The sequence below is a fragment of the Octopus sinensis genome, linkage group LG1 (genome assembly GCF_006345805.1).
Source record: "Octopus sinensis linkage group LG1, ASM634580v1, whole genome shotgun sequence".
Taxonomy (NCBI): Eukaryota; Metazoa; Mollusca; class Cephalopoda; order Octopoda; family Octopodidae; genus Octopus; species Octopus sinensis.
Window position 1 is genome coordinate 9,233,749 of NC_042997.1, and position 65,000 is coordinate 9,298,748.

Sequence of the window (65,000 nt, forward strand, 5' to 3'; positions counted from 1 at the left end):
ATGCTGTCACTTTGCTGAAGTTTATATGTTTTTTTAAGTGAGATAAGTCTTAACAAATCCAAAATTACCTGATCAGATGTTTATAAGGCACAACAATACTGGAATGGTAGTTTCAAATCAAATTGCTTTCACTTGAGTGAAAAATTAAGAATTTTGTTTAAAAACAGTAGCAGTTTGAACAAAAGAAATGAATTATTAGCATCTTCTATGCATGGACATAAATATCTTTTGAGTGAGTAGCAGCCTCCTAAACTTTCAACCTAGTTTGTAAAGTTTTTTAAAAAAACTGGTTTTGAAGTGTTTTCAAAAAATTTGTTCTTAAAATATTATTTAAATAACTATGCTATGCTTACCTTGGATCGTAGGGCAACCAGCTGTGCTTGAGGAGACCTATTGAGTCAAGTACATCAACATCAAAATAAAAATCAAATGGAATTGTAGTTGTGATACCTGTGCCAGTGGCACATAAAAAGCACCATCGAAACGTGGCTGATGCCAGCACTGCCTTGACTGGCTTCTGTGCCAGTGGAACATAAAAAGCACCAACTGATCGTGGCCACTGCCAACCTCCCCTGGCACCTGTGCTGGTGACACATAAAAAACACCCACTACACTCATGGAGTGGTTGGTGTTATGAAGGGCATCCAGCTGTAGAAACACTACCAGATCAGACTGGATCCTGGTGCATCCTCCTGGCTTCCCAGAACCCGGTCGAACCGTTCAACCCATACTAGCATGGAAAACGGACGTTAAACGATGATGATGATGATGATGATGATAATGATGCAGTTTCGTCAAAGAATATATATAAGATGATTGCCCTTATATGCAATTTTAAAACAATATGTCCTTTATGGCTATGCCCTCAATCCCTCTCTCAGATGAGTGGTCTTTGTCTTGCAGGTGCCAATGCAGCGTAAAATGCACTCATGCTGGTGCAATGTAAATTCACCTGTGTCGGTGGCACATAAAAAGCACCCAACACATTTTGTAAAGTGGTCAGCATTAGGAAGATCATCTATCAATAGAAATCATGCCAAAAATAGACAATTGGAGCCTAATTAGCTCTCCACCTGGCCAGCTCCTGTCAAACTGTCCAACGTGTGCCTGCATGCAAAATGGATGTTAAACAATGATTATAACAATGATGATAGTGATAATTTGAAAGAAAAAACGTTTGGGGTATTCCTCCAAAAACCAGAAATAAACTGCAAAAATATTAGTTTGAAACAGTCAATTTTACAAATATCACTCTTTCTCTCTCTCTCTCAAAAAAAAAAGAAAGAAGGAAAGAAAAACATATTGTGTCTGTACTCCAAATTCCACATACCCAACACTTGCAGCTGGTAAACCAAATTTTTTTTCAAAATCATCAATGGACTTGATGGGTTGATAATGATAGTGACAACGCCAACGATGGTGATGATGATGATGACAACGATGACAACAATGATAATGATGATGATGATGATGATGATGTTGATGATGATGATGATGATGGTAACAACGCCAGTGATGGTGATGATTATGATGATGTCAACGATGATGTCAACGATGATGACAACGATGATGATAACAATGATGACAACGAGGATGATGATGATAAGAGTTCTGTTGATAGCTTTCATATTTTATGTAATAAAATTTTTAAGTAACAGATAGCTCAATTAAAAAAAAATTACCAGCTGCAAGAGTGAGTATGTGGATTTGGAATACAGCCACTTATGAGAATTGCAGTTACTTCACATTTACTTTACAAAGTTCAGTAATTTGTCACTTATTGGTGAATCAATAGAAATTAAGTGAAATGCAAACATAAACACGTACATACATTATTGAGGCAACTGAAATTTCATTCAAACATCAATGCTAGAAGCATAAACAGTCACTTCTCAGCCCTGATAAAAAATGCTACAATTTTTGGTTTTGTCAAAATTTACATAGTTCTTACGTGAAACAGGTACTTATGAATTCAAAGTAACTTTTCTATTTTCAATAAAGTACAACTCTATAAGAATGGTAACTTCAAATCAAAAGTGTTGTTTGGCCTTTGAGCTCAAAAATAAGAAATTTCTTCCCTGGCTTGAACCAAACTACAGAATTGCTAGTATGTATACATGAAGCTAAACATCCTTTACAAGAGTACAAACCTATTTGAAACTCCTTCAGGCAAGTTGTTTTTAAAAATATTTTAAACAGAGGAATGAAATTTCATAAAAGAAAAATTGTTTTTAAGAGACCTCTCTTGTGTGAGGTTGGATTCTGCATCCAATGATAAATAAGAAGCCTGAAGAAATTTAGATAAATTTTGTAATGCCACATGTCAAGGAGATGGAAAACCTGATTCTGAAACTTATTGCTCTTTTGAAGCTTTTAAAACTACTGAAACAAGCATTTCTCAATAGTCTTTATATAATATTTAATAGTTATATTTTATAGTTATATAATATATAATAGGTGCAGGAGTGGCTGTGTGGTAAGTAGCTTGCTTACCAGCCACATGGTTCCGGGTTCAGTCCCACTGCGTGGCATCTTGGGCAAGTGTCTTCTACTATAGCCTCGGGCCGACCAAAGCCTTGTGAGTGGATTTGGTAGACGGAAACTGAAAGAAGCCTGTCGTATATATGTATATATATATGTATGTGTTTGTGTGTCTGTGTTTGTCCCCCTAGCATTGCTTGACAACCGATGCTGGTGTGTTTACATCCCCTTCACTTAGCGGTTCAGCAAAAGAGACTGATAGAATAAGTACTGGGCTTACAAAGAATAAGTCCCGGGGTCGATTTGCTCGACTAAAGGCGGTGCTCCAGCATGGCCACAGTCAAATGACTGAAACCAGTATAAAAAAAAAAATATATAAAATATATTCAAATATCTACTTATTTCAGGAGCAACATACTCAGATGTCTCTTAAAGTAGTGATGTGAAACTCAGAGTACTGGAATTTTTCAGGCTATTTATCTAAAAGTTAATAAAGAATATTCTATCTTCATATATTGATTTTTGTTATTTATTGCTTCTTGATGAATGGATAGAAAATTTTCAAATTGTCATATATATATATATATATATATATATATATATATATATGCATGCAAACATACACACAATAAACATGTGTGCCCACACACACAAAATGAAGAATATTAAAAAAGAAACATCTGCATTGGAGAAATTTATTTCTTTGAGTTTAAAAATATTTTAAATATTTTAAAAGATGTTTATTAAAACTATTCATTTGTATATTTTTACCTGCGGTATGCTATGCTAAAAATTAATCTGTAATTGAATTTTAAATTGATGACTCATAAATTTCATTTAAAGCAACTTTTGCAAAGTTAAAGAAATATTAAATAAACACTATGGAAAATGCTACTGCTGCTATTACTACCACTCCTACTGCTACTAATGATGATGATGATGATGATGATAACAGCAGTATATAAAGCAAAGAAGGTTAAAAACTTTTACTACATCCTCCCCATCAAGTTGGCTCTAAGTTATTTCACTAATCTGGGTAGATGTACAAACTCTACACAAATCACTGTCATACTGTATTGAATTTATTATGAGTGCTATGTGGCTGAAAAAACGTATTTATAAGTTCATGCTTTCATTTTCAATCCTACTTCACTGCATCTTGGGTAGTTTTCATTCACTCTGTCTTTAGTTTGACCAAAGAGTTGTCACTGAAATTTTGTATGTAGAGAGTGTGGAGAAACATTCTTGTTCTCTGGTAGCAGATTTAATCCATTCAGTCTAGTACCTTCTTTCACTTGACCCTCAGGTATCTTTCATACAATTCACTTTGTTGCATGCCTCTGGGACAGGTCTTAAGTCAGAGTATAATGTCATCCCTTCCTTCCATCACCGTGAAAAGACCATGAAAAGTGTTATAAGCATTGTTCTTCCTGCTCTATATCAAGAACAGAACAAACTTTGAGTATATTAGAGAATGTATTGTTTCTTTATACTAAACAAAATGTATTATACAATACTCTAGAATGTTGGAAGTGTATATAATCCTTAAATACCACTGTACTTTTGCCTATGTCCAAGGTGCTATACTTAATTTTAAAGAGTCCAGTTCTTCCAGCTGTTTAAAATAGAATTTGACCACAATATATAAAGGTAAAAAAGTAAGTACTTTAAAGTATTTAATCTAACATCATTCCAGACTGGCTACTGAGGAAGCATCTAAATGATGGCCCAGCCAGCTAGAAATAACAGCCAAATATTTCTTAACACTATCAAAAAGACTGGCTGGAGACAACTGAAACGTCTTTGGCTATACGTTTGCTAAATTAGCATTGACCTGGGGAGTAAGCAATAACTGCAACTAACTACTTTAGTGAAGCTAATTATATTTAGACATGGCATATCTAAGCATTTCCTGAAATACTTTGATAAAAGACAGTCTTGAATTCAATAATAACATTTGCAGATCTATATCAGCCTAATAGAAAAAAGGGTCAATGAGGCATAAAGCAGAAGTTATTTTCAGAAAAGCAGGTGTAGCACAATTTTTAGTAAAGCAACATAATTTTAAAGATGTGTCTTTTGAAAGGTTTCAATGGCTATCTTTAATCAAAAGATTTCTATTTTGCTATTAATATGTCTTTGAAAAATTCATGAAAATTTCTTGTTAAGCTGTGATGAAGTAGTTAAAAGGAGAAACTAGTAATCTTTTTCTTCAGATGTTGTGTGTTTGAATTATTGCAGGTGTTTCAAGGTAATTACATTTAGGACTCCATATTCTATAACTTTATCTAGACGTGAGAAATACACATTTGTGTCATCCTGGAAAGGGACATTCAGTCCACTAGAATTCTATTACAATTGATATTTTCTTCTTATTTACTTGACTATATAAATAGGCTTGAGTACAACTCTGTGAAAACTGGCAATTTATAAAAGTATCAACTTATGTTGCTAATGTCTATGTAAAAAAGAAAAGAAAAACACTGAGGCTGCATAATCTCATTTGTGCTCTGTCTGTTTTCCATAATAAGGAATAACTTCTAGAATTTTTGTTTTTAGTTTGGTGATAAAATGCATCAACTTTCACTTTGATGAACTATCTCTTCTAATTTTAACCAATCCATATAATTTGTCAACATTGTTGCTATATGTAGCATGGGTTGCTTAGGACTGTAGTAGAATATGTTTTCCTTGTCATGAGCTTGTTTTTATCTATTATACAAGACTCAACAATTTGAGATCTGTCTTCAAAATTCTTTTTGTGACTTCCTTGTCATTCTTAGCATATCAACATATGTTTCTGCTCAGCCTTATATGTAAACTACTGTTTTACTCCTAGCAGACCATATTCAATTTATCCCTTGCAAATTTATCTCACAGTAGGTCTCATCCATGCTTTATTACCAAATAGCATTGTGCTCCTTATACAAATTCATATACTCACTTTTTGTACTGAGAGAAAATGTTGCAGCTGATCTAAATACTTTGCGAATTTATAACTTGGCTTTTTCAAAAACAGGATGTTCTTGAAAAATAGAATGTAAATAATAAAGAACTGGTTGGTGTTGATGTAAGATTTGATCATAAACATAAAAATTACTTACATAACCATAAACCAATCTATTTTCTTTGACAGACCTCATAATTAACTTCAGAAAATTTTGTCTTATACAGAAATAAAGGAAAAACTTTTGTTAAAATGTTTTCAAATTAGTGACTGGATTAGTTTTCAATGTGAAAAGACATATTTTGAATACTGTCATTTGTCAATATGAATCAAGTGAATAAAGATTGCTTATGAACAATTCAAACATCAGTCTGAAAAATGTCTTCTTTTAGAGAAGAGAATAAATTTTCATCAATGCAATTTTCATCAATTTCTATTTGTTATTGTGTATGTCTATTAAAAGTTATTAAAATATCAAAATATCAGTTATTTCTTTTTATTCTTGTTGAGAAACTATAAAAATAATAATGATTAAATTCAAATACATAATCAGCAAGTTTTGGTTATTATGTGATATTTTAAAGTACTGTGTTTATTGTTGTGTAATTACCTTGTCACATGTTTATTGTTATGTAACCAGCTTGTCAGGAAGACACCTTGTCACAATTTTGGCTATAAATTTTTGTGTAGCAGTTAAGCAATCCAGGAGCACTAGGTAAGATAGAAATGACTAATAAGAAAAGAATTTAAGTAAGCCGAGAAATAGCCAAATTAAGCTTTTAACTTATTCAAATAAAATCTTATTACTGCCATTTTATATATAACTTGCTCTGATGAGACAGTTTTAGATACAAATGGCAACTGTTTCAAATACATTTTTTCCTGAAATTTCCTACTTTAACTGATGAAAAACTGAAATCTGTAAACTTTAATGGCTTTCAGATTAGTCAACATATATACAATGAAAATAGTTAAAAGGAATGCATTAAGTGGATTTGCCTCAAACTTCTTGCACAATATTAAATCTAAGAATTACACAGACGTTATGAAAATTTTGATCATTGTTATTCAAGCTCAATGCTGCAATATAACATCAAACATCCATTTCATATATAGTTATTTAGAGCATTCTCCACAAATTGTTGATGGAGTGAGGGAATGGAGGGAAGGAGAATATACGACATTAAGCAGGAAATGAATTTAATAAAAAATATTTTAAGAGAAATGTAACACTAAGTTGACATCCAATCCTTATGATGGCTTCATAACCATATTTTATCTAGAAGAAAAATTGGTCCTAAAACACTTGACTGATTTTCCACTAAAACAAGAATCTCCATTGAGTTCTTGGATGATGAGGCATATATTGAATACATCAACTTAATAGAAGTGTCCAGGTGAGGAGTGATTTGAAACTGTTTCTAAAATCCATATACAAAAATTCAGTATTAGTATTGTATTTTATGGATTAAGCTTGTGTATAGATCATCCACATTCTCCTTCTTGATATAAAACATGTTCTGCTACAATTGAAAACACATAAAAAATGAATTTATCAATGAATCTTTATGATAACCTGTGGACAAGGGCCCAATGAACTGTGTTTTTTGACTCAAAAAGAAAACAGGTGATAAAAAGTGAGTTGTACATTTTGAAACATGATGCATGCTTATACGTAATGATTAAGATGTGCAGTTTGTACATACAACTAAGTACATCTCACTATGTTAAATATAGACACTGATTATGTTATTCATATATGCAACGTATGGTATCACACCATTCTAGGTTGTTTCTATTTCGCCTCAGATTGGCTCTGCTCAAGTTTACATTGGATCAAATGCATTATAGTAATGACCATCCCATACTTTTGTATATATAAGTCAACATACAGTTGTGTGCCTCATTCTTTGATGCTGGTAGGATATGCTCTGAGGGAAATTTTCCAGTTTTTCCTAATGGGTTGAGCAACCATGCTCAAATTCCTTCATTGGCCCCATAATATTACACCTACGTGAAAAAGATGCACTAAATATTTATTGACTCACCCAATTTTGAAATCAATATCAGTTGTCTTTATGACTGATACTGTTTGGTTAATTCTATTGACATTAAGCTTTTGATATTCATTCCTTCTTTGATATTAGAAGTATAAACAAAAAGAAATATTTACACATTTTAGAATCAAATTAGAAATTAAACCAGCCTTGTTCTTACCTCTTACTCTTCAAGCCTGACAACTTATTTTATTTAATCATAATTTTCATTACAATTCAGTACAAAGTGGAGAAGCAGCATCCATGGGTATGGCAACTAAAGTAAAGACTATTACAATAAAATGTCAAATCCTTCTTCCCCAGAACTTCCCTCTGTAATCATCCCCAGCTTATGTCTTTCTTGTTAAGTGTTGACCTGTGATAACTTAAACAGAACATTAATGACATCAAGCTCATTGGTCTTGCAGGGTTTACAAAGGTCATGATTACTGTCTCTTTTAACAGACTTAGCAAGGAGGTTGTTGGTTTTTAGCATCAAATCACCTTTCATTGAGCAGATGGATCAAAAGCATTCCAGCTGTGACTATCACACTGATTTTCTTCTGGCATGGTATGATGGTGGTTGGAGGAAATTTGGTTACTATTTCTAATTATGTGATTGACCATGTAAAAGCTCTCTCATCAGCTTCATGTTTACTTCAGGGTCAGTTCAATTAATTATAACCCTCTTCTAGTAATTACTACAGGAATCTGTAGAAGAGGGATGTAAGCAAGAAATACATTCAATTACATTTGCAGAGCAGAGTGAGATAGAATTGTTATAAGTGCCAGGCAAAATACATCTATGATGTAAGTCAGAGCCATTTTCCCATCATTTAGCTACAGTCAACAACAGATATTAGTCAACGGGCATGTCTTCACATGACTCAATGCACAAATTTGAAGATTTTGGTAATCAACCAACAATTCATTAATTGTAACACAATATTTTCATATAATATTTTCCTCAAGAAATAGTGTTTTATTGTAGTCTTGGATTTACCAGTTCAATGCAAATAGAATTTTGCTGATAGAAATTTCATGAGAGCCTTTCACACACACACACACTTATATATATATATATATATATATATATATATATATATATATATATATATATATATATGCCGGTGGCACGTAAAAAGCACCATCCGATCGTGGCTGTTGCCAGCCTTGCCTGGCCCCCGTGCTGGTGGCACATAAAAAGCACCATCCGATCGTGGCCGTTTGCCAGCCTCGTCTGGCACCTGTGCCAGTGGCATGTAAAAAGCACCCACTACACTCACGGAGTGGTTGGCTTAAGGAAGGGCATCCAGCCGTAGAAACATTGCCAGATCAGACTGGGCCTGGTGTAGCCTTCTGGCTTCCCAGACCCCAGTTGAACCCTCCAACCCATGCTAGAATGGAAAGTGGATGCTAAACGATGATGATGATGATGATATATATATATATATATATATATATAATATATATATATATATATATATATATATATGCATATATATACATATATATATATTCAATGACTTTTCTTGTATAAAACTCAAATGATTTTATGCATGATCTGAATTTTGGATAAATACCGAGCAGCAAAATAGAACTGTTCTTAGTTTTAGGGTTTCTACTTTTACATAAACCAGAAGTGTGTTATTTAAAAGAGATTCGGTTGCTATTTCTAGCATGTTTATTGACCTTATCAATCCACCCTATTTGGCTAAAATACGTATTATATATCATCACATATGGGTAGTGGTGCCAGAAGTAATGGTGTTGATTATGATGATGCTTATTATTATGCTTTACAAGTTCAGGGATATACATATCATTATTACAGTGCATAGATACACCTATATGTTAGGTTAGATTATCTTGTGAAGGAGACTTTCACTCTACTGTATCATGCTTCACTGCATACAAAGTCTTTTCTATGTCCTCTGTATAAGTTTACAAGTAGTTTAATATATTTTTCGCTATTGACCAGCCAGTGGAAAAATAGTAACAAGGACAACTCATACTATACTTGACTGTAATAACTGCTACAATAAGTGCTAACTCAAGCCAATAAAAGCAATGCTGAATGAAGATTTATGGTACTAAATGACTAAATGAAAATAGTGGCAACAATAATACAATGGGATATGCATCAATAATGCAGAATTGCATTTGCAGCTTCAAAAATATTCCATAATATATAGAGATGGACACAAAGATGGACAAATGGTGCAGGCATGGCTGTAATACTTACGAAGTTTGATTTGCAGTGTTGTGGTTCTGGGTTTGATAATGCTGCATGGTTCCTCAGGAAAGTGTTTTACTGTAGTCTTGGATTTACCAGATCAATGTGAATAGAATTTTGTTGATAGAAATTTCATGAGAGCCTTTCACACACACACGTGTGCACACACTTATATATATATATATGTATGTATATATATATATATATATATAATATATATATATACCTATATATATATATATATATATATATATATACATATAAATATATACATATATACACACACACACACATATATATATATTTGTATTTGTGTGTTAATGTGTGACTAAGTATATGTATGTATATGTGTGTATATATATATACTATATATCATACATTATATATATTTATATGTATATATATATAAATATATATGTATGTATTATATATTATTATATATGTAGTAGCATGTGTGTGTATGCATATATATATATACATTTATATATATATGTGTGTGTGTGTGCATGTGTATGCATATATATATACATATATTTACATATATATATATATATCACTATATATATGCATTTGTATATACAGATTAGGAAGGGCTTCCAGCCATAGTACCCAGATCAAAGCTGGATACTGGAACTCAGCACAACACAGCAGCACTTCAGATCCTGTTAAACCATCCAACCCATGCCAACATAGATTACAGACATCAAATGATAATGATTTTATATGCGTGTGTGTGTGTGTTTGTATGTGTGTTTGTGTGTCTGTGTTTGTCTCCCCCACCATAGATTGACAACTGATGTTGGTGTGTTTACATCGCCATAACTTAGCGGTTCAGCAAAAGATACCAATAGAATAAGTACTAGGATCAATTTGTTCAACTAAAGGTAGTGCCCCAGCACGGCCACAGTCAAATGACTGAAATAAATAAAAGAATAAAAGAATATATGTGTATATATATATATATATGTGTGTGTGTATGTATGTATATATATATATATATATATATATATATATATATATATATATATATATATATGTATGTATGTATGTATGTATGTATGTATGTATGTATGTATGTATGTAAGTATGTATGTATACCGATGCCAGTAAGGAAGATGGATGTTAAATGATGATTATGATCATGATGATCATGGTGTTATACATATATATATATTTATATATATATACTAGCAGTATCGCCCGGCGTTGCTCAGGTTTGTAAGGGAAATAACTATAAAGCATTTTTAGAGAGTTATAGCCAAAAAATAGCAAAAAAATGGTAAAAAAATGATGGTAAATTTTTTTTGAAAGTTAAAAAAGGTGGAGTTGCGTCCCCTAGACGGTCTGTGGTTTGGGTTTCTAATTCTCGACCCCATGTCGAATTTATCGATTTTTTTCAGAACTGGGGAACTTTTCAAAATTTTCGCTGCGTTAGTTTTGAATTATGACATTGGGCTATGTGTGTGTCAAGTTTCATCAGAATCGGTTGAAAGCCGTGGTCAGGGTGAGGGTACGAGAAAACAGACACACAGAAACACACACAGACAAACTGCCGTTTATATAGATATATATATATATATATTATATATATATATATATATATATACTTGTTATGAGTTTGTGTTTCACTGTTGTGTTCTATATTGGCATAAGATGTAAAGATTGGTGAGAAAACCAGAAAAATGGTGTTTATGAATTAAAAAAATATATATAGTGTTGTATTTGTTCCACCTGAGTTGCACAGACACTCCCCCCGTCTGAAATGGTTTATTAAACACCTGTAACCAACAACATTATTATTCACTGAATGTGCTACAAAATAAATTTGAAAATAGATTACTTGGTCTGGTTAGTAAAATAAAGACTTTGAAGTACAGCAATACGGAAACATCATCAATAACGTAACATGCTAGAAATGGTAGCCAAATATCCCTTGAATGACTCATTGTGTTCTTAAAACAGGAAAGATATATTGAAAACTATAGTTCTAAATATACAGCAGGGCTGAATGGTCGTGGATGAGATGTGTTACCTGTTTGATTATGGCTGACTTGACACTAAACGTTAACAACGACAAGACCACAAATTTTGGAAGTCAATTAGATCAGTACAGTACTGTTCTGATATTTCATTTTATAGTCACAGACATGGCTCTGACAGCTGACTGTGTGGTAAGAAGTTTGCTTCATAATCACATGGTTCCAAGTTCAGTCCCACTGAAGCACTGAAGCACACCTTAGGTAAGCTTGGGTAAGTGTCTACTTTTACTACAGACATATGTGTATATTTGTATATATAAGTGTCTATATATATATATATAATAAAATACAAAATGGGACAAGAACTCAAAATGGGACAACAAAACATCTAGATAGACGATACAAAATAGATCATGGACGGGTCATTCGAAGCCTTTTATCTTCAGTCATGAACCTGACCATCCTCGCAATTTCAGCTGATTAATCTTGAGATTGCTCCAATCTGGCCAGCCCCAAGGAAAAACTAAGCTAAGAGCATCAGATTCCTTGGAAAAAAGCAACGAATGTATATGAAACAAGGACGGAAAAACAGACGATGTTATACGAATATAAATACAAAATACAATAAAAAAAACAATAAAAATAATAATAATAACAGGACATAACAACAGGTGTCTTTCGACTGGGAATGAACATATATATATATATATGTTTGTGTTTCCTTGCCTTGACATCACATGCTAGTTGTAAATGATTGTCACTGTCATAAAAGCAGCATCATTCATTTCCAATATTCTGTGAGAATAGGGCAGTGAGCTGGCAGAGACGTTAGCATGCTGGGCGAAATGCTTAGCAGTATTTCATCTGTTTTTACATTCCAAGTTCAAATTCCGTTGAGGTCGACTTTGCCTTCATCCTTTCAGAGTTGATAAATTAAGTACCAGTTGCATACTGGGGTTCATCTAATCGATTGCCCACTCACCACTCTCTATCCCTCACTCCTCCTCCCTTGCTTACCTGGCTCCCACGTGACCATCGGCCATCTTTCTTTTTTTCTCTCCGTTGTAACTGGAACAAGGAAGATGTGTTTTTATTTGTCTCCTGTCCAAGCTTGATTTATGTGCTCACCACCACAACCGCATTTAGGCTTAGTATCCCTTCCTGTTTGTTTTCACTGTCTTGTTTGTGTTACCAATTTTGACCCCTTGTTTTTTTTGTGTTTTTTCTTCGTTTTGGGGGATTTACTATATATATATATATATATATACATACACAACAGCTTTCTTTCAGTTTCTGTCTACCAAATCCACTCACCCATGCTACAGTAGAAGACATTGCCCAACATGACATGCAGTGGGATTGAACCTAGAACCATGTGGTTAGGAAAGGAAACTTCTTACCACACAGCCATGCCTGCCCCATGGGGAAAGATTTCCTTTCTTTGAGACAAGTGAAGGATGGCAACAGAAAGGATATCCAGCCACAGAAAATCTGACATAATGAACTTCATCTGATCCATAAGAGGATGGATAAGTGAATGTTAAATGATGATGATGATGATGATGATGATGATGATGATGATGATGATGATGATGATGACGACGACGACAATGATGATGATGATGATGATAACTTTTAACCAAACAGCCCTAGCATAGGATGGCCACAGCTGGAATGTGTTTATCTCTCTGCTTGACTGAGGTTGACACAGGGCTAAACATCAACAGCAACACCAAACAATGTTAAAAATAGAAGGAAAATATTTATGAATATATTGAAGAAGATAGCATCTTTCATCTTTTACTTTCCTGAAAATATCATCTCATTTTGATTTTCTCTCTCACTCTGTTCCACTCTCATTCCTTCACCTTCTCTCTCTTTCTCTCGTTTTCTCTCACTTCCTCTCCTCCATTTGTTTGCCTCTTTCTCCTTCCTCCCGTCTCTCTCTTAAGATACAGACATATACATAGTGTGTACTCTGAGATTGAAATGTTTATTTCATTTGTTCAACTATTCCAATATTATGAAATTGTCTGAGATAGAATACCTTGGAGAAATATTTTTTTTATATGTCTATGCAACAGAGTTTATTGCTTGCTTCATTATTAATACAGGTAACATTTAGAACTAATTTTTAAATTATATTTTCTTGGACAAAATCTCTCTCGGGTTATGAATTTTCTCTTTCATTTTTGGCCTTTTATTAACTATTATCTTCTTCATCTTCTGCATTCTGATTCTATCAAATACTTTTAATTAATTATTTCTTCTGCTAAACTTTTTAGGTAGACCTCAAAATTCTAACCTCTTAAATAAAAGTAATGTTAATTGATTAATTTACTTGATATTGAATTTATTATTGATTACTTTTGTTTTCCAATACATGTGAAATCCCTAAATATTTTAAATCAGACCTTCAAATTTCATTGCGAAGGATGAAGAAGTCATTCAAAAGAGTAACTGTACCTCATAGGGAAATTAAGAGGTCCTACTTTGATGACTGCCTGTGATTTTCCGGTATAGAAAAATGTCAGTAACTGTAGAAAGGTTTCGATAATGAAATCATTATGGTTCTTAGTCCCTTTTCATGTAATCCAAAACATATTTGACTTTCTACTTGATGCTTAGGATCCACATGTTGTGATATCGTGCTAGCTTTAGAGATCAGTATACAGACCAAATTAGCTTCTAATAACATTTGGTTACATTTCTATGTTTGGAAGTCAAACCCTGCTTGACCAACTTTGAGTTTCATTTGTCTGAAATTGATAACAGATGAAGTAAATACTTGGACGATGTAATCAACTATTTAAACTTTTCAAGTACAAATTATAATAAACTCAAGCAAATTAAAACAATTTTGGAGCAAATGAAAATATTTTTTCCAAGTAATGTTATCAACCCATATTTTTCAAGTCTTTGTTTAATGAGTGATGAATTAATTTAATTTTGTTTGAAAAATATCAAAATATAATTCATGAATTTATGTGAGTTATCTGTTTTAGAAATACAATGCTATTTTTAGTGTAAACAGTCTTGTTTCAATGAAGTTATTCTCCTTTCAAGATAACTTGTTATAATGTGTATCCCATATGTCTGGGGCTCTATGTTGAATGCAAATTTTCACAAAAGTTTTTTGATGTTCATGGGGACCTTCATTTAACCACTCAATAGTCCACGTAATATATTCATATTCTATTTAGGAAAAACCATCTTGTCACAAACACAACTCTAGTGTTAATGTGATGCATAATCTCTACATACTCAGTGATATGCTACTATCCTCTTAACACCATGTGCAGCAGCAAAGGGTTCTCATTCTTCTTGCTCAGGGTCAGACAGGACAGTACACACAAGTGCAGATTTCATATATAATAATAATAATAAAATTAATGTATACAGAGCTCAGGTGCACCACAACTTGTCAAAACTGAGTATAAAGAATATGCAGTAATGTACAAATGTCTGGGAAGTGAACAGTGAATGAGTCAGATACATGCTTGCTTATGTATGGAGGGGAGAAAATAAGGTGTAGTGTTGGCAAATCTCAGGAAGCATGGACGTTTTGAAGGATGCAGTGCTCTGACAACTAACAACTGATGCTGGCAGTTTGTTCCATGCTTCAGCAGTTCTTAGCATGAAAAAATGTTTCCAAAAGTCAGGGGAGCTGTGCTGCTTTCTGACTTTGTAAACATGTCCACGGGTGTTAGACAGGTGGAGTTTGAAAAGGTGCTCAGAGTTATTGTTTGTAAGATAGTTAATAATTTTGTGGGTGTCTGCCTAGTCACCTGCTAGACATTGGAGTTTCAATGTATCCATGCCCAGGGAAGTTAGGTATTCAGTAAGGCACCCCTACTTGCTTCACTGTTGACACCTTCACAAATATCAGAATTTGTAGTTGAAGACAAACTACCATTGCTTTAAGTCTGAATTTCGTCATCACTAAGAATATGCAGTATTATAGATCTACTACAAATGATATAAATAAATTACTTGTGCCAGAAGCAATATTAACACCAAAAAGTAATCTTTATATCCTTTATATATGGATGTCTTTTTAGAACACTGAATACTGCAATATTATCCTTGAGAGATCCTCTCATTAATTTGCTTGGGACATAAAAGCTCACATATAGACCATAGCAAAATTCATCCGTCGTGGGTGCCAGAATTCCAATATCACATGATTTCAGTCTGTTGAATCTCTTCTGTGGGAAGCACCAGTCACCTTATGACAGTCAGATCTCACTGATATGATATATAGAATTTCAGCATTTTTTTTAGACATTTATGTCACAAATAGTCAGCAAGCTTATTAAAACTTAATTATTAGTGATGGATGCAGTATTAATACCAAAAGATAATCTTTATATCCAACTTAACATGGTACTTGTATATATAATAATAATAATAATATTAGGGAGTATAGCTCCAAACTTACAGGGAAAAATTCAATTTAGTATTAAATCAAATTTCACAATATAAATATATAATATATAAATTAGAGAAAAAACACTATTATGCAATTTAAACAATGATAGACATAAATTACTTTATGCATTTGAAATTCATCACAGAAAGTTTTGCCTATTTTCCATCAATGAGTAGGTCTATCATTGTTTGAATTGCATAATATATATATATATATAGATCAATAAATGGTGGGGTTGTGTTGACCGCACGTGGAGAAATGATAAGCAAGGAAAAATTGTAAAAATGCAGAATGCTCGATTGAAAGAAAATTTTAATGAAATGAGAAAATGAAAAATTATATAAATATATATTTATTCATACCGGTTTTCGTCATAGTTTGACTTATTAAGAATAGTTAGGTGAAAAGGTTTTTTAAAAATGAGAAAGGGGAAAAAAAGTTGCATTGTTTTTTGCAAAAGAATAATAATAAATATGTATAAAAATTAAAAATAAGTACTCGATACATTGTGAGTTCGTTGTGTATCTTGAGTTTAATGATTGTTCACGAAAAAATTACCTTGAGGTATTAGGATCCAATGGGATTAAGGCCATGTGTTGTTTGGTTTAATTTAGGATGTTTTAATATATATATATATTCATACATATATATATATATATATATGTATATATATTATATCAAATTAGAGACAAAACCACTATTAGGCAAATCATAAAATGAAAAACTTAAGCCAATACATAAGATTATTTAATTTATATTATTTAAATATATAACAAAATTATTTAAAAAATGTAATTAATATATCACTACGATCGTTTCATGGCTGTTAATTTCTTTAAATTTTCGAGTTACAGTCATTCATCAGGTGGTTTAAATATTTATCTTGGAGAGCTTTAAACCTCGCCAAGATAAATATTTAAACCACCTGATGAATGACTGTAACTCGAAAATTTAAAGAAATTAACAGCCATGAAACGATCGTAGTGATATATTAATTATATTTTTTTAATAATTTTGTTATATATTTAAATAATATAAATTAAATAATCTTATGTATTGGCTTACGTTTTTCATTGTATGATTTACCTAATAGTGGTTTCGTCTCTAATTTAATATAATATAATATTTTACTATAAAATTGGATTCAATCCTAAATCTGATTTTTCCCTGTAAGTTTGGATTTATTCCCTAATATTTATTATATGTATATATATATATATATATATATATATTATATATATATATATATATATATATATATATATATATATATATATATATACATATATATATATATATATATATATATATATATACACACACACACACAATTCTACTGACAATAATCAAAACAAATATTTTTGAATGCTGGCCTACATGACACCTCAAAATATTCATGATATTAATATTGCTTTTTATGGTTGGACTATGGAATGGTATCAGAGAGTGGTTGCCACTCTATTCCTCAGCAAATATTTCATGAAAGAAATGATTCGGTGAAAGCTCAAAATTCATATCCTGCAAAGGCACAAGAGCCACAGTTTTGGGGAAGGAAACAGCCAATCGAATTGTCTGTAGCACCTACCTGACTGTTAGCTCTTATATATTGGTCTGTAGTAAATGAAAGACAAAGTCAACCCAGTTAAAATTTGAACACACAATGTAAATGGACCTCACTAAATGCTACAAACCATTTTATTCAGCACTTCTCCATGTCTGCCCTCCATTATTCTTCTGTGGAAATAATAAGAAAATGTATATATTTGAAAATGTTAACTCAACAATGGAAAATAGGTTAAACTTTCTGTGATGAAATTCAAATGCAACATCTTTTAATGTTGATGTACTAACCGTTTTACATATAAATATACAAATAACTATACATCCATACATGTACAAAAACAGACACACACACACACACATGTGTGTGTATGTATATTTTATGTCTGTATGTATGCTTGTAAGTATGTACATGTGTGTGTGTTGTGTGTGTGTGTGTGTGTGTGCACGTGTGTGTGGGTGTAAGCTCAAAAACATGTTACTTCTAACATGAAATGATATATGTTAAGTTAAACTTTTATTCTCCATTCATCTTATATATATATATATATTGATAGCAATTGTGTCCACAAGCAAGGGGAAGAAGTCAGTAAGAGAATAAAAGTTTTCAAATCTAAAGTGTTTCTAAAGTCTATTTAGACATAAAAACTCATGGGAATGATATGTTTCTGAAATCAACTATGCACAAAAAGAAAGAATATAGCAGCAATAAACAAAATAACTGTTATCTATGATGGCTGATTTGTTTGCTTCGTTAGTTGGCTGGCAAAACATCGAAAGATAATCTCTAGGAAAATTTGCTCAGCAAGCAAGACTGTATACTTAAAATATAAAGAGAGCAGTAGAGCAATTAAGAAAGAGGATAGATGGCTACATAGAGCGCATGCTTTGTTATTTATTTGAATTCAAAAGAAATATAAAAAGACTGTTAAGATACAAAACAGTCAAGGGGATAGATTTTTTGGTTTGTTTTTATGTGTGATTGTGGGGGATTTTTTCTTTATAATAAGTCTAGTAAGTATGACTTCTGATCTAGTGTCCATTAGGTTGAGTCACATAATGCAGCAAGCTGGTAAAACTTGTAACGCTGAAACATTTGTTACATCTCATCTCTCTTTTCATTTTATAGTATCTTTCACTTCTAACATATTCTTGTTCTTTCGATGATTAACTTGGTTGGGTTTTCAAATGCCAGCTGCATTTGCATAGTAACTAGATTTACTTGTTATCTTCCTTTATTTAAAACAATCCTTAAAATTCCATAGAAAGAATAATGACACAATTCCTTGTAGTCTAATGTAAGAATTATAAAAGAAAAATAATAAATGTGCCCTTTTTAAAACCTAGCCAGGCTCATGGGCCCGGTTTCCTGGTTTCTATGGTGTATGTATTACCTAGCTGGACGGGACGCCAGTCCATCGCAGCGTTACTCATTTTTACCAGCTGAGTGGACTGGAGCAATGTGAAATGAAGTGTTTTGCTCAAGAAAACAATGCGTCACCCGGTCCAGGAATCGAAACCACAATCTTACGATCCTGATGCTGACACCCTAACCACTAAGCCATGCATCTCCACATATGTAAGAATCATAGAATGACTAATTTCCCTTAAAAAGAACTAGTAGAAATTTGCAAAGATAATTTTTCTAGAAGCATTAAAATAATACCTTTAAACATAACTTGAAATAACAATAAAGAAATAAATGATTTGTCAACTCAGAATTCGAAAGAAACCTATGGTTATGTGGTAAGGAGCTTGCTTCCAAACCACATTGTTCTGGGTTCGCTCCCACTGTATGGTACAGATGTCTTGTAAGTGGATCTGTTAGACTAAAACTGACAGAAGCTTCTCCTGTGTGTGTGTGTGTGTGTGTGTGTGTGTGTGTGTGCACATATGTGTGTCTTTGTGTCTGCGTTTGTCCCCCACCACTGCTTGACAACCAGTGTAGGTTTGTTTATATTATTGTAACTTAGTGGTTCAGCAAGAGAGACAGATGGAATAAGTACTAAGCTTGAAAAATGACAACAACCAGGCTCAATTTGCTTGACTAAAATTCTTCAAGATGGTGTCCTACATTTTGACCAGAGAAATCAGATCTCTGATCTTTGTTCTTCTTGGTGCACATTGCTAGTGGGGAGGCCCAGGCTTATACTGTGAAGCCAGACAGATAAATGGTGTGATCAGGCTTAAATTTCGATCGCATGACCACAATATCTATCTATTTAAATGAGTATGTGTATGCAAGTGTGAGTTTGTATTTCCTTTTGTCTACATAAGTATTTGCTATTTGTAAACAAAACCATTAAAATTTATATAAGCTAGATTGTTTGCTTGTATTCTGCCACAAAAGCACATCCAGGTTTCTTGATACAAAAAAAAAGTGGCACTCTGTTGGTTATGAGGATGAGGGTTCCAATAGAACAACCTGCTTGTGAAATTAACGTGCTAGTGGCTGAGCACTCCACAGACACACACACAGGGAGATTCAGTTGGTCCTTTGAATTACAAGTACAACTTATTTTTGCCAGCTGAATAGCTTGGAGTAATGCGAAATAAAGTGTCTTGCTCAAGGACACAACACACCACCAGGAATTGAACTCACAACCTTATGATTGTGAGCAAAAAACACCCTAACCACGAAGCCACCACCATGCCTTCACCAGTGTCTTGATGCATGTTGATATGCTGCATGAACTTTGTAAACAAAGCACGTATTCAAAATGCTGTTGTTTGTTTCCAGTTCTCCATGTAACTATATCTGGACAGTTTGTTGTTTGATAAACAAGGAGATTAATTACCATGCTCAGAAATAAGCACCATCCTCATCCTCATCCTCATCCTCATCATCATCGTCGTCATTGTCATCATCATCATCATCGTCGTCGTCGTCATCCTCATCCTCACCGTCATCATCATCATTTAACATCCAATTTCCATGCTGGTATGGGCTGGACAGTTTGCCCAGTGCTGGCAAGCAGGAGAGCTGCAACTGGTTCCAGTCTGATTTGGTTTAGTTTCTACAGCAGAATTTCCTTCCTAGTACCAATTGCTTTACAGAGTGTGTTGGGTGCTTTTTACATGGCACCAGCAGGCAAAAATATGGAACATTTCACGAATTTGCATGTCATCCTTACACAGGACCATGCATCTATCTATAAAAATACTTTACCCCGTCATAGTCTCATCTGACACATGTAAGTATGGAAAAGTAGACTTTGTAACAAGGATGGTAACAAATGCCATACCGATACCAGTCTCCATATCCTATTCATCTCAGTGTTTATCCTTTCATATGGCAATGAGCTTAGAATGCAAGGAGCAAGAGACAAATGCTGTAAAGTCCTTCATCTACCATTCTAACAATTCCACCAATCAACCAACTCCTGGAATGATAAAAGCAAATTTGACTTTGATGAGATTTGAACTCAGAACGCAGTGAGCCAGAACAAATACCATAAATCATTCTGTCAGATGCTTCCATGGCTCACCCAATTTACTGTCTTTGAAACCATATTTCTCCAGTTTAGTATCATATTCCCCTTAATCTTTGTCCTTTCTCATAGCTACTTCTATTATTCCTGTAATTCAATTAAAATGAATGGTAATTTTTCAGTAATGTAAATATTTAGCAACAACACATTTCAAGGTTGGATGTTGTAGAGATTCAGATCAGCATCCTGTCACACTGTTGCTACCCTCTTTCCTTGGTAATAAATGTCATAGTCTAATTTCATCTAATTGTACACAGGCAAATCTATGAGCCTGTAAAAGCTTTTCTACTCATTCTCTCGATCTGCTAGAAATAGCAGTTGCATCTCTCCTAAATTTCTCTTACCTTATAATCAAAAGAACTTTACATTGAATAGTGTAACTGAGATGAGATGTTCTTGGTTGAAATACCTTCACTTCAAAAATCTGGTTGGACATGGCCAATGTGATCCTAAGCAAAAACAACCTAACCATAAATATGTTATTTAGCCTTAAGTCATTCCTAAATAAGCAGTCATGTGATCAAAAATCTCCTTGCCTTTCTTTTAACCCTTTCATTACCAACCCGGCTGAAACCGGCTCTGGCTCTGTAGTACAAATGTCTTGTTTTCATAAGTTTTGAATTAAAATCTTCCACCAAACCTTAGTCACAATTTATGTTCCTAACACTAACTTAATGATAACTAAGTTATTTTACTAAATTCTTTGTTATATTTTAAATAACGGACAGAAACACAGAGCATCTTAAAAGAAATATGGTAACAAAAGGGTTAATGTATATCTGACCACTAAGTGTGCAGCTTTGTGGTTTGGGCATTAGACATGTGGTCATAAAGTCATAGATTTGATACTCAGACTCAGCTGCATGTTGTGTCCTTAAGCAAGGTTTATCATTTTGTATTACTTGAGTCTCCTTAGCTGAAAAATGAGTACCAAGTGATTGCTGGTGCAACCCTTTCTCTCCCTCAAACTGTCACATCTCTAACAATCTCCAGCATCAATTGTAGACAAATAGGCATAGGAGTGGCTGTGTGGTAATTAGCTTGCTTACAAATTTCATGGTTCCATGTTCAGTCCCACTACGTGGTACCTTGGGCAAGTGTCTTCTACTATAGCCTCGGGCCGACCAAAGCCTTGTGAGTGGATTTGGTAGACAGAAACTGAAAGAAGCCCGTCGTATATATGTATATATATATATATGTGTGTGTGTTTGTGTGTCTGTGCTTGTCCCCCCAACATCGCTTGACAACCAATGCTGGTGTGTTTACATACCCGTAACTTAGCGGTTCGGCAAAAGAGACTGATAGAGTAAGTACTAGGCTTACAAAGAATAAGTCCTGGGGTCGATTTGATCGACTAAAGGTGGTGCTCCAGCATGGCCACAGTCAAATGACTGAAACAAGTAAAAGAGTAGATCATGAAGATGTAAATATCTGCTCATAACTCTATGGCCATGGAAAACAATTAGCAAAAGCATATGAACTCTCAGATAATTCTTGTTTGTGGGTGACGACCATGCTACACTATCATCTAGGAATGCATTACTTAATGTTGTTCTCTTTTCCAAGATGCACAGTGTGATTTGAAGGAGATTTTGCAGCTGTTTCTAGCATTTTGGATAACCATGAGAATAATTTCATTCTTATGCAATATTTAACTAAAATCTTCCTGACAACAAGAAAATTACCACAAAAGAAAAAATATTCCTTAATTCCAGTATATTTTCACTACTTAGATTTTATATTTTTCTTCAACTGAAATGGTAATAAAAGCATTTTTTTTTATTTCAATATTGAAAGTGTGTGTTTGTTTCAGTTTTTATTTTATAAAATACTTTAATTGGGTTGGAAGAAATAAAAAATTATTTTTATTTCTTTATTTCTTTTTTTCTTTTTTTTTTTTTTTGTTCAGAGATTTGTTCAGAAAGAGGTTTGTAAGGGAAAAATTGTACAATTATTTCATTTCATTAATATTCTAATAGCCTTTCTTCATCTTTCAAAACACCATGTTTGATATTGTTTTCACAAGTTAATAATATTCATCACAGCCTCCGGTTATAAAACTCTCTTTTTTTGTTTGTTCTTACTTGAATGGAATTTATTTTTGTATTATTTCTTTTGTTTCATTGGTGTTGCTTTCCTTTCTTTTAGCTTTTATTTTTTTTTTTTTTTTGTGGGTGGGGGGTTAAATGTCTTTAAGTATCAATATTTGTTTCCTTCCAATTCCATTCAAATAAAATATTTGTGTTGCAGACAACAAAACTGGAAATGATTGGGGTTTTTGGTTTTGCTGGTGGCATTCAATTGACCATATTCTTTGTTGATGAATTTTGGCAAGAATATGCATATTTCTCAAAAACGATGCTCTTGAGAAGAGTATAAATATGAAAGAAAAATCATAACTGAGACAAAAGCAAATGACATCTTTCAAACTAGGTGTCATTCATTGAGATGTAGTTTTCCTTTCATTTAAATCAGGTTTTGTATGCATATCACATAATCCACAGATGCGAGTTCCCTGACTCTTTATGTGCATAAGTTATGTATGTGCAAGTATTTGTGTGATAATATGTACCTCTGACCATTAGTATGCAAGTTGGTTTCAAACGTGCTGTTATATCTTCCAAAAAAATTGACTAATCTAGTCAACCCAAACTTCAACACATAAGTTATTAGTTGTATGATAGACTGGGAGATTATTACTTTACTTGGAAACAGATAGGGTGTGTGTTAGGAAGGGCACATGGCTATAGAAAACTCTGTAGCGTTTTCTATCGCCAAAGTTAACATGAAGATGATCATGACAACAATGATGAAGATCATGATCTTGAGATGATCATAATCATCATGTTCATGATGATGATGATGATGATGATGATGATGATGATGATGATGATGATGATGATGATGATGGTGATGATGTTGATGATGATGTTGATGATGATGATGTTGATGATGATGACGACGATGATGATGATAATGATGATGATGATGATGATGATCTCTTATTTTGGAACTCCTGGTTTATTTCTATGCAACAGTTGGGGTTACTACGACCAAGAGTTGAATTAAATATTGAATATTGAAATATGTGCCACTGCTGCAGACAATCCATTTAGCAATGGCACTGTGGAGTGTCCCAACAGGATAATGACTGAAGCAATGTAGAAAACATTAGGAAAGGAGAAGTATGAGTTGGGAGTAACCTTGGTGTGGGCTCTTAGTGCAAACAATTCCATTCCAGAATCACTCAAGACTAGTCCAAATGAAGTTGTATTTGATTCCAATGTTAACATACAATCATCTAATTCTGACTGCTTACTTATTTCCTGGAAACCACAAGTAGTGACATGATTATATATTTAAATTCTCTTCATACAGCAAGAAATTTCCGTGGAAGTAAGAGCAAGTGAAAATTGTGGAGGGAACTTCAAGGAATTAGACTAATGAATGATTTTGTTGCTGGTGACTAAATCTATTACAGATGACAAAACATCAAAAGATACCATGGATCTGTTGGTTAGAGAAAGGCACTTTGTATTTAGACATAGAGGGGGCATTCAACAGGATGCATCCATGTAAATTGATTAAAATGCGCATGAACAAAAAGGCAAGATGATGCAGAAACTGTAGTTAGAAAACCTGAGGAAGTGAGGAAGACACAGATGCAATAAAGGAAAAAAAGTATGAAGTTCTGTCAAATGAAAAGCTTGAAGTCACCAATAAAGTTGTTGGAAGGATTTAAAAATAATGATGCAATTGATAGTATTAAAAGATAATAATGAAGCCAGACGGAAATAAAATGGTGGAGTGTAAAATGAATGAATGAAAATAATAGAAAGAAGAAATTATGACCACACAGCCAAAGGTAAAAGGAAAATACTTGTCATTGGTTAATTATGATACAGAAACTTAGAATGATGATGGCTGGCATCCATGTCATTTGGAATCATGTGGATCGATGGAGAGAAGTATCCCAAGAAACTATTGAAGTAGATGAGTAGGAGAATGTAGTATAGGAGAATGTAGATAAGCTGACACTGAATTAGCTTTGCTGATTGACAGGTGATGGTCTTGTTTAGAGATTACGTGGGCTAAGACTACGTGCCTTTATTGGTCAGTTAAAGTTGAGACAGTGTCACATGACAACTTGCTGGGGCTACCTGCTGGAGCCTAGCAGCAGGTATTTAAAGGAAAAAATTTGACAAGACAGTCAGTCGCCCACTGACACTCGTTGACGCTACATCGAAGAGGCCAGGGAACAGAAGAAAGAAGAAGAAAGAAGACATGCACCCAACACCAGAGCTGAAGACACCTCCGAAAGGGGAGACCCCACCATGTCAAAACGGTAGAGGACTAAGGGCCGAAACCGGACGTAGTTTCTCCTGATGATGTCTTGAGCTAACTGGATCCTATAAAGGAGCTGTTGTGGTAGCAGACCACGAAACATGCTTGAAATTCCTTCCCAGAAACAAATAACAGAAATAGTTATTGTTAAATGTCAAAAAACTATGAAACATGAGGAATCATGGTATAGGAATGTGTGATTTATTCTGGTCAGAAAATCATATCAACAAGTTGAGCAATTACAGTTTCACCTATTTCAAGTGCTCAGCACTTCTTTATACAATTAGCATCTCCATAAAAGTACGTGCCTACTCTGCTTTCCTTTCAATTCATTTGTGGTTTGCTGTTCATGCACAGTAGTATTACACATCCAACAGAGCATTCATTCACCAATCCCATTACCATGTAGCAATGCACTTTGTATACAAATGTTCTTATTTTGACTAATAGTATTCTAGTAGCCTTCATCTCTGCTATCAATTAGGTCATCAATATTATAAAAGTTATCAACTACGACAAGTGTACCTTCTGAGCATTTGACAGAATTTGTTTCACATGCATTCATACTGGTAACTATCTATGCCTGTACACATGTCATGGAAGAAGTCTGCCTTCTCTGTCAACTTACCTCTGGTCCCCACCACACCTGTTATGCAAGTAGAGTTTTCTGTATGTACATGTGTATGTGTCTGTGTGTTTGTATATATGAATGTATGCATACATACATACATACACACACACACACACACATATATATATATACATATATACATATGTACGTATGTATATGTATATGCATATATATATATATATACATATATATATACATATATATATATACATATATATATACATATATATATATATGTGTGTGTGTGTATATATATAGATATATATATATATACATATATATACATGTGTATATATATATATATATATACATATATATATATGTGTACATATATATATATATATATATATATATATATATATACATACACATACATACATATGTACGTATGTATGTGTGTGTGTGTTATATCCATATATGTTTTGTATGTATGTGTTTGTATATATGTGTATACATACATGTATACTTGTGTGTGTATAAGAGATAAACAAGAGAGGTAGATATCTGTGAGGAGATAGATGGCTGAAAAGCATTTCTCTTGTTAAATTTTCCGTTTATTTTTTCTTCCATAGGCTTTCAATATATGTGGATTAACTTGGAGATTATAACATTTTAAAAATGTAAAATGAGAAATTAGAACTATAGATATGCATCACGTATAGATTATTATGTCAAATAAAGCTTGTCAAATCTGTCAGTATTATGGTGCAATAAGAAATGTTTTGTTGTGTGGATGAGGAGATTGTATATTTTTGAATTCATGATTGTCAAATAAAAGTGAAAGAACAATGACCAAAAATCAAAAATGCCAGGTTAGATTAGAAAAAAATTGCAAACACACACTTTGAGGCACACATATACACACCACTCATCTGTATACAGGTGTGCATGTGTGTGTGTGTGTGTGTGTGTGTGTGTGTGTGTGCATAGAAAGATAGATTGATGGAGAGAGAGAGGGATACAAACACCCATATACTGTTCCCCTCTTCCCCGTTATTATTTGCTGATAATCCAGAGGGAAAAAATAGGGATGACTGGTTTGCGCATGTCCATATTTGCATTGGTGGTGATATTGATGTTGTTCTTGTAGGAAGGAAAAACTCATTTGAGGTTTCATGCATTGAAGGTAGTGATAGTTATCTTCTTCACTGCCTCAGAAATTTGCTAATGGTATTAGTACTACTCTTTCTGTTGATGTTATTGTGGCTGTGGTGTTGGTAGAGAGGTGGAAGTTTCATTTCTTTCTTTTCAAGACAGAAAGCGCTCTGTTGTTTGGTGCTACTGCTAGTATGGCACATAACTCTCTACACGAATTTTATAGACTCACCACTCTTGAAGTAAACTAAGTCAGGAATCTTGTGTGTGTTTCTAATAGTGATCAACGCCTGCCCCACCCTTTGAGTTTTGACTAGCTTTTGGGGTATTGATCTTAGATAAATGATATTTTCATGCTTCCATAGGATCATGATGGTGTACTTTTATATTAATTTCAGGTGGTATATTGCTGTCATTTTGGTTACTTACCACCCATATAGGATAACAGTAATAATAACTGTCTAGCAGAGAATGTTTTTGTAGCTAATTTTAGTTACATTTTAATTAAAACATAGGGTCACAACTGTTCCAGATTGTCTTTCTTCTTTCACATGCTATATAGAGCCCCATTCTTCACATATTTCATTGTCTGAACTAAGTAAGTTTGTTGACTAATCTGGTCTTTCACTTCATGCATCTGTAATTGTGGATCCTACTTATGATTTCTCTTTTGATGGTTTAGTGGAGGCACATGGCCTAGTGGTTAGAGCAGTGGACCCATAATTGAGGGATTGCCGGTTCGAATCTCAGACTGGGCGATGTGTGTGTTTATGAGCGGAACACATAAGCTCCAGCAGAAGGTAATGGCGAACTTCTGCTGACTCTTTCACCACAACTTTCTCTCGCTCTTTCCTCCTGCATCTTGCAGCTCACCTGTGATGGACCGGCATCCTGTCCAGGTGGTGAACCTATACGCCAAGGAAACCGGGAAACTGGCCCTTATGAGCCAGGCATGGCTTGAGAAGGAACAAACAACTTTTGATGGTTTGAGCAAGTCAGGTCCCTGAAGAGGGTGTCTATGTTTCTACCTGACTTCTACATTGATGGCAAACAAATATTGTCTTGTATATGTTGGTGGAGAAAGTGGCAGCGAAGATGTTTCTTTTGTTGGTGATAGAGTTGATGGTGGATACAGTATTATAGTTTATGAGAGCTGTTGTAACATTTGTTTTTATTACAATAATGACAGTAGTGGACGTGTCAGTCACATTGTGGTTACTGTTGTTATTGCTGTTGTTGGCCACTATTGATGGAGCAAATGTGTAGTTTATGTTGTTGGCAATGCTAGTAGTGAGAGTTTAGTTTCAACTTTTCCAATTTAACATTTGAATTCTTCTTGGAATAATGCATTTAACTACACTCCTGTGCTGTACAGAAATAAGTACCAGTAATATACAAAATTCCATTCACTTCATTACAGCTTTGTTTTCTATAAAACCTGGCTCTGAGCTTATATAATACAATTTTGCAAACTATATTATCTTTGAAAGAATGAAATCAATTTAACAGCTACTAACTTCTCTCCGTCTGAGGAATTGTGCTTAATTTGCCATTCTTACAGCTATATGGTTAAGCATGATTGATTGCTTCTAACAATGTTTCTTTAGCAACGTTAATTGCTCTTCCTAAGGATTAACATTGGCCTGTAAAGGAATTTGACAGCACTGGTTTTCTTATAATCAAAGGAAAATTTATTTAAATAGCATATGGGAATAGTAGAGTCACAGATCACCAAGTTAATATGATGCTTACTTACTGGTCCTGGGTTCAAAAGTTCATATTCTCATGGTATTCTGCTGTGTCTTCAGCCAATCTACTACTTACTCAACAACCCAGTCAGCCTATTTGTATAACAGAACTCTTTTATATAAGGAATAAGAATATTATACAAGAATTTCATTAGCTTAACTTTCAGGAGACCTGTCCACTTGACTGTTACAGATTACTTGCAACACAATAACAGAGAGTAAGAGCAGCACTAGTAAACTATTGTCTTTTCTTTCCTCGTACTGTTAACTCTACTTTTTCCTTTGATACAAAAGTAAGAGGGATGCATTCTGCCAGGATATACATAGGCAAATTATATTAAGGCAAAATCTTCAATAGTTTCACAGCAACTTATTTATTTATGAGATTCTCGCAGAAGATTTTTAAAGGCCACATATTTTAAACCAAGGCAGTAAAATTCTAATTCTAGGCCATAAATAATATGCAGTAGTGACCAGGCATTTCCTCATTCAATGTTTACTATTCCAGGTATAGTTATAGTACATGACTTGGAGTCACACGTGAGCCTTGTAGAGTACCAGTATCTGGTGATGGATGAAATAATTTCTGTTTCTGAAAAGGAAGACAGTCTTGGGAATGTGATCCTAGCAATGTTAAGGATGTGCTTTCACAAAGAGAGATCATCACTGATAATAGAGGCTCAACATTTGGAGTGAGTGAGTTTCCTAGCAGATTTCTGCTGACATTTAGTGGGACAGTGGTACACTGGTATTTTTTATTTATGTGAAAGGCGGAGAGCTGGCAGAAACGTTAGCACGTCGGGCGAAATGCTTAGCAGTATTTCGTCTGCCATTACGTTGTGAGTTCAAATTCCGCCGAGGTCAACTTTACCTTTCATCCTTTCGGGGTCGATAAAGTAAGTACCAGTTACGCACTGGGGTCGATGTAATCGACTTAATACCTATGTCTGTCCTTGTTTGTCCCCTCTATGTTTAGCCCCTTGTGGGTAATAAAAAAATAGGTATTTTTTTTATTTATGTGAGTAGTGATTGAGCATTTTATGCTGCTAAAAGAAATAAAATTGTCATGGACCCACTGAAGAATGCTTTCAAGGTATTAATGCAGGTTTAGCATGATATGGCTAGGCTATGGAAAATGCATGATTAGGAAAAGTTAAGGAGAAATAAAGGGTAATGTCATCTGTATAATAGCAGGCATTGCTGAATATGGAAGCAATTAAGTTATTGATATACACACACACATATATGTAGATGTATCTTGCCCTCTTGATTTACAGAGGGTAAATGCACCCTTTATCCTCTGTAGAGTGGTTAGTGTCAGAAAAGGCATCCAGCCATGCAAACCAAGCCAAAAATGAAATTCAAGTCCTCCAGCCTATCTTCAAAACACATGGTAACTTTGACCATGACAACTCATAGAACCCATTCTGGCATGAAAAGCAAGCATAAAACAATGATGATAATGATGTTTTATATATATATATATATATATATATATATATATATAAACCATAAAAACTAGATAAATCAAAGAACTAGATGAATCAAAGAGCTATAGATTGGAGATTTTCAAATTTTAATTTCAAAATAATTATCTAATGGGGAGAATTAAGATAATAAATATTCAATTTAGAATTTCAGAATTTTACAGATACATTTATGTGTTTATTGTAACATTTGGCCTGTCTGCAAACGACCTTCAAATTAAATTGAATTTTGTAAAGTATTGACACTTCCAGTCTTAGCTAAACTTCAGGTTCTACTTCATTTTAGCACTTTTCCAATATTTCAATATATATTCCTTGAATGATATTTGAGGCCTTGTCATATATCTCCAGGTATTTCCACAGATCTTTGAGTTAATTAATGTCCATCAACTGTTATGGAAATGCTGTCCAAAGTAGTAATATCCATTTTCCTCAGACCTGAGGAAATCTTGGAATAATTTCAATCTGTGGTTCAGTTTATTATCTTACTGTAATCATAATCGTCTTGCATATTAGTTGCTCAGCCATTATGTGGCTGAGGAGTTTGCTTCACAATTACATAGTTTTGGATTTGATCCTTCAGCATGGCCCTTTGGCCAAGTGTCTTCTGCTCTAATTTCAGGTTAGATTAAAGCTGTGTGAACAAAACTGGGAAGATAGAAGTTGTGTAGAAGCCTGTCAGATGTATTAATGATATATATATTCTTGGATCAAAGATCTTATCTATTGTCCAATTTAAAACTACCACCTGGAACTTGGGTGACTTTATCAGAACCTGGCAATTGCAGAGATTTTAACCAATTGAGTTTTTGGTCTGCAGATTACTCCTTCCTTTTCTCATCAGTTCAGAAGTACTACACAAAGGTCATACCTACTGATCCTTCATCTGTAACTAAGCTATCAGTACTATTTATCTGTTATTCATTTCTTGTTATTAACCTTTTAGCATTTAGATCATTCTGTCAGGTGTGGGAGCACTCTGTCGGTTACGACGGTGAGGGTCCCAGCTGATACGATCAATGAAACAGCCTGCTTGTGAAATTAACATGCAAGTGACTGAGCAATCCACAGACATGCGTGCCCCTAATGTAGTTCTCAGGGAGATTCAGCGTGACACAGAGTGTGACAAGGCCGGCCCTTTGAAATACAGGTACAACTCATTTTTGCCAGCTGAGTGAACTGGAGCAATATGAAATAAAGTGTCTTACTCGAAGACACAATGTGTCACCGGGAATCGAACTCACGACCTTGCAATCATGAGCCGAATGCCCTAACCACTAAGCCGCGCACCTTCACTGTCAGGTGTAATGCTTACTTAATCAAATCAACTTGAATTAGTCATGCATTATGTTGTAGCTTTAAAATTTCAATGACATGAGTGTTTATTTTCAGAATAATATTGTAGGGTAAGTGTGAGAAGCCAGATCTGGCCAGTTTGAACATAAAACAAGTAGAATATTTTGGCCAGATGTGGCTGGCTTAAATGTTAATGGGTTAATGCTGTCCACAGTGGGTTCTCTCTTTGTTTTAACTTATTACTGTATGTCGGTTATGAATATTTTTCTCTCTCCTTCTCTCTCTCCTCTTTCTCTCTCCTTCTCTCTGTCTCTCAACAATGTCTACATTATGGAGCTGTGCTCAGTAGCTGTTGTTCCTTATGGCTTCCCATACCTTTCTCTCAACTACATGCTATAAATTTTCATACAACATGTCATATATCACCCCTCATACTTTATTAAATACTTTTAGAATGCTTATGAAATGGAGACTGTCTTCCTTCAGCATGATTATTTGAGAAAGTACGGCTTTTTCTAAGATATTTGCTGTTCCTGCAAGCATGAAGAAAATATTAGTTATGTGTAAATTAATAGCACTAACAGGTATGAGAAGTATGGGAAGATTGACAGATTCATTACATTAATTAAATGTTTTAGTTGATGCAACAGCAAATATTGATTATGTTTATAATTTTCAGGACTTGCAGACCTAAAATTTTAAACTTAGTTAATGTTTTTTATATATATTTAGAATTCATATCAAAGGGCAATCAAAAATATTAGAAATTTCCATTACCAATAGCCTAGCGTGTAAAAATTTAGTCAATACACTATATATTATTCATATAAATACAGTGTACATTTAAACACATAAGAGGCATCCATCATAGGACTCATTTCATGCTAGAGGGAACAGTTAAATTCCAAACTACTGTTAGGGATAAAATTTCGAAGGGAATGAAAAATAAAAACATTTACCATCTAACTTCTGGACCAATGGTTTCAGACTTTATTAGCAAATAAAATAATTTGCTAGGTGAAGGAAGCCTTCTTCAGCAGGTACACCTTAGATTAAATGTATATACACGAGGCAATCCATTATATGCCCTGTGCTTATACATTCTAATTTTTCAAATTTACCACAAAAGCGCAGCTCCTTGTCGGCAGTAAATAAATAATGCCGGCTTTTCGAAAATTATCCAGAAAAAAAATTATCAATAATTAATAATATCAAAGGATAATCAGAAATATTAGAAATTTTCATTACCAGTGGCCTAGCATATAAAAATTTAGAAACTAGACTATATATTATTCATATAAATACATCTTTTGGGGGTCGATAAATTAAATACCAGTTGCATACTGGGGTCAATCTAATTGACTGGCTCCCTCCCCCAAGATTTCAGGCCTTGTGCCAATAGAATAAAGGATTATTATTTAGTATTGATATTGAATTATGCTTCTTTTCAATCACTCTGAACTAAAATTATTGTCAGGTTATTTATTCCAGCATGCATCTGCAGACTTAGTTAAAAAGTAAAGGTTATTGAAGGCAGGTTAGTAATCTATATGTAGTCACATGGTCTGCTAGAAATGGCAGTCAAATCCACCTCAAACTACACTAAACTATCTTAAAAAAGACACAGATAATTTAATACTAGATATGTGAAAACTGAAATAATAATGATTCCTGTGATAGGCTCAAGGCCTGAAATTTTGGAGGAGGGCGCCAGTTGATTAGATCGAAACCAGTACGCAACTGGTACTTAATTTATCAACCCCAAAAAGATGAAAGGCAAAGTAGACCTCAGTGGAATTTGAACTCAGAACAAAGTGGCAGACGAAATACTGGTAAGCTGTTCAACTGGCATGCTAATGGTTCTGCCAGCTCGCCGCCTTTAGAAAATTGAAATAAGTGTGCATACTATCAGAGGTTTACTCATGGAAAGCCCACCCAAGGCTAAACAAGAATGGCATTATTTCAAATCCGTGGTGTTACAATGTTCATAACATGCTGTTGACTGGAGGTTGAACTGATTCAATATTCAGTGTTGATATACAATTTGTAAATAAACACTGAAAATATGAGGTTAATAGTCTGGAAATTATTATCTTAATAATAATGCATCTCAGGCCTTTAGACATTTAAATAGATATTTATCTATTGAATTACATATTTATTAATATTTGAATAAGATAAATGGTGTGTCAAAGTACTGAGAAATACATACTTACTTGAAGATACATAAAGCAGCATATTTACATTGCTTCATATTTTATTCAGTTTTATTGAAAATATATATATCCATTTTGAATAATATCTGTGCTATTCTAAAAATTATTAAATGTATATATGTGTGTGTGTGTGTGTGTGCGTGTGTGTGAGTGTGTGTGTGTGTGTGTGTGTGTGGTGTGTGTGTGTGTGTGTGTGTGTGCATATATATGTGTTTCTTTATTACCCACAAGGGGCTACACACAGAGGGGACAAACAAGGACACACAAACGAATTAAGTCAATTACATCGACCCCAGTGCATAACTGGTACTTATTTAATCGACCCCGAAAGGAAGAAAGGCAAAGTCGACCTCAGCAGAATTTGAACACAGAACATAGCGGCAGACGAAATACGGCTGCGCATTTCGCCCAGCGTGCTAACGTGTATGCATATATATGTGTGTATGTGTGTGTATTTATATATCCTTAAACATATAGATATATGTATATAGCAGGTGTGATGAGTAAATTGGTGCCATTTTTTTTTATATCATGCATGCACATTGTTTGTTTTTGATTTTGTCAACTACACAGTATAGTAGGGTTAGTTGGGCACCATCTGTGAGAAAAATAGCACCATGATGCAATTCACTCTGCCAAAAATTTGGAAATGACATGTTGTACTACTTGGCATTCATGCCAGAAGCTCCAATTCTGTCTTCAGAGTGTTTGGGTGACACTCAGTGCAATCTGAGGACATGTACCGAGTGTGATAACAATCAAACATCCATTCAACATCATGTTGTTTAGAGTGATCGCTAGTGATGGTGACGTTATGCCTCCATTCATCTTCCCACATGGCCTCAGACTTGACATGGAGACCTATATTAAGTGCCTGGAGGATGTAGTCAAGAGGGTGACTGCTGGAAGAAATTATATCTGGCAACAGGAATATACAACATGCCACACAAACAAGAGAACCCAGTTATGACTGTCAGACAATATCTTATTTCTTTTATTGCCCACAATGGGCTAAACATAGAGGGGACAAACAAGGAGAAACAAAGGGATTAAGTCGATTACATCGACCCCAGTGCGTAAATGGTACTTAATTTATCGACCCCAAAAGGATGAAAGGCAAAGTCAACCTTGGCAGAATTTGAACTGAGAACATACCAGCCGATGAACTACTGGTAAGCATTTTGCCCGGCGTGCTAACCCGCTTGATTATTTTATGTGTGGGGCACAGTTGAGCGAGAGACCAATAGAACTCCATGTAACAGCAAAGATGAATTGAAGGCAAGGATTATGGCAGCATTCCCCAAATTAAACAAGGAGTTCATCCAGAAGACTTGCAGAAGATTCCAAAGTTGTCTGGAGGCCATGATTGAAGCCAATGGCAATTTTATTGAATAAATTTATGCTTTAGTATTTCAAGATACTTTTATGTAATTTTGGAATATGTATCTCTTGAAACAAGATGTCAGTGTTATTTTCAATTTTGCGCAATTTGGAAGACCGTTTATTCACTGCACCCTGAATATATATAAGTATGTATTGTTTATTAGTTTCACTACTATTTTCCATGCTAGCATGGGTTAGAAAAATATCCATTTACAGCTATTTACCATCATTGTTACTAACCTGTAACTATTTTTCATGTAAGGGATCTCTTATTTCACATGTTTACAAAAACATGAAACAAGCGGATAATTTGTTCGCAGAAGTGACATCAACAACAACAACAGTAACAACACTTGCAGACATCAACTTTTGTAAAGCTCTAATTTAAACAAGCACACATACCCATAAAAATACAGGCACACATACAACCAAATCTACATATGCATATACATGATAGGTTTTGGGGTTTTTTTTTTTTTTTTTTAGTTTCTGTCTATCAAGTTTATTCACAAAGCAAAGTAGAACGTTCTGAGTTCAAATTCCGCTGAGGTCCACTTTGCCTTTCATCTTTTTGGGTTTGATAAATTAAGTACCAGTTGAGTACTGGGGTCAATCTAATCGACTGGTTCCCTCTCCCAAAATTTTAGGCCTTGTGCCTATCACAGAAATCATTATAATTTCAGTTTTCAGAACCATGTGATTGAGAAGTGAAATTTTTAATCATACAACCATGTCAGTATCTAGCCATTGAGTGTGTGCTGTGTGTGTGTGTGAGAGAGAGAGAGAGAGAGAGAGAAAGAGAGAGAGTGAGAGAGTGAGAGAGAGAGAGAGAGTGAGAGAGAGAGAGAGAGAGTGTGTGTGTGTGTGTGTGTGTGTGTGTGTGTGTGTGGTGTGTGTGTGTGAGTGTGTGTGTATCATCAGTGGTTCATGTATACAAAAAAGAAGCACATTCTAATGTATAGAGCAGTAATGTATTTATGTGTAGTCAAATATATGTCTATCATAAAGTGACCAATGGTTTCACACCCATAAGGCACTTGACTCTATGGACAACTTGTCAGAATCTAAAGGCAGAGGACATAAATGTCTGATGAGTCGTCCATAGAGCTACATGCTTTATGGCTGTGAAACCATAGCTCCCACTATGACTGGACATATTTAGCTGTATGTAAATATCATCACCATCATCATCATCATCATCAGCAGCAGCAGCATCGTTTAGCGTCCATTTTCCATGTTGGCATGGGTTGGACAGTTTGACTGAGGTCTAGAAAGCAAGCAGCTACACCAGGCTCCAATCTGATCTAGCAATGTTTCTACAGCTGGATGCCCTTCTTTACACAAAACCACTGCAAGAGTGTAGTGGGTACTTTTTATATGCCACCAGCAAAGGAGCCAGTTAGGTGACCCTGGCATCGGTCATGTTCTGATAGTGTTTTTTTACATGCCACTAGCATGCAAGCCAGTCGGGGGGGCACTAACATTAATCACATTTGGATGGTGCGTTTTGCATGCCACTGGCACAAGAGCCAGTCAGGGACACTGACATATGCCACATGCAGATGGTGCATTTTACATGCCACCAGCATGGGAGCCAGTTTGGCAGACATGGCATTGACCACATTTGGATGGTGCTCTTTACATGTGCATATATATTGTTTTTATACACACACACATACACACAAGTATGCACTTAGGTGAAAAACAAAGTGAAAAAATAGCACTCAGATACCAAAGATAGACCAAAATATTGTTTCATTAAAGCTGAAAAGAACTTCATAAGCTGTTACTCAGAATATCACACAGCCATTTGTCAGACAGTAATGATAACACAGAATAATGAGATATATAAATTGTGAGTATATGTAATGTTTTGGAAATATCAGTTCAACAAATAAGCATTTAAATCTGAGTGAGTAATTTTATTCAAAAAAATAATGGTGCATAATTGACAGAAATAAGTATAAACATGTATACATACATATTTATATATATATCAAAGAATGTAAAGAATGAAAAAGATTAAAAAAATACTGCATGTTTCATAGATAAACTTGATGTGTTATATAACTTGCTAATATAACTCATTAAGTTTAGCTACGAAACATATGTAGTCTTTATTCATCATTTCCATTCCTAACATTCTTTGATTTTTATTTGCATAATTAGCAATTTTCATTGCTAAACTGTGAATTGTATGGAGACTATCAACTTATTGAAATTTCTATCAATTTCAATATGTGATGAAGTAACATATGATAGTTAATACATTTTCTTTATCGTATAATATCCTGGGTTATATTTTTCCATCTGCATGAGTTGTATACATACTTAATGCTTACTAACTTCTTGTACCAGGATCTTTTTGAATTGACATACTCAGGAGTGGCTGTGTGGTTAGTAGCTTGCTTACGAACCACATGGTTCTGGGTTCAGTCTCACTACGTGGCACCTTGGGCAAGTGTCTTCTACTATAGCCTCGGGTCAACCAAAGCCTTGTGAGTGGATTTCATAGACGGAAACTGAAAGAAGCCCATCGTATATATGTATATATATATATGTATGTGTGTTTATATGTTTGTCTGTCTGTGTTTGTCCCCCCAACATCGCTTGACAACTGATGCTGATGTGTTTACATCCCCGTCACTTAGCAGTTCAGCAAAAGAGACCAATAGAATAAGTACTAGGCTTACAAAGAAAAAGTCATGGGGTCTTATTTGCTCAATTAAAAGGTGGTGCTTCAGCTTGGCCACAGTCACATGATTGAAGCATGTAAAAGAGTAAAGAGTAATAGTTATATATGTACAAAGGTCAACTGAAAATTTCATAGGCTGACTAGGATACCGTCATGGAATATAACTAGTTCACACATTTCTTCCATAAGTGTTGCAATTCTTAGACCATCTTCAAGACTCTCCCTTCTTCTCCTAAATTCAGCTGCCCACTTTTGTACTGTTGATAAAGCTGGAGCATTGTGGGCCAGCCCCTTCTTCTGCAGGTACTTGATAACACCACAATGCCAAATTTTGTCCATTTTCAAGAGAAGTCACCACTAGTTACTTTCGAGGTGATCTTTGAACAGTCATATCTCGCTTTACCTGAGAACAAACGGTGCAGTTATTAACAGAAATTGAAATTAAGGCATGCAATATTTCACAGCTTTAACATCATTTCTTCATAGTCAGCCTGGGAACTTTTCAGCCCATCCACATGTGTGTGTGTGTGTGTACATGTGTGTGTGTGTGTGTGTGTGTATAAATCAAGGCACACAGTGCTTTAGATCAATTTTAGCTGATCTTGATGTCACTGCATCCATGAGACCCAATGCTCAAATGGTGCCTTTTACATACCACCAGCACAGGTGCCAGTCAGATGGCACTGGCATCAGCCATGACTGCAATATAGAATTATTAATTAACATCACACTCGAATGGTGCCTTTTATGTACCACTGGACTGGCTAACCGGCTTCTGTGCTTGTAGCACATAAAAGGCACCATTCGAGTGTGATCATTACCAGTGTCGCCTTACTGGCACTCGAGCCCCGTGCTAGTAGGGTGTTAAGAGCACCATCCGAGCATGATCGTTGCCAGAGTGGCTAACTGGCTTCCATGCTGGTGGCACGTAAAAGGCACCAATCGAGCGTGAGCGTTACCAGCATCGCCTTATTGGCACCTGTGCCAGTGGCATGTGTAAAAGATTCGAGCAAGGTCGTTGCCAGTACCACCTGACTGGCCCTGTGCCGGTGGCATGTAAGTGCATCCACTACACTCTCGGAGTGGTTGGCATTAGGAAGGGCATCCATCTGTAGAAACACTGCAAGATCAAGATTGAAGCCTGGTGCAGCCATCTGGTTCGCCAGCCCTCAGTCAAATCGTTCAACCCATGCTAGCATGGAAAGCAGACGTTAAATGATGATAATGATGATGATGATGATGATAAAATTCTCTCTTGAATTCTTATGTCCATGAGTGTCTAATAAACATGATATGCTAATGTGCTTATATGTTAATCATTTAAATGTTAATGAATTCGTTATATTTATTTTTGCAACTGATCCCAAATGTTTCAATATTCTGTTTTAGCATTTTGGCAATGTGCAATGTGTTTGTTCTGACTCATAAATTTCTTAGATGCAATCTGAAGGAGAAAAAAGAACGTCCCATAAACCTCAATAGTTCATTGGTTAACCAATGAAGACTGTTTGCACATAATGTTACAAAGAAAACTCAACTTAGCAGCACTAATCTCACACTGCATTGTTAAATGCAATGGGATATCACAGATGTGGAGAAAAATAAAATGCAGTGAAGTAAACCAACGAACAATTGGACCTGCATTGCACACACAGTTTGCTGGAAGCTAACCACAGTATTATTGTTGTTGTTGCTGCTGTTGTTGTTGTTGTTGTTGTTATTAAGTCAGTCCTGGTTGGGCAGATATTTTTCCTTATGGAATTCTAGCAGTGACCAACCTGTCATTTTTTTGTATATCTAGGTTTATATAGAGAAATACGTTCTTTCTTTATTTGAGGGAAATTTGCCATTATTTCCAGCTGTTGGTCGACCACCTACATGACTTCCCTCCAACTGAAAATACTAGCATTAGTTTAAGAATACTCTTTTTATTCTTTTACTCTTTTACTTGTTTTAGTCATGTGACTGTAGCCATGCTGGAGCACCACCTTTAGTTGACCAAATCAACCCCAGGACTTATTCTTTGGAAGCCTAGTACTTATTCTATCGGTCTCTTTTGTCGAACCGCTAAGTTATGAGGACGTAAACACACCAGCATCGGTTGTCAAGCAATGTTGGGGGACAAACACAGACACACACAAACATTTACACACACACACAGACACACACACATATATATACATATATACGACGGGCTTCTTTCAGTTTCTGTCAACCAAATCCACTCACAAGGCTTTGGTTGGCCCGAGGCTATTGTAGAAGACACTTGCGCAAGGTGCCATGCAGTGGGACTGAACCTGGAGCCAAATGGTTTGTAAGCAAGCTACTTACCACACAGCCACTCCCATGCCTATTTCATCTCCATTAATTCTCTGTTAACTGATGACTATTTATAATAAGATTTGTAAGGTAGCAGAAGAGACTTCTAAATGACTTCTTATTAGTTGTATTGTAGAATTTGTTGTTGTTTAACCCAAGGTCAGTTTTTATCAATAAAATGTATTATCATGAGTATTCCAGCCATGACCAACTCTTCATTTTTTCCCACGTGCGGTTAACCTGTATCCACATTACTCTTATACTCTTTTGTTCGTTTACTCTTTTACTTGTTTCAGTCATTTGACTGTAGCCATGCTGGAGCACCACCTTTAGTTGAGCAAATCAACCCCAGGACTTATTCTTTGGAAGCCTAGTACTTATTCTATCGACCTCTTTTGCCAAACTGCTAAGTTATGAGGTCGTAAACACACCAGCATATGTTGTTAAGCGATGTTGGTGGGGACAAACACATATATATATATATACATATATATATGACAGGCTTATTTCAGTTTCTGTCTACCAAATCCACTCACAAGACTTTGGTTGGCCCGAGGCTATAGTAGAAACACTTGCCCAAGGTGCCACGCAGTGGGACTGAACCCAGAACCATGTGGTTGGTAAGCAAGCTACTAACCACACAGCCACTCATGCATTAGTTAACATATTCTTTTCAAAAAAAAGTAAGGAGTGATGGTAAACACACCAGGCTTTTCATGAAAGTGCAGCATATTTTATAACACAAACACAAAATCAAAGAGGGATTTATAAACACATTTCACCTATCTCTGCTACTGTTGCTCAATGTTAGATAACTCTACTGGCCACTGCTATTGTACTGAACAACAGGTTGTATCAGATGTTATATTTTCAAGACTCTTGCATCCTAATAGGGGCTAAAGGTGATTCACCTGCATTGATGTAATTGGCAGAAGCATACAACATGAAACTGAGTAACTACCAGAGCTAACAGGAAGTGGGTAAAGACCTTTGGCACAGCATTGTGAGACATCTCAGTTGTAGTCACTAGAATAAGAAAAGAATGAGTTGAAAGAGATTTGGTTACTATTTCCAGTAAGTTGAGTAACCACATTGAAACTCCCACATTTGCTTTGAATACTGAAATACTTTGAGTTAATAGAGCATTGATAATCTATGTTAATAAAATATAGGCTGAAGGATTAATGGTTTCGATCATATTTTAGGGATTTATTGTAGGAAGATTTAGCTGCTATTTCTAGGATAGTCAAATATAGGTTCGTTCAATAACTCAGTGCTTTGAGTTTATTTTGTCACTTACATTGTTCTGTATTCTCTGTATCCTTAGATTTAATTCATTCTAAATGTAAATAAGTGTTGTGTTTTGCAAGTTTATTGCTAAAATGTTGATGAGCATTGAGTAATAAATATATATTCCTCTAGCTTGGAGTGTTAAATTCTAGTCATATACTGATGTTTTCCCTAAAATTTAGCAATGTGCATTTTGAAAAATTGTTTCAGGAAGCCACAAAATCTAATCTGATAATTAAATTTGCTTATCAGTCCAATCTATATTCTTGCATGAATGATGGCAAAGATGTTGTTTAAATAGAGAAATGAGAAAAGAAAAATCACTATTTTAGTTATTTATTTTATGAATATTAAATATTGGAAAGGAGGTTGAATGGTAAAAATGACAAATCATTTGAGAAATAAAGCTTTTTATATTACTCTACATTCTGAATTCAAGTCAAGCCTGTCAGAAAGCCCCTATGTTATTTTTGGGCAATCCCCCTTAAATCACACCTTACTTTCTTAAAAATAGAAGGACAGATCACATAGTAATGTCTAAGATACACTGTATCACATTACTGGTGGTGGTGGTATCAATGGTGATGATGATGACGACAATGACAATGACGATGATAACAATGATGACAATGATGATGATGATGATGATCCCCACTTCACTTTGATCATGCAGCACAGTGATCAGCTCGACAGCTCTTAATACACTTAGTCCACTCTTGGTTCAATCCCACTTGAGTTTTAATCTTTTAACTCTCTGAGACCATAAATATATAACAGTAATGCACTACAGCGAGGACAATAAATTATTTCCACACCACTGGAAAAGTGGCTAAAAGTTTAGTGAAAATGTGTCTTATATTTTGAATATTAGAAGAGCAGTCAGTAAGCAGAAACAGGAAATTTTGAAGTTATACTGCCTAGTAAGTGACTTGATATGAGACTTTGAAAAAACTGAAGCAACTATATTGTGAAAGAGTCATTCAAGCCACAAAGTTACAAAATTCAATGTAAATTCAAATATATTTATTCGTGTCGCCTATCGTTACTGCGCCACCTTACTAGCAATCGTTACTGCATTGCCTTACTAGCAATCATTACTGTGTTGCCTTACTAGCAATCATTACTGCATTGCCTTACTAGCAATCGTTACTGCGTCACCTTACTAGCAATCATCACTACATTGCCTTACTAGCAATCATTACTGCATTGCCTTACTAGCAATCGTTACTGCGTTGCCTTACTAGCAATCGTTACTGCATTGCCTTACTAGTAATCGTTACTGCATTGCCTTACTTGCAATTGTTACTGCATTGCCTTACTAGCAATCGTTACTGCGTTGCCTTACTAGCAATCGTTACTGCATCGCCTTACTAGCACTTGTGCTGGTGGCATGTGAAACATTCGAGCGAGGTCATCACCAGCGTCACAGGACTGACTCCTGTGCAGGTAGCACATAAAAAGCACCATTTGGGCATGGCCATTGCCAGTTCCACCAAACTGGCCCTCATGCCGGTGGCACGTAAAAGCAGCCACTACACTCTCGGAGTGGTTGGTGTTAGGAAGGGCATCCAGCTGTAGAAACTCTGCCAGATCAGATTGGAGTTTGGTTCACCAGACCTCAGTCAAATTGTCCAACCCATGCTAGCATGGAAAGTGGACGTTAAATGATGATGATGATGTAGTGTCAAAATATTTGTTGCATAATTGTGATCTGGTCACTTACACTGCAAGGGGAACTGTGTTAATGAGCAGTGGGTATTTGTGCAACAAAAATTTTGAAGCTTCATGAAATAAGTTTAAAGAGAATTTAACAGCTTTAGGTGTTAGTAAGTGGAATGGCTAGTTTGGAGTTGGAGGAACAGCAAGGAACTTGATTAAATACCTAAAGGTGTTTAGTGTTGTCTTTCTGACTCTATTTTGTGATTTCAGATCCTTCAGAAGTGTCATCAATCCAAAGTCAATACTCTTTTACTTCTTTTGTTCTTTACTGGTTTCAGTCTTTGAACTTTGGCTAAGCTGAGGCACTACCTCTGAAGAATTTACTGAATTAGGTCAGTTCCTGTTATTTTATCGAATACTTAATCAATTAATGACATAGTAAATCAAATGGCTATGTCCACTTTGGCCTACATTGTGCAGACAAAATGCTTCAATATTATTCTGTTTAAGGTACAAACTTTATTCAGTGTATATGATTTGGTTCGGCCGTCCCTTGTATATATAGACACACACATACACATGCATGCACGCACACACACGCATGCACATACACACACGCACACATGTGTGCGTATGTGCATGAGTTCATGTTTGAGCAAATGGGTGTAAGGTTGCTTTTTAAGCTAGCTCCTGTGGAGGGCTCTTCATTAGGTCTTGGGCCCAACAATGACACTTCATGCATTGAACACATATCCAATTTTATTAGACTGCAACAATATTTTTCAAGCAACAAATAATTCTCATCAAAACAATGATATAATTTGTTGACTTAGAACTTATTGCAAAGCTGCATGATAAACAACAGTACCACCACCATCGCCATCACATCTGCCATACACACATAGTGCAGACTTCTGATGCCACTACCGTCAATACCTTTGACTTTGCCACCTTCCCCTCCATCATCACCACTGTCTTTCACATCACTCACTCTCACTTCATCCCTCACCCCTCAGCTACCACCACCACCACCACCACCATCATCACCACCACCTCTGCCTCTATCACAACTACAGTTCATACTATTTACTATCACCCCATTACCTTCACAAAAAGGCTAAATGTGTATGTTCATTCAGTATGTTACTTCATTCTCTTAGTTCAGTGGCTTGAGAAAAACATCTTGTGGTATCTCTTTTACTCTTTTACTTGTTTCAGTCATTTTGACTATGGCTATGCTGGAGCACCAACTTTAATCGAGCAAATCAACCCCTAGGACTTATTTTTTGTAAGCCTAGTACTTATTCTATCGGTCTCTTTTTGCCGAACCACTAAGTTACGGGGATGTAAATACACCAGCATCGTTGTCAAGTGATGTTGGGGGGACAAACACAGACATACAAACATATACACACACATACATATATATATAATATATATATGTATGTGTGTGTATATGTTTGTATGTCTGTGTTTGTCCCCCCATATACATATATATACATATATATATGACGGGCTTCTTTCAGTTTCCATCTACCAAATCCACTCACAAGGCTTTGGTCGGCCCGAGGCTATAGTAAAAGACACTTGCCCAAGGTGCCATGCAGTGGGACTGAACCTGGAACCATGTGGTTGGTAGGCAAGCTACTTACCACACAGCCACTCCTACATCTGGTTATGTTTTTTTATTTTAATTCTGAAGTTGAATCTCATTCATATTCATTTTGTCTTCTATCCTACTAAGGTTGCAGATGAACTGTCACAATCAAACACTTGTCTGATGTTTCTGAAAAGAGCTCAATGTAGGTATGGGCAAAGTTATGGATTCTATTGGTTATTTACAGGTAAATATATGGAAGATGAGAACTGGTTCCTTTTCCGGTCAGAGTGGCCTAGTGGGCTGAAATACAGACCTGGGAATATAAGTTCACAAAAAGTATGACCAAGGTTCAAATCCTATTGGAGAAGGCATTTTGGAAAGCATCAGGGGGACACCTAGGAGTCATGATTTGTGTGGGCCTGGCTCCTGTAGAGTATCATGTATAAGGGTCAAAACACTTGCTGGATAGGAGTCCTTCCTCAGAAAATCTCTCCTGCTGTGCACTCACCTTGTAGCAAGTTTCTGTTATTTATTTAGGCCAATAAATGTAGTAACAGTCAAGTAATGGAGTCAATGAATTTATACCATCTTAAAAAGATGTGCCCCTGCTTGGCCAATCAGAAAAAGAATAAAATCAGCAATCTATTATCAACAGTTGAACAGTAGTTCAAACCATGCTTTTGTAGAAGAAAATCAGCAGAAGTAAGAAAAGCTTGCATCATTGAATACTATTTTTCAGGATAGCTGTGCTAAATACAGGTCAAGAAAAACAGAGAAAGGAATATTTGAAGTCAAATCAAAGATATTAGACAAGGAATTAATTAAAATGAACAATGATGGGCTAGTCAGGCCTAAACCAGCAAGACAATAGCTACTACATGGTTGTTTGATGTGGTAGAAATAGCAGTGGAATCATTCACAAATCCCACATCCTATTATCTTGAGAAAGGAAGGACACATCAGACAATGTAGAATCAGATACAATATGTCTATATAAAAGTAATATTCAAGATGATCACGTAGCAGAATTGTCAATCAGAACTAACCTGGCTTAAATAACAACAACAATAGTGATAATTAAATTAAACTTTCATTATAGCACTGCTGCTGTTAATGGTGGACGTAATGAGGAGGAAGAAGACCTAGATGATGAAAGAGTTCAAGACAGCCATGAGGATGATGATGAGTTTTCTCAATTTCATATGATAATTAATTTTTCTCGGTAATTTCTGTTACACTATAATATTTTGACAGATATAATTCAGAACTGGAGATGATGTCTGTTGTCTAGCATCTAATGTCTTAATTTTAGGTCTGAAAAATTACAGTAGGTAATCCCTAGAGACACAAGAAAATTAGTTGCTAAAATATTTTTGGTAATATGCCATGTGTATCAGAAACCTAGTCGCTACAATGCCAGATGATTAAAACATTTCAAGCACTAATTGATTGAAATTCTTGCCTAAATTATAACTATACACTTATGAAAGTTTCAATATATATATATATATATTCCCAGCTGAAAGCCAACATTTATGTAAAAATATTTGTATTTGTATGAACTCATTCATACTTACACACATGCGTGTGTGCATATGTCTGTGTATGTAGCAGAACTCTTCAAGTAAATTTGTTCATATTTCCTTTATACTATGAAGCAAAAATTAACTCTTTCCTTCTTAAGCTTTCACTTTATAGATTTCTCTCTCAATCTCTCTCTCCGCTTCTCTCTGTCTAATTGGAAGTATGTGCACACACACAGACACACACACACACACACACACACACACACACACACACACACACACACACACACACACACACACACACAGTGGAATGGTCTGTAATAGAACACTGAATTAAGTTCATGCATATTTCCTTTATATCATGTAGCAAAACTTAATTCTTTCCTTCTAAGCTTTCATACTATAGATTGGTATTTTAGCCTCAAATAATAATTAGAAATGTCTATGAATATTTGTTAAGAACTTCCAGGCAAAACATTCCTCAATGAAACCACAAGACTAGTTATGCTGTTTCAGGTGTTGTTTTACGTTACATATCATCACCAACATCATCATTTACGTCTGTTTTCCAAGAAAGTATAGGAAGGTAAACACATCACACACCTCTTCAGGTAGGTGGCTCTGCTTCATCTGTAGAAATGTAGGCAGAAACTCCATAAGATGTAGCCAGTGTAAGCTATGAATACATAAGAGATGCAGAAACATCAAAGGAAAATTAACCAAGAAGATAGCTTTTGTGTGCAGCAGATGCACAGGGGCAATAAACACCACAGATGCTCAGAAAACAGATTCCATCACATGCCAGGGGAGAAACTAGAAGTAGTTGATAGCTTCTACTCCCTAGGTGACCAAGTCTGTAGTGGGGATGGATGCTCTGAGAGCATTGCCACTAGAATAAGAATAGCCTGGGAAAAGTTCAGAAAGCTCCTACCCCTACTGGTGACAAAGGTCCTCTCACTCAGAGTGGAAGGTAGATTGTATGATGCATATGTGGGAACTGCCATGCTTCACAGCAGTGAAACATAGGCCTGACTGCTGAAGACATGTATAGGCTCAAACAAAATGAAGCTATCATGATCTGCTGAATGTGTAATGTCAGTGTACAAACACGACAGAGTGTAAGTGTCCTGAGAGAAATGTTGGACATAATAAGCATCGGATGTGGCATGCAAGAGAGACGTTTGCATTGGTATGGTCATGTACTATGGATGGATGAGGAGAGCTGTTTGAAGAAGTGGCACACCCAAACAGTGGAAGGAATCCGAGGTAGAGGGAGACCCAGGAAGACATAGGATGAGGTGGTGAAGCATGACATTCCCCACCTCCTCTCATGAATGCTGGGCCTCACAGAGGCAATGACGAAAGACCAAAACCTCTGGAGATATGCTGTAACTGAGAAGACCTGGCAAATAAAGTGAGTTCACAGCTTTAACCTACACCAGTGTTGCATAACCACTCAAAAAGTACCTTAGATCGTAGGGCAACATGCCATGCTTGAAGAGTCTTATTGAGTCAAGTACATCAAAATCAAAATCTAATCAAATCACAATCAAATGGAAATTGTAGTTGTGGTCCCCATGTCAGTCGCATGTAAAAAGCACCATCCGATCATGGTCGATGCCAGCCCCCTTCTGGCCCCTGTGCCGTGGGTACGTAAAAAAGCAGTTGGTGTTAGGAAAGGCATCCAGCTGTAGAAACACTGCCAGGTCAGACTGGAGCTTGGTGCAGCCTCCTGGCTTCCCAGACCTCACTCGAACCGTCCAATCCATGCCAGCATTGAAAACGGACGTTAAACAATGATGATATATTAGGATAAAGTCATTATCTAATGATTTATCAGTGGCCTGCATACTAAAAGTACCATAATGATTAATTTATATTAAAATTATAATAAGGGTATTGAATTATTACAACACCAGTCTGCTAGAAATAGACCCCAAAATGGTCTATCAACCACTTAGATTATTACTCCACAACACAAGGTTGTAAGCAAGGATTTATAAAATAATTTGGATAGTACCATATCTATAGATTTCCTGGTTTGAGTTATTAAAAACCTTTTCTGATCATCAATGGCAACATACCGAATATAAATAAATGAAAAATACATTATACATACCACCATAAGGGCAAATAATATACATGCATTTCGCATGTATTCTTGAATTTACATCTAAGCGCTTATTTCAACCATGTGCTTATTTACTCAGAACAGTTCAGCAGTAAATATGTTACAGGAGTGAATTAATACATATTTTTTGTACATAATTTGGAGAAAGTCATTTTGTAAGGATTTTATCAGTGGCCAGCATACATACATACATACATACATACATACATATATATATATATATATATACAACCCATGCTAGCATGGAGAACGGACGTTAAACGACGATGATGATATATATATATATATATATATAAGTATGTATATATATATGTGTGTGTGTATATATATATATATATATATATATACACATAGAGAGAGAGAGAAAGAGGGAGATAGTTAGACAGATAAATAGATATAGATATTTAATGTATACATATATATACACACACATACACATTCATATTTATATATTTATACACTCACACACACACCACACATATATTTATACACTCACACACACACACACATATATATATACACACACATTATATATATATATAATATATATATATTATGTATATATATATACTCTTTGAAGACTCATAGCTACCTCACTTTCTCTTCAAAGATGGAACTAGTAACTTTTATTATCTTTTATCTTGGATTTTTCCTTATAGCTCAACAATGGAACTGCTAATGAATATTATCATTCACTAAGGAGTTCATTCATTCTTCAACCATGAAACTACCGACCAATATTATATTTCTACTTTGGATACCCCTTAGTCAACAAACTGGTACCTATTAATATCCTTGTTTAAAGATATTCTTTAGTTTTTCCTCTCTTTCCGGTGATGGAATATTTAGCTCACGTGAAAATCCTTGCTCAATAACACATGCTCAGCTAGTCTAGAAACTTAAAAGAGACTTCACCTATTTACTATAACTACTCTGCATTATTTTGTTCTTTTATATTTTCATTTAATAGTTTAAATCTCTTTATACCAAGGTCAATTAGGCCATCCATCTGTCACACAGTCAATAAACTAAGTACTAGACAAAGCATTGTGATTAATATAATTGACCAAAAATCTTGAAAGCATTGCCCGAGCTTAGCCGCAATCCAATGACTGAAGCAAACATAAGTTTAATTTCACCTATTTATTTTTACCAAAACTTTATGTATTTATTTATGTCAATTAATTTAATAAGCATATTAATTATCAATGAGAGAACTGATTATTATTTATTACTTTTGTTAGTGTATTTATAGGACATAGCATAATATATACACTTAGCCTGTATCAAGAATTGGCTCAAGTTAATTTGAACTCATAACCCATGAGGAACTGATGGCCAAATCCTTTAACTACTTGATAATATTATCTCTGCTTCTGACGTGTTTATATTTTATTACAGGTGATATTATTATATGAAGCAAATTTCTTAGAAATGTAATCAGTGCTATGTCAGAGGTCAACGATGTAGAAAGAGGAACTTTAATCACAAGTTGTGATGGAGATTTCACCTTATGTCTCACTTGTCAGTAAGGTTTCAAATGCTGAATATTCTGTACAATTGAATTCAATCAATAAATTTGGTTTAAGTATGTTAAAGCAGTTTACGACACCCATTTAGCATTAACAAGAATATAGCTTTCTAGTTGGCTTAGATAGAATTCAACATTAAAAAAAAGGAAAGAGAAGAAAGGTGAACAATTTGGCACCAGGTCTGAATTATTGACACTTTGTAACCCTAAAATCATAAAATAAACTGGGATAGGTGCTTTAATAATGAAATATTGAAAGATTTGATGAAATTTCTATTCAACCATATTGGACATATAAATTGCAAAAATTCCACAAAACTAAGACTAAAGAAAAGCAGCCAACTTGTTTACAAAATATTATTAAAGAAAGCAAATTTATATTGTGTGTAAAAAAAAAACAACAACAAAAAGCTCGAAATCTTTATGAGAATATCTAAGAAATGTTGCCAAATTCATTTACTGATGAAAAAATATCTGAACTACGTTTTACCTACACACACACACTCACAAGCACACAGACAAACACACACACACACACACACACACACACACACACACACATGAGCACACACACATGAGCACACATACACATACATACACACACATATATATATGTGGGAGTGTGGGGTGCATTTTTTTTTGTTTTTGTTATTTCATTTGTGTATATTTATTATTAAATTACTTTCCTTTTTTAGTTTTTAACTCGATATTACAATGGAATAGTGATATCCTGAAAGCACAGCAGGGATGACTGTTGATGCCAAAGATCAAGGAAGACTTTTATCTCCAGTCAGAGATCAGAGCAAATATTTTCTTTCCTTAATATATAATGTATAAAGCTAAACTGACTAATAATAATAATAATAATAATAATAATAATAATAATGATAATAATAATAATAATAATAATAATAATAATAATAATAATAATAATAACAACAACAAAAACAACAACAACAACAATGATAATAATAACTGTATATTTTATTCTTGATGATAATGGTGATGAAAAAATATCAAATAACGAAAAATAAATCTCAACAAAGTGGGGTTAGATTGTTGATTTCTCTCCTCTCCTCAATTATTGTGTATTTTATTTTATTTTATTTTATTTTATTTTACTCTTAAGAACTGGGTTTTGGTGTGGTTTCTCATTCTTCCTCTTCAGAGCACCATATTGAATTTATGAAATTCAAAGCAAACATACTCATGTGGATGGATGCATCAAGAAATATATACAGAGCAGTGGCAGGATACATGCCTACATATACATCCACATACACACGCACACACAAATATACTCATAAATACACACATGAATGTGTGTATATATACATACATATATATATATACATACATATATATATATATTATATATATATATATATATATATATAATATACATATATATATATATATATACACATATACATATATATATATACATATACATATTATAATATACATATATACATATACATATACATATATATATACATATACATATATATATATATATAACATATATATATACGTATATATATATACATATACATATATATACATATATATATACATATATATATACATATACATAACATATACATATACATATATATATACATATACTATTACATATATATATATCATATACATACATATATATACTTAACTTCGTTTCCTCTGCTGCACCCCCCTTTTTTTGCCTCCCCCCCTCTCTCTGCTTCCCTTCTTTCTTTCCCTTTTCCGTTTGCCCCGTCTTTTCTGCCCCTATCGCTTACTTATCTAGTTTTTTCATACGATTATTATTTTTTTTTTGTTTTTTGAACGTTTGTTTTTTCCCCTTTTTTCGCTATCCTTTTTTTCTATTTTTTCATACGATAATTTTTTTTTTTTTTTTTTTTTTCGAACGTTTTTTTTTCCGCTATCCCATCATGCCGGATCCTAGGTCCTACCTCCTCACTCTCCATCACCCGTTTGAAGGATCATCTACGTTCGCTTCCTGTATATTGCCTTCAGCCGTCCGTTAATCTCTCTCTACTTCTTTTTAAAAAAACCCGCTTCTCTAGCCATGTCTCTTTCCTAAGCCGCTGCCTACATCACCGACTCATCCCTAAGGTTTCCGCCTCCACTTCCACCCTGCTCTCCACTCGGATTCTCCATCTTATCCATACTCCGCACCACATCTTACCGCCTTATGCGGGCCACCATTCGCTCCAATCTCTCCAAACTACATGCCATCAACCGCCTTCTTCCTCTGCTTTCTCCACCTTCTTCTCTCTCTCTGCGCCCTCTCTATGCTCAAAACCGCTACGCTTCATTATCCATTTGAATCAACTCTTCCATCAATTTCTTTCTGATACCAAACTTCGTAAACTCCAATCACTCTTCCATTCAACCCTACCCGACGCCACTACCCCAACTCCTCCCCACCACCCTTCTCCCCCTCCCGATAGGCTCCATCCACCCACACCTAACCCCCACTGCCCCTCCCTACAACCCCTTCTCTCCCCTCCCGTTAGGCTCCATCCACCTACACCTAACCCTTACTGCCCCGCCCAACCACCCCCACACACCTCTCCAATCCCTCCCCCTCAGACCTCCACGAGACCTACCACCCCTCCTACTTCTTCTATTCCATCCACCCCCCTTCTCCACTTCCGTCTGTTGTTACCATTCCCCCCGATCTTCCCCTCTCTGCAGCTGAACGCTCCGTCCTTGGTAGGGGTCTGCGTTTCATACCCCTCACTCCATCCTGTAAGGAATTCCAGACGCGAGTTGATGTCCACAGCTTTGTGCGCCGTGTCCGGTTGGGTGCGCATTACCACGACTCGCCACCCACACCCAACGAAGAGGACGACTGCTTCACTGGCCTGGGCCGCCGACCATCCCCGTGACGCCTGCCCCTGGCCAGATCCTAGCAGTGGATCTTTTCGCGGGCGCTTGTCACGTGCAATGAGCGGTTTCAACTTCTCCAGGCGCCAACGCCGCCTCAACATCTCCCCGGCTGAGCTCTTGGCTCTTCGTTCCCTCCAACGGCGCGCTGACATTATCATCAAACCGGCTGACAAGGGTGGAGCTGTAGTGGTGGTGGCGCGGACCTCTATAGGGCCGAGGCTTTCCGCCAACTCAATGACACCTCCTTCTATTCCCCTCTGCCCTCTAACCCCACACGTAGCTACCAACAGACGGTATCCTCTACTGTCCAAGACCTCATCTCGTCCTCCCGTCTCCCCCGCACCGCATCCAACCTAATTGTGCGAACCCCACGTACCCCCACCATTTACTTCTCCTCCCCAAAATCCACAAACCAACAACCCTGGCCGCCCCATCGTCTCCGCCTGTAACTGCCCCACGGAGCTCATCTCTAAATACCTCGACCGTGTCCTTGCCTAGTGGCATCTCTTCCCTCCCACATCCACGATACCAACCATGCTCTCCGGCTTTTCAACTCTTTCTCCTTTCCCTCCCGGCTCCTCCAAAATCCTTTTTACTATGACATCCAAGCCTCTATACTGTTATCCCTCACCACGAAGGACTGCAGGCCCTTCGACACTTTCTTGACCTCCGCTCTAACCCTGTACCTGACAACCTCCACACTCATTCGTCTGGCCGAACTTGTCCTTACTCTGACTGCTTCTGGTTCGCGGGCGAGTTCTACCATCAGGTCTCGGGAGTGGCCATGGGAACGCGAATGGGCCCCAACTATGCGAACCTGTTCGTTGGCTATGTTGAGGCCCAAATATTCTCTAATTTCACTGGTCCCACTCCTGACTATATGGTCGTTATATTGACGACATTATCGGTGCCACCTCACTCTCCCCGAGAACATCTAGATTCCTTCCTCTCTTTCGTCCAATCTTTCCATCCAGCCCTCCACTTCACTCCACTATCTCCAACACCTCTGTCTCCTTCCTCGACATTTCGGTTAGCATTCTTCACTCCACTCTTACCACCTCCATTCACTACAAACACACAGACTCCACACTCATACCTCAACTTTTCTTCCTCCCACCCAGAACACACACCAAGCTTTCCATCCCCTATTCCCAATTCCTCCGTCTACGTAGGCTCTGTAGTGACGACCATGACTTTGAGACTCAGTCTCAACGTATGGCTCACCACTTCACCCTACGTGGATACCCCCTCACCACTATCCACACCGCCCTTGCCAGAGCACGGTCCGTGGACCGTGTATCTGCTCTCTCCTCCCCGAACCCGCCCTGTAGTCTCTCCCCTCCGCCTCCCTTTTCCCCTCACTTACCACCCCACGACCCTACGTCTCCAACGCACAATTCTTCGAGCTTTCCGTCATCTCCAGTCCGACCCGTCCACTTCACACCTCTTCCCTAACCGACCCCTCCCCTCTTTCAAACGAGCCCACAACCTTCGAGACCTTTTGGTCCATAGCTCCTTCCCTGACCCTACCTCCCAACCCGGCTCGTTCCCCTGCTCCCGCCCACGTTGCCGCACTTGCCCTTACCTCTCCAACACCACCCCGCCTCACTAGCACCCACCATCGACCCTATCCCATCATCCACTCCTTCACCTGCACCTCCAGCAATATTATCTATTGCATCTCTTGCTATCTCTGCAATTCCTTGTACATCGGACAAACGGGACGCCGCTTGGCTGACCGGTTCGCGGAACACCTTCGTGACATCCACCTTGCGAACGACACACCGGTCCTCACGCCATTCCGCTCCACCGGTCACTCCTTGCAACACCTATCTGTGTTCGGTTTGTCCTTACACAGAGGCCATCCGGATTCCCGTTTGCGCCGTGAACAGGAATTAATCTTCTCTCTTCGCTCTTATACGCCATTTGGTCTCAACTCTCTCCCCCTCCTCATCTAACCTCACCCCCCTCCTCACCTTCCTTTCTCTTCTTTCTCCCCCCGACCCTACCTCTTCAGTCCTTCATCCTTTCACCCCCCTACTCCCTTCCCTTCCTCCCTCTTTCTCCCTCCCTCTTCCCCTTCCCTCTGCTCCCTCACTCCCTCTCTCTCCCCTTCTCTCTCCCCCTCCCCTCTCCCTCTCCTCCTTCATCCCCCTCATCCCCTTCCTTCTTCTCCCCCATCCTCTCCTCTCCCCCCTTCTCCTCCCCCTCTTCTTTCCCCCTCCCCTTCTCTCCCCCCTCTTCTCCCCCTCCCCCTCTTCTCCTCACTACACCACATGACTTTACACATCACATCACATATGATGTGCCATACTAATACACACACCAACTAATACATACTAATACTAACGTACTATACATACTAGTACATACTAATACTTACACCAACCCTATACATACACACGTCCAGACCCCGCATACGCACTTATACTCTCTCACACACACACACACACCCCTATACATACCAATACGTACTAATACATACTAAGACATACTAATACCTGCACCACCCCATACATACGCACGTCCAGACCAATCTTACGCACTAATACTCTCTCATACACACACCACACACACACACACACACCACACCCTTATACATACTAATACATACACCAACCCTATACATACACACACATCCAACCCCTCCCACGCACTTTTAGCTGGTCCCTCAACCCTTTTATCAACCCTATTATCTCCCCTTATTTTGCTCTCGCGTCTCATGTTTGATCTTTGACCTCTGGCCGAAATCAGATCGCCATGTTGATTCGTTAGCTACTGCACAACGCATTTTTTTTCTCTCCTTCTTTCTGTGTTTTTTCTCTCTCTGGTATCTTTCTGTTGAAGAGCGTAGGCTCGAAACGTTAAAGACTTGTTTTATTTATATTTCCTGAGCGCGTCCATACTAATACAATTGTTCGTTTGTTTTCCACCTGCCTTCGTCTTTTGTTTATTTTCATAAAGCTTCCCGTTATATATATATATCTATACCACATACATAACTATATACATATATAATACATATATAGAATATATATATATAATATATATATATATATATATATATATACACACATACATATATACATACACATATATATATATACATATTATACATACATAAATACATACGTATGCATACATTGTATGTGATTATGTACATATGTGCAAAAAAGTTAATAATAATATTGTGTTCATTGCGACATGTTTAGTGTTTTCCCGTATATATTTTTTCATACTTAAAAGAATGTAAAATTTAGAATACCAAAGACATGCAACTAAGCGCTTGCTAAGAATGAACTTCTTCCTCATATTTGATTGGAATTTCTAAAACTATTTGAATAAACCTTAACATGAGCATGCAACAAAACATGAACTAATGAATAACACATGATCACAAAAGTCTAATGTTTCATCAATTTTTATACATAAAGAAATATTGCTGTGTTGTAGAACTATAGTGTAGAATAAATCTATAGATTTTTGTATCTAACCCTGTATGTAGTGATGAATGTAAACTATATTTACAATGTTTTTGTGGACAGAAGAACAAGGCACAGGTGAACCTGTTTCAATTCTTGAATTTGGATTTCATCGGTGGCTTTAATATTGTATATTCTGGCAGGTTATTTACAGTCATCAGTACATATAGTGCTAGCTAAAAAGAACTATAAATATATATGGTAAATTAATTAATTAAAACACTGTTAATTCACTTGTAATTTAATGAAGGAATAAGGCTGTTACATTAGCTTTTAGTATTATGGATTCAGATTGACAGCAGCAAAGATTGCACAGTTCAAAGAGAGTCCTTGTTTATGGAATTCACTTCCTCCACAGCCATCTTTACTATGGCATCCTGGAATCTAAACATCTTAGAAGCATAAAGCACACTCAGAGTTATGTGAAATCATTTGATTGCATGATCCTAATTAAATTGTAGAACTTTATTATTTCATATAGTTAAAGGATTTTATTTGCTATGTACCACTGCCAATCACATGTGTGTGTATTTCTGTATGTGCATATGTACCTGAAAGTTTAGAATTCATGTGTCTCTGCATGATACCATTTCAACGAAATGGTAATATCATCTTAGCATTTTCTATAAACGATTTTCTCTGAAGTTCTGTACTTGCAAAGTTCAATAGATGTGGAATAACACAGAAATGCATGCATCCTACAATTCAATGACATCCCTCTCAGCCTTTAAAATGTATTTACACACATTTCTAGGTGAAGAAATTTCTTCCAGGACCATTTTTGCAATGAAAGGTCTGAACACTCTCGAATGTTTAAACATGTCTTTATGCAAATTTTATTCAACACTACTTTCATGCAACTTTATTCATTTAATTCTAGATTTATCATGCTTTATGTACACCAGCAAACATTCCATATGCTTTCTTTTAACAGAATAATTTTGTTCTTATCAGGCAATGAAAGACATATCTGGTTTCTGTTGCTGAAGAAATAGAACAATACAGAAGCACTTGTCCTAAAATGTATGAATATATATATATATATATATATATATATATATATGTATATATATATATATATATTATATATATATATATATATATATATATGATATATATATATATATATATATATATATATATATATGTATATATATACATATATATATATATATCTGCTCAGTCGAAGTCGACTCTCGGTACTCGTTGGATCAGTGTCCTCCAGTTAGTTCTATCCTGGGCCGCTTCTTTCAGATTGGCTATGTCCATTCCGGTATCACTCTTGATGGTGTTCTTGGTCAGCCTCTTCCTCTCTTGCCACTGACCATTCCGAGCCTGATGTCGTTCTCCAGGGATTTTCTCTGCATAATATGACCCAAAATATGCCAATCTATGCTTGGTGATCCTAGCTTCTAGCAACATTTTCAGCCTGATCTGCTTAAGAACTTCTCCATTGGTGAGCCTCGCTGTCTATAGAATCTGTAAAAGTCTTCTCCAACACCAAAGCTCGAATGCATTAATGTGTATATATATGTATATATGTGGAGGCGCAATGGCCTAGTGGTTAGGGCAGCGGACTCGCGGTCGCAGGATCGCGGTTTCGATTCCCAGACCGGGCGTTGTGAGTGTTTATTGAGCGAAAACACCTAAAAGCTCCACGAGGCTCTGGCAGGGGGTGGTGATCCCTGCTGTACTCTTTCACCACTCTTTCTCCCACTCTTTCTTCTGTTGGCCTGTTCGCTTAGCCAGCGGGGTGGCGTCATTCGAAGGCTAAAACAATGCGAACGCATTGTGACCAGCGATGTGTAACAACATCTGATGGTCTGGTCGGTCACGTGATCATGTGATATATATATATATATATCACGTGATCACGTGACCGACCAGACCATCAGATGTTATTACACATCGCTGATATATATATATATATACACACACACACATATATATATATATATATATCATCATCATCATCGTTTAACGTCTGTTTCCATGCTGGCATGGGTTGGATGATTCGACTGGGGTCTGAGAAGCCTGGAGGCTGCACCAGCCCCCAATCTGATCTGGCAGTGTTTCTACAGCTGGATGCCCTTCCTAACGCCAACCACACCGAGCGTGTATTGGGTGCTTTTTATGTGCTACCAGCACAGGGGCCAGTGGATCTGGCAACGACCACGATCGGATGGTGCTTTTTACATGCCAGCACTGGCATCGGCCACATTTGGATGGTGCTTTTTACGTGCTATCAGCATGGGGGTCACAACTACAATTTCCATTTGATTTGATTTTGATATTGATGTTGATGTACTTGACTCAACAGATCATCTCATGCATGGCATGTCACCCTACGATCCAAATGGTGTCAATAAGACACAAAGGTGTCAGGTAATGCTGAGTAAGTGCTATGGACAGACTATAGTTAAGCTCCAGGTTCAGTGATTATTCGAATGAGGAGTCCAACGTAGGTCATATATCAGCATGCATATATATAAAAAAAATAACAGAATGCGATAAAAATCTAATAGATGTGGAAATCTTTCACAGCTTTGGATTTTTATTTCATTCTGTTAATTTATATATTTATATGTACACCATAAGATGTATATACAAATGAGAAAAAAATGACATTAAAAATATTCAGCATATGTAATATATTTTATTCATTTATTTGAAACTTTTGCCTCAGTTTGTCACTACTCAGAGCTTAATTTATGGAAGCTGGTCACTATCATTATTATGCAAAACTTTGTAGAGACACTTCTATGATTGTTTCTTTTAGATTAATAGTTCTCATTGTGTATTTCAGGTCTTTAAGTGTTTATGAGGTATTGTCTGTTTACCCATAACACATTAACATTCCTTTGACAATATTTGGTTTTAAGCCTGTATTTTCAGAATAACTCTTGTTTTCTATAAAGTAGCTTAAATTGTATTAAGATGCAGCATTTTTTTTTATTTTTATTTTTTACAAACATAAATCACATTCCTTGGCATCTTAAGTATAAGCTTTGGCAAACTATTTTATTACTGTAATATTTTCACTCTTCTCTTTTAATGATTAAATATATTTTGATATTGCTATGTTAAACCTCTGGCTTGTGTTGTGAGAAGTGCTAGCATGTAATTATTATCAACAGTGTCCCGTTATCAAAGACTGCATATTTGGATTCATTTGTATCACATTGTTGCTAAAAAACTTATTAAATTTCTTGTAGAACTTCATTTAACTGGAAACATTCATTCTTAACAATGAGAATATAAAAAATAAGATATTAAGCAATTGCTGTTTTTTTTTTTTATTGTTAAGCCCTTTCCAAGGTCAGATCTGGTCAATCAAACTTATAATCAAATGAGATATAGCACATTAATTGAGAACATTTATACGAAAAATGCATTGATTGAAAGCATGCTGGTAAAAGGGAAAATTGGCATAAGACACATTTGTAGAAAGACATATTCATAGTGAAACATATTTGATTGAAAGACAAAATGTTTGAAACCATTAGTGGAAATCAAATACACCAGAAGACGTATTGTTTGAAAAATTTCATTGATATATTTATGGAAACAAATGTCAACTTAAAAGGACAAGGATAAATTATCTTTAAAATGAAAAACATTTTAAAGTTATTTTCTGACTATCTGTTTTTGTAAGAAAATAAATGTAATTATAAGAAATAAATGCAATTATTAGAAAATAAATGTAATTATAAGAAAAGAAATGTTCACTGAGATGAAAAAATTATGTATCCAAGATTATATTCAATATCTTTAAGGTAGTCCAAAATAGTCTTTTTGTAAAGCCTAACACACTAACATATATACTATACTGTACAACAGTATAGGATTTTAACCAGAAGTATATGTGAAGCACAGATAGAAACATTTTATCTTTATACTAAATATCTTCATAGACAGAAAAAAAAAACAGAAAATATCCGCCAGAATATTTCCAATGTTTTGCTGAAATTTCATCAGTGATTGAGTACCCACTTTAACTGTCTATGGAGACAATGTTTATAAACCCACTTTAACTAAAAGTTTAAGTAAATTAACTTGACTGCTTTACTCATAGGATACATGGTAACTACTCTGATCAATAAATTAAAAGTGTTCTGTTTCAAACAGTATTCTAGAATATATCTATGAATTTTACACCACAGTATATGCAACAGATGTATACAATGTTTTTGTAGGTAGAAAAAGAGGAATCAACCACACTAGTTTCAATCCAATGTTGAGACTTCATCAGTGACCGAGTATTCTCTTTAATTGTTCACAAGGACTTTGCTTATAAATATGCTATTACTCAGGGTGCAAGTAAATCAGATAGATCAATTCACATACGTAACACATCTATTTGCAGCAAGTTCAATTAATATATCTTTAGTGTATTAACAGTGTTGTCTTCCAATGCTAAAGAATATTACAGAAATGGCATAAACCTTGCTTATGACACTTTTCGAAAACCTGAAGGTTTTGTATATAAAGACAAGATCCCTGAGTTTGAACACCTTACAACAATGCTCAAATCACGAAAATCAACATTTGAAAAAATATTTAAAAAATTTTTAGAAACACAATGTTATAATATTTGTATAACACACGTGATAAGAAGTTATACCAAACCATTTGTAAGTTTGTTCTGTATAGGAGACATTTAGTAATGCTCAAAAGATTCTAACTTAGACTCCAATGTCTTTACAGGTGATCATTCCACAAGGTAAAGAAAGCAGGATCAGGTTGAGTGGGTATAGAAGCAATAATGGGGAAAAGCAAATTAGACACATTAAATATATTAAATAGATCAAGGACATCAAATAGAAAATATGTATATCTGTATACATGCAAAATGAGAGAAAGCAAAAGGTGGAAATGACGATGAATGATGAATGATGATGAATGATGATGAATGATGAATTTATATGTAATATCATTTGCAGCACCAAGTGTAAGCTATGGACGCATAAGAGTTGCAGGGGATTCGTGGATAGGTTATCAGATAAGGTCACTATCATGTGTGGCAGGAATGCATGAACAGTATGTATGAAGAACACAAGTGACTTAAACTCTTTCAAATGCCAAGGAGGCTCTCTTGAGGTAGCAGATAGTTTCTGCTATTTAGGGGGACCAAATTAGCAACAGTGGTGGATGCTCTGAAAGTATTGCTTCTAGAATAAGAATAGGATGGAGGAAGTTCAGAGAACTACCACCTCTGTTGGCAGCAAAGGGACTCTCTCTCTCTCAAGTGAAAATAGATTGTATGATGCTTGTGTGAGAACAGCTATGTTATATGTTAGTGTAACAAGGGCTCTGACTGAAGACATGTATAGACTGGAGAGGAATGAAGGTAGTATACTCCACTGGATTTGCAACATCAGTGTGCATGACTGACAAAACACAACTATGTTAAGAGAAAAGTTGGGCATAGGAGGAATTAAATGTGGAATGCAGGAGAGGAGAATGTGTTTTTTCTGGATGTGTGATGCGTATGAGTGAAGACAGCTGTATACAGAAGTGACCGTTACTGAAAGTGGACGGTACCTATGGAAGAAGGAGACCCAGGAAGACATGCAAGGAAGTGGTGAGGACCAATTTTAGGATGTTGGGGCTCATGGAGGAAATTACAATGGACCAAGATGTTTGGTGATATGAAGTTCTAACGGTGGCAAGCTGGCAGAGACGTTAGCACGCTGGGCAAAATGCTTAGTGGTATTTCGTCTGCCACTACGTTCTGAGTTCAAATTCCACCGAGGTTGACTTTGCCTTTCATCCTTTTGGCGTCAATTAAATAAGACCAGTTATGCACTGGGGTCAATATAATCAACTTAATACGTTTGTCTGTCCTTGTTTGTCCTCTCTGTGTGTAGCCTCTTGTGGGCAGTAAAGAAATAAGATATGAAGCTCAAGAGAAGACCAGTCCACAAAACTGAGAGGTAGAAAAGTTGTGTCCCATCCACATGGAAAAACACACTTTTCACCCACTCTACCCTAAAAACCGAACTACAACCCCTCTCCTAAATGCATCTTTCTCTTCTTCACATTTCCTCTTCATAAACTATGATTGCTTTCCAATCCCCTTTCTTGCCTTCACAGGCCTGCTCACTGCATCGCTGGTCCCCCACCCCCAACACCAACACCCTATTTTTCTATCCAAGTTCTATGCCCAGATCCTTGTTACTTGTGAGTATACACTAGCTCTACACCATCTCTCTCCTACTCTAGCTTACACTTTTGCTGTTTCCTACTCTCTTTCTTTCTCTTGGTCGCTCTCTCTCTCTCTCTCTCTCTCCTTCTCTTGTTTTTCCTCTGAATAGGTAACCAAGAACCAAGAATCACCTTCACATCAGCACACTTGTTTCTGGTTTTTTTCTTGAACTTCTCTCTCACTCTCAGTCTCTTTTCTCTCTCTGTCTCTCTTTTCTCTCTCTCTCACTTTCTCTCTCTCTTTTCTCTCAATCTCTCTCTGTCACTTTTCTCTCTCGCCGCCTCTCTTTTTCTCTCTGTCTCACTCTCTATCTCTTTTCTCTCTCTCTCTCCCTCTCTCTCTCTCTCTCACACTCCCTCTAGGTAACCATGTACCTCTCCCACAGTAAAACACTTATTTCTGCCTCTCTATTTCTCTGTTACACTCTAACCTTTCATTATCTGATACTGGATCACTTCCTCTAATGCCCACCTCTGTTGTGGAAAGTCACCTGCTTCTGTTTCTCTGTCTTTTTGACACAAGTTCCCCTCCTCAAATTCCCCCGCCTCTCACATAATTCTTTGTCTTGTGAGTTACTTGGTTACCCTGCCAATGCTGGTGCCACGTTAAAAGCATCTAGACCACACTGTAGCATAGTTGGCATTTGGAAGGACATCCAGCTGTAAAAATCATGCCAAAACTAACCTCACCTGTGCTAGTGCCATGTAAAAAGCACTGAGTCCACTCTGCGGAGTGGTTGGTGTTAGGAAGGGCATCCAGCCATAAAATCCCTGCCAAAGCAGACACAGTAGCCAAGGGTAGTTTTTCTACCTGGCTGACTCCATGCATGCATGGAAGATAGATTAAATAATGACTTTTTTTCTCTCTAGTTTCAGCTCAGAGCTGTGGCCATGCTGATGCACCGCCGTTTTGCTACACTGTTATTACTAAGAGCCTCCTCTAATATGTGGCACTTGGTGAAGAATGGAGTTTGATATAGCTACCCTAATTTGCACCTCTTGCCATGAGGTAGGTTCATCTGGAACTCTCGACAGGAAGAGGTCCAGCTTTGATTAAAAAACCCTTCATCTACTTTGTGCAAGTTCCTCAGACTCTTTGGGAGAATATTAAAAAGCTGTGGGCCCTTGAAACACAGGCTGTTGCAGTAACTGTTCCTGAAGTGTGATGGCATTGCTGGGATCTTTGGCATATATACACATTCATATAAATAGGTCCTACTTATACAGAGTACAAACGACAGAGAAATTTGAAGTGGTAGAAGAAAGGTGTTGTAAGTCCAACCCCTTTGAAGTTCTCTGTTCTTTGTGCTCTGTGTAAGCTGGAGCTATTTATATAAATAAATACATATTTTTATACATATAAATTCATTATTCGTCACCTGAAAGTTTCCAACTTTTGCTTTCTCTTGTATTGCATATATATATACTCTTTTATTTTTTTACTTGTTTCAGTCATTTGACTGTGGCCATGCTGGAGCACCACCTTTAGTCAAGCAAATCGACCTCAGGACTTATTCTTTGTAAGCCTAGTACTTTTTCTATTGGTCTCTTTTGCCAAACCACTAAGTTACAGTGACGTAAACACACCAGCATCAGTTGTCAAGCGATGTTGGGGGTGAGGACAAACACAGACACAGAAACATATACATACACACATATATATACATATATATGATGGGCTTCTTTCAGTTTCCGTCTACCAAATCCACTCACAAGGTTTTGGTCGACCTGAGGCTATAGTAGAAGACACTTGCCCAAAGTGCCACACAGTGGAACTGAACCCAGAACCATGTGGTTGGTAAACAAGCTACTTACCTCACAGCCACTCCTATACATATACATATTTTGTTTAATATATTTATATATTTGATGTGTCTAATTTGCTTATCCCCTTTATTGCTTATATATATGGCATGTAAAAGGCAGCTTTGCCAGTGATATATAAAAGTCACCCACTACACTCTTGGAGTGGTTGGCATTGGGAAGGGCATCTAGCCATACTCTCCAGCTTAACCCTTTCGTTACCATATTTCTGTTGAGAAACTCTGTGTTTCTTTCAATTAATTTTAAATATAACAAAGAATTTAGTAAAATAAAGTAGTCATCATTAAGCTAGTGTTAGGAAGATAAATTGTGACTCAGATTTGGTGGAAGATTTTAATTCAGAACTTTTGAAAACAAGACATTTGTATTAGAGAGCCAGAGGGTTGGTTTCAGGTGGGTTGGTATCAAAAGGGTTAAAGTTCCAGTCAAACCATCTAATCCATGCCAGCATGGAAAGAAGACACTAAATGATGATG

At 35.9% G+C, this 65,000-nt stretch overlaps 1 long non-coding RNA gene across 1 annotated transcript; it reads right to left on the reverse strand.

Annotated features, from left to right (window-relative positions):
• Window positions 1-15,967: 15,967 nt before the first annotated feature.
• Window positions 15,968-32,647, reverse strand: LOC118765777. The gene is made up of 3 exons (XR_005001658.1): window positions 32,638-32,647; window positions 26,081-26,083; window positions 15,968-16,056 (listed from the first exon to the last, which is right to left on the reverse strand). It is a non-coding gene; the product is annotated as an uncharacterized LOC118765777 (long non-coding RNA).
• Between the last annotated feature and the right edge of the window lie 32,353 nt (window positions 32,648-65,000).